This window comes from Hevea brasiliensis, chromosome 6 (genome assembly GCF_030052815.1).
Source record: "Hevea brasiliensis isolate MT/VB/25A 57/8 chromosome 6, ASM3005281v1, whole genome shotgun sequence".
Classification (NCBI taxonomy): Eukaryota; Viridiplantae; Streptophyta; class Magnoliopsida; order Malpighiales; family Euphorbiaceae; genus Hevea; species Hevea brasiliensis.
Genome location: NC_079498.1, coordinates 28,202,433 through 28,274,521, shown reverse-complemented (window position 1 = coordinate 28,274,521; position 72,089 = coordinate 28,202,433). Strand labels below are relative to the sequence as shown.

Here is a 72,089-nt window from a genome sequence, read left to right as displayed (position 1 = left end):
GTTAATAACAGATGGAGTCCTTATAACAAGAAAGTTTATAACAGAAGGTAAGGCTGAAATCCTTCCTAAATCTATGGTTTCAGATGAAGAAGCAGTATCATGAGATGGTCTTGAGCTGATAGATTTTATAGTGAAAAATAATTTTACTTTTCCATCAGGGAATTGGGCAATGTCTCTAAGCTGTGTGTTTGGACTTGGAGGAGATAAAGGTTTAGGTTTCAAGGCTCCTGATCCAATTATCTGGAAGGAAAACTTCACTCCATTTGATGGATCTAGGGACAACAACATTGGTTGTGGTGAGGTCAGTTTGTAGGAGGGTTTCTCCTTTCTGACTGTGAATGAGAGGCTTAGAAGCAAAAGCAGTTATCATAGCTTTATAATGGACTATAAAAATCAAAGCAACTGGAATAGATCCAGGAAGCATTTTGTAGTTGTGAGTATTTATTTGCAAAACAAGACTATCAAGTAAGTTTTTATCATTCAAAGACACAGTTAAATTTGGATAATACTCAAAAGAGATAGGACCAGTACAAAGACTATACTCAATAGAGCTAAGCAAAGAATCTTGAAAGTCATAGAATCGTGCATCTCGAAGGATAGCCAAGATAGAGGTGTTAAGACCTTCTTTGGTTAGGGACTTTATTCCTACCTGGACTAATCCTACGTGGATGTATTTGTATCCTTTGGCTTTGTGTTTGTTCAAGGAAGAAGAAGTTAAAAGCTTGATAATTTCAAAAGGCTTTGTGATATGGATATCTCTTTCTTAAGTTTTGATGCCATAATCAATTTTGCTAAGGAAGTTAAACTTGTTTTGTTTATAGATCTGATCTTTCAGACTTTAGGAAGTTCCCAATTATCTATTGACTTTTCAAAATCTTCAATAATCAATTCTTTACTGTTTATTATCTTCTCTCTTGTTCTAGAGGTAGAAAAACTGGAAATAGGCTGATTCTTGCAAAATATATCCATGATTTAAACAATTTAATTAACACATTCCTTACAGTAGGACGACCTTTCCTGGATTTACCGTCGGACCACTAGGACTTACAACCAGCCAACTCAAGTCCTCAAAAGGGGTCAGGAATGTGAGAATTCAAACAGGGCAAATCATAGAGATAATGAGCAGTAATCCTTCTCCCCCCTAAGGCTCTGATACCAATAGACGCCCGAAGAAGGTAAGTGTTAAAAAATTCTGTACTTTTCAAAATTTTGTAATTTTAACCTATACTATGAAATTATCAATTAAACCTTCAATTTTTTAATCCTTGTTAATTTTACCCCACAATTAAGAAAACTGTTATTTTACTAACAGAGATGCTATGTAAGACGCTACGTAAGTATGACCTACTTACAGTTAACATAGTAGAGGAAGATATAACTTTAAATGAAAGCAAAAAAATATGTTTAATTCAATATAATTACCTTATATTAATATATATTTGACAAGTTGCACTTAAACAGTTCTTTATTATTGACAAATGAAACAAAAATATGAGATTAAGATATTTGAAGAGACTGGAACATGAATTTTTTGGGTAGGAACTTATTATTTCAGTATGCTAATATGAAAAATATTACATGTTATTGAAGTTACATTCTTTTATAGTGCTTACATGTCATTTCTATTAGTGAAATGACAGTTTTCTTAACAGTTAGGGTAAAATTAGTAAATATTAAAAAGTATAGAGTTTAATTGATAATTTTTATAGTATAGGATATAATTACAAAAATTTAAAAAGTGTAGAATTTGTTTGGCAATTATCTCTTATACACACACACACACACACATATATATATATATATATATATATAATTTATTTTTATATGCGGTCCGTCACATATATTGCGTTTTAAATTTATTTTAAATAAAATATATACAAGAATTTCCCATTTTGAACGGCTCATTAATTAATTATTAAAATCTTCTGACGTCATTGCAATTGCATATCTCTACCGTCCACCACCACCGAGATCTTTACATTCAGAGTACTTTTCTTTCATTTTTTTTCTTTCTTCCTCTATATATGGAAGTAGTAGTAGTGGCTATCTTTCTTGGAGTCACCTTTCAGAAACATTTATTCAATCCTGAAAGATTAATAAAGTTCTGTTAATTCTGAAGATATGGTGCCTCATGGCTTCAGGTTCAATCCCACTGATCAAGAACTCATCCAAATCCTAGACCGAAAAGCTTCTGAGCAAGAAATGCCTCTCCCTTTCATTGTCTACGCCAATCTCTATGAGCATGAACCTCAAGATCTTGAATGTGTGTAAATTACATTCCCTGCATGTCTTTCTTTCTTCTTTCGTTCTTTAATTTCTTTCTCTGCTTCACATCTATATCTTTCTTACCCATTTTCTGCTATAGGGAACCACAGTGCCGCTTTAGGAAACGAGGAGAGATACTACTACTGCAAAAGGGAGAATGATTCCAGGGAAGTTACTGGTCGGGGATGGTGGAAAGCTACTAGCCATGTCAAGAAAGTTCATGTTAATGAAAATCTTGTTGGGTACAAGAGGCCTTTAACATTTCACAGGTACAGGGACCAAGAAAGAAACCGCAACAATGCCATAAAGACCAATTGGATCATGCATGAGTATAGCCTCGAATCAAAAGCAACGGTTTGTGCCACTTCCATATTTATGCTACTGTATACCAGAAACAGTCTTGTAAGTTTTATTGTATCCGCCTGATCTCTAATCTCAACATATTTGTTTTGCTCAGGAATGGAGGCTTTGCAAGATAAAGTACAAGGGAAAGCCAAGTATGCAAGAAGAGATGGAGAATATTAGGCAACGTTACTCATCAAGGAACGATTCTGACGCTGCAGGCGGTTCAATGAATACCCAAACGGGTTCTGATAGAGAACAAGAAAACCCTCCTCCTGCAGTAAGTTCAACAATGCCATTAGAAAATGGAAATCATCAAACCTATTACTGGAACATGCAGCAGCTTCCACAAGCTCCATATGGTCATCCTTATCAAACTAATGGTTACTATTTCAACGAGCAGCAAGAGCAGTTGGAGCTCAGTGAACAACAATTTTCTAGCCTTTGGTCTTGGCAGAATTAGGCTTAAGTCTTTGTCATGCATGTAATTTTCTTTTTCTCCGTACTGTGCTTTACTTGCCACGCGTATGTGAAAAGGGGGTTTTGTTTGGTATGTTATCACCTGTGATACAAAATTTTTATTTATTTTTTTTTTAAAAGATGATCCATTAATGTTTTAAGGTAGAACTGTGACCTCTAAAATCTTGGATTCCACCTGCAAATCAAACAGACAATAAAAGAAGAAAGAGAGATTATTCAATTCACTCAATATAACAGATTTTTTTTACTTATATTCGGTTTAATATGGACAAAAGACACAATAAGAATGATGAAATTTTTCTTTTATCATTAACATCATCAGAAGAATATTCTAATTGGCAATTATATATGGAAAAAAAATAATAGGAAATATTCTATTTTCACCCATGTAGAACCCTTGCACACGAATATAATGAGGCAATTACAACTGATAAACTATATAGTAAAATAGAAATATTCGAATTTAAGACATTCCCACTCTCAAAGACTATTAAATTACCTGAATATGTGGAGCCAAAGAACAGGGAGATAAAAAATTGTTATCATGTGGGGGTGGAGACTCATATGCTTTTATAAGCGATACATTTAAATATGAATTAATGTCATCTCTAGATTTAGTCTGATGATTTTATATGTTTTTGTTAATATAAAAGATCAAAAGGCGAATTTAATATTGTACATAAACTGCTTTTAGCATTCTCTTTTTAATTAAAAAAACAATTAATTTCTCTTAATTATGATTTGGGAGAAACATTTTTTTTCAAAAAGCAACTTAGAAAATTTTAAAAAGTACATTATATAAATGGCAATAAATTAAAATAACGTTTTTATTAAGATAATAATAATAATAATAATAATAATAATAAGGACAAAGCCAGTATGTATGAGTCTATGGTGAAAAAAATTGAGGTAAATTCATTTGTCAGTGGATTGGTCCTCTAGGATTCCACATCGGTTGTGAAGTATGTGTGAATGTGGGTTATATGAGAATAAAAATTCTGTTAAAACTGTGGTTACTCTCGTTACTAATCCGTTTATGTGTATTCTATTTTTAATAATAATAATAATAATAATAATAATAATAATAATAATAATAATAATGATGCATATATGAAACCATTACAGGCATTCAATGGATGAATGAAAATTATATATGAAACCATTACAAGCATTCAATGGATGAATGAAAGTAATCAAATAGAGAATCATTGAATTCACATTAATTTAGCAAAGAGAATCAAAAGAAATGAGATTATGGAGAAGGAATAAAATCTCAAAGCAAATCTAAAGTGATGTAAACATTAAGGCCAAAAGACTTAAACTCCTCCAAGTCAAAGTCGTCATGTGGGGCCTCATTAGTTTCTATTTTCATTTGTCCCTTTCTGGGGCTACTGCCTGTTTGTTTTAAAAAGCTTCTTCATTCTTAATTTGGCCGCTGCCTTGTGTTTGTTACTTGTCTGCCCAGCCAGCCAGCCAGCCAGCCGGTAGGTATTTATAAAATTCCAAAATAAACAAATTTGGTTGTAATTTACAATATTTTATATATATATATATATATTTAGATTCATATTTTTAAAATATCTTATTAATCAAATTGACTGTATGTATACGTGAAAATATATATAAAAAAATTAATTACAATTCTATATAATATTATTATTGTGAAAATAAGAGCAATCTAATAATCGGTTCAACTGATTTAATCAAAAATTAAATTTATGATCAATTAGATTTCAATAATTTTTTTTTTCGTGTAAATAAAATTAATCCGGTCAACTCGATTGCTAATGATTTTTCTTTGGTGTTTCAGAATAAGGTTAATCAATATATTAACTAATCGATTATGATAAATTGAATCAGATTATATATATATTTTTTATAATACGTCAACGTGACGTAATTGTGCAAGGAGATCTAAAAAATTGGTTTTCCTTTTATAAAAGCTAATGAAATAATTTATTTTGACTTTTTAACCCGTATTGTATGGTGGATTACGAGTTCTGTAGAAATTTTTTATTATTATGGGTTTGGCATGCGTGAAAATCGTGTTTGGTTTACAAGAATTTGAAAGAAAAAAAGGAGAAAGTATTGAGTAAAGGGAAGAATAGAAAATCTAAAGAGAAAAAAAAAAGTTTTTTCTTCTTTTTTTATAAATTAATTAAAAATATAAAAAACTTAAAAAAGTTTAAAAGAATAAAATTACCATATTTTTATGTAATCAGCAATATTTAAATTATTTTATTTTTCATGAAGGGTTCAATTGAATATAAAATAAAAATTTTTGTATTTAATTGAATAAAATAAAATATGAAGGGGTTCAATTACACATTTGCTAAAAATATAGGGGCTTTACATGCATTAACCCTAAATTCAAAAGATACAAAAAAGGTAGTGGTTGTGGAAATGTGATAGATACATGCATAGGTATCAACTTAATAAGATGACATTAATCTAGAAGATATGATCACTATTTGATTATGATGGATTACTTTAGCTTAACTTGGTTTTTGAATTTTTCTTTTGATATATTATTCAATGTTGTTTGTTAATGACAATTTCATCAGAAAAGATTTGACAACACACTTTAATATTTGATATGCTAATATTATCTTGTAATAATATAAAAAAATTAAAATAAAAAAAATCATAACAAAATTGCAACTAAAATTTAAAATTTCTACTTAAATGTTTGGACCTATATATTTATCCTAACTATTTAGACTTTAGAATGAGTGAATCACTCACTTTGAAATGTTCAAGTCTTCATAATTAACTTCAACTTCTAGAATACAATAATGGATTTTTTTTATTTAAATTTAATTTGTTATAAATTTAAAATTTAAAATATATGATAGAACTTATTTATTAAATACATAAATTCATATATTTATATTTTGAGTCTATAACAAACCGAGTCTAAAAATAAATAAATATTTTAAGTTGCATGCCAATTCTTGTCCATGAAGTTATGGTTCTAAGGACGCGAAAACAACCTTTCAATGGATAAAAATGAAGATATAAATATCGATTTGAAATTGTACACCTAATATATTAATTCATATATATATTTTTTATTACAATTGGCTTGACTAAACCTCGAATTCGAGATCTCTTGATTTTGAAAATGACTCTGATACTATTAAACTGAAACTCATTGATAATTCACATTTGACTTAAAGCTCAATTACACCCCCTATACTTATTGAAGAAATTCAATTTAATCCATTTTTAATTTTTTGTCTAATTTAACCCAAAGTTTCAATTTAAACTTAATTTAGCCCAAAAATAAAGAAAATTATGAAATTGAGCTTCCTGACTTTTAAACTTAAATTAAGAAATTTAGTACAAAAATTAAAAAAATTAAACATCTTGATTTTTTATTTAAATAAAGAAATCAAGAAATTTAGCATATAGATTTTAATTTTTAGGCTAAATTGAGCTTAAATTAAAACTTTTAGGCTAATTTAGACAAAAAGTTGAAAATGAACTAAATTAAACTTTTTCAATAAGTACAAGGAGTAAATTGAACATTTGTACACTTAATATTATATTGTACAATAAATAGTTCATATCAAATTCTATAGCTTTTTTGTTTATAAAATTGAAGCCAAATTTTATTAAAATCGATAGAATTTTCAAAATTGTACAAACTAATAAAGATATAAACTAACTATAAGTTTGCAATTTTAAATGAATTCTATAGTTAATATATGAATAATTTAAATATAAAAATTTGTTGATAAATAAATTATTTATAAAATTTTCATATTATTTTATCCAGACAATTTAGTCAACGCTAAAGAAAAACCTAAGCATGCAAGATGAATCCAATTAAGACAAGAAAATAAAAGGAGGGGTTGACAAATGAAGAAGAATAATATATTTTATGATATTGAAATTCATGGTTCTTTTCCCTATTGATACGAAATCTCTCCCAAATCAATGTCTTCTTTCAAGAAAATTTATGATTCCAAATCCAAAGACAAGCCACAGAATCATATATGAAAATGAAATGTCCCCCCCACAATCTTTTGCAATCTGCTCTTGATTATACATTTCCGTAACTAGTCATTTCATTTATCAATTAAATCATTTTCATGTCCAATAATATAAGAAGGACAGTAATGAATTCTGAAAGAATTAATCTTATATAATAATAAATTTACATCTAATTAATATCTTTTATTATAAGGTTTAGGATCAGATTGAATGGGTTTAAAATCTATTCATATATATATTAGAATTATTTAAAATTTTAATTTTTTAAAAAAGAGTAAAAGTAAATTTGAGTTGGATTATTTTGAGCCACAAGTTGATTTAAGTTATCCATTGATAGAATATATTCAGAGCTGAGTTAGGACTCATAATCAGACCAGTTAAATTCATAATTGATCCCAATCCCTTTCCTTTAAACCATGCACTATTCATGGCTAGAATTAAATTTGAAAATTCCTATTTAAATACAAAATATTTTGTTTAAATTTTTAAAACAGTTATAGAAGAAAAAAAAAATAATAAAAATTAATTAAAAAAATTTAAATTGTTATAGTAAATTTTTGGATAAATTATAATTTAGTCCTAAGATTTGATAAAATCTATAACTTAGTTCCTGTATTTTCAAAACCAAATAATTTAGTTCCTGAAATTTGATAAAACTTATAATTTAATCCCTCCGTCCAATTTTCCATTCAATTTACTATTAATTATAGCAAAAATAATCAAAATACCCTTAACACTATATATTTCATAACTAACATAATTTAGTCCTTAAAATTTTATATTATAAACAAAATACAAAATAGTTCAAATGAAGGGATTGTTTTATTTATAAGGTTTAAATTAAGGTACTATTTTGTTTATAATACAAAACCTTAGAGATTAAATCTTTCGGTTATAAAATATATAAAGTTAAGAGCATTTTGGTTATTTTTGTTATAATTAACAACTAAATTGAAAATTAAATTATAGGTTTTATCAATTCTTAGGACTAAATTATAATTTATCCTAAATTTTCAAGCATCAATACCATTATAAGTGAGAGGGTTAAAATAGATATTTTACCTTTTCTATAAGTAGCATTAGTAGAAAGAACAATAATAGAAGAGAATAGAGGCTGCTTGTGTGGAAATTGAAAACAGATATGTTTGAAATTTAGTCGACAAAACGTGAAAATAATTTAAAACATGATTAAGATTACTTTGATTAAATTAAGTTCCATTGGAATTTATTTATTTAATTATTCATAGTGTTGACAAGAGGAAATAAAATTAATAAGATACGACCAAACAATAAATTTTTATTTATAATGTGAAAGAAGGGAAACAAGAAAAAAATAAAAAGAAATTTTTTACGTAATTTAATAATATTTTTTTTATATTAATGAAATGGCATCCTCTAGATGCTCCTCGATCCACTCTAATTTTACCATGTTGGTAAAAAATATAATTATATAGGTAAAAGGGTTAGTTTAGCCCCTCAATTTTTTAATGAAAAATTCAATTTCATTTTTTAAATAAAACTTTAGTCTAATTAAGTTATTTAGTTATATTTTAATTTAGTTTGGCCTATATTTTAATATGTGGGACTTACAAAAATGAATAATTTATAGATTAATTTTTGCAGCATGATAAAAATTACAATTTAATCTCTTTATTTTTTATGATAAATAAATTAATCTCTAAGACATAGTCATATTAACAAAATAATTTTTATGTTCAAATGAGTCAAAAACTATAACAATTTAGTCCATCACGTTAAATTTTTTTTGTTATAGTTTAATCCTATAATTTTAATACAACTCAACTCAATTCAACTCAACTTAACCTTTATCCCAAAAATTTGTGGTCGGCTATATGGATTCGCTTTCTCTACTCTAAACGATTTTGGGTTAAATCCTCAGAAATGTGTAATGTTTCTAGGTCATGTTGTACTACTCTCCTCCAAGTCAATTTAGGTCTACCCCTTTTTTTCTTTCTATCCTCTAACCTAATGTGCTATACTTGTCTAACTGGAGCCGCTGTATGTCTACGCTTCACATGACCAAACAACCTTAGTCTCCCTTCTCTTAACTTATCTTCAATTGGCACCACTCCTACCTTTTCTCTAATACTCTCATTACGGACTTTATCTAATCTAGTATGGCCACTCATCCACCTTAACATTCTCATCTCTGCAACTCTTATCTTATAAGCATACGACTCTTTTCAAATTTCAACACTCACTACCATATAACATAGCCGGTCGTATGGCTGTACAGTAAAATTTTCCTTTCAACTTATTGGGAATCTTACGATCACATAAAACTCTTGTGGCACGTCTTCACTTTAACTATCCGGCTTTAATCCTATGACTAACATCCTCCCCACATCCCCCATCTACTTGAAGGACTGAGCCTAGATATTTAAAATGATTACTTTGGGACAGTACCACTCCATTCAAACTAACTCCTTCCCTATCACCAGTTTGGCCTTCACTGAACTTGCAATGCATGTATTCTATCTTCGTTCTACTTAACTTCAAACCCTTTGACTCTAGAATACTTCTCCAAAGTTCTAGCTTTCTATTGACTCCTTCTCGTATCTCATCTATCAGAACAATATCATCCGCAAACATCATGCACCAAGGAATACTCTCTTGTATATGTTTCGTCATTTCATCTAAAACTAATGTAAAAAGGTAAGGGCTTATGGCTGATCCTTGGTGTAATCCAATTGAGATCGGAAAATCTCTTGTTTCCCCTCCCACTATGCGCACAATAGTAGTTGCTCCTTCATACATATCTTTCAATACTTGTATGTATCTAATAGATACCCTCTTTTGTTCTAACACATTCCATAAGACATCTCTTGGAACGCTATCATAAGCCTTCTCCAAATCAATAAAAACCATGTGTAGATCTTTCTTCACATCTCTATATTTCTCCATCAAGCTTCTAATAAGAAAGATCGCTTCCATAGTTGGACGACCGGGCATGAAACCAAATTGATTGAGAGAGATAGAAGTATCATGACGTAATCGATGCTCCACAACTCTCTCCCACAACTTCATAGTATGGCTCATGAGTTTAATTCCCCTATAGTTTGAGCAACTCTGTATGTCTCCCTTTTTTAAAAAAATAGGTACTAAAATACTCTTCCTCCATTCATCAAGCATTTTCTTTGAGTTTAGAATCTTATTAAATAATTTAGTTAACCATGCCACTCTCATATCTTCCAAACACTTCCACACTTCAATTGGTATTTCATCGGGTTTACAGGCTTTACCCACTTTCATTCTCTTAAGTGCTTCCTTTACTTCTAAAGATCTAATCCTTCTAGTATAATTCACATTCTTTTCTATTGTTCTATAATCTATATTCACACTATTACCATTTTGACTATTATTAAAGAGATCATTAAAATAATTTCTCTATTTTTCTTTAATATCCTCATCTTTCACCAACACTTTTCCTTCTTTATCCTTAATGCACCTAACTTGATTGAAATCTTGATATTTCCTTTCTCTTCTCCTTGCTAATCTATAAATATTTTTCTCCCCTTCTTTAGCTCCAAGTTTCTCATATAACTTTTCAAAGGTCTGTACTCTTGCTTGACTAACTACATTTTTTGCCTCTTTCTTTGCTATCTTGTACTGTTCATATGCCTCATTATTATCACATTTAGGTAATTTCTTATACCATTTCCTTTTTCTCTTCACTGCCTTTTGTACTTCCTCATTCCACCACCATCTCTCTTTTGAGGGTGGTCCATGTCCTTTAGACTCTCCAAGTACTTTTCTAGCTACTTCTCTAATCTTTGATGTCATCTGTATCCACATATCATTGGCCTCCATATCCAGCTTTCATACTTCGGAATCGAGAAGCTCATTTTTGAACTTCACTTGCTTTACTCCTTTGAACTCCCACCACTTTGTTTGAGCTACACTATTTCTTCTGACCTTACTTGAATTGTTCCTAAACTTAACATCCAAAACCACCAACCGATGTTGACTTGTTAAAGCCTCTCTTGGAATGACCTTGCAATCCTTGCATAGAGCTCTATTTGTCTTCCTGGTTAAGAGGATGTCGATTTGGCTTCTATGTTGCCTACTTTTGAAAGTCACTAAATGTGACTCTCTTTTTATACAGTAAGTATTTGCTAGTATTAGGTCGTATGCCATAGCAAAATCCAGGATACTTTTTCCTTCCTCATTTTGACTGCCAAAACCAAAACCTCCATGAACATTCTCATAACTTTGCCTATCACTTCTTACATGTCCATTCAAATCTCCACCAATGAAAATATTCTCTTCATTCAATATGCTTTGTATTAAATCATCCATATCTTTCCAAAACCTTTATTTACTCTCACTGTCTAGCCCTATTTGTGGGGCATAAGCACTAACTATATTTATTGTTTCTCATTCTAGTACTAGCTTTACTAGTATAATTCTATCTCCTACTCTTTTCACAGCTATTACTGCGTCTTTCAATGTCCTGTCTATGATTATGCCCACTCCGTTCTTGTTTCTCTCCTTTCTGATAAACCACAGTTTGTACCCTGAATTACCCACTTCCTTACTTTTCTCTCCTACACATTTAGTCTCCTGAATGCAAGCAATATTCACCCTTCTCCTTTCTAAGGTATCCACAAGCTCCATTAATTTTCCTCTAAGTGATCCAACATTCCAAGTACCAACCCTGATCCTCCTCCTATCCTGCTCCTTCCTAATTGGTCTCCTTCTATGGTATCTTCTATTGTTTTCTATGTCTGTCTTGTATTTTATTCCACTATCTGTTCTACTATCTGTCCTATGAACTAACTTCTTTACCCACACCCGTCCATGATGTGGGAACCCTTGCTCACTTAACACCACACCCGGGCGTCGGCATGACGCGTCACTTTCGGTGAACGCCCTACATCCTTGTATATTTCTCACTACATCCGGGCTCCGATGTAGCGCGTCGTTAGTAGAGGACACCCCAACTTTTATATCATTTGAATCCATATTATAAGATGTGACGAAATTTGTACGCTGGTTATCACCTACTGCAACCCTCCTCCTTTATCCAGGCTTGGGACCGGTGAAGAGCAAACTACTTAGGATGAGTTTATCCTATAATTTTAATATTTATAATAATTTAGTCCTTAAATTTAGATTGATTGATTGTTAACTAACGATTAATTTTTAACAAATTAAAAAGATTATTTTATTAATAAAAATATACTTCTAAGGTCAATTTAATTATTTCTTAGAGGGATTAAACTATGGTAATATAATACCAAATAAGAGGCTAAATTGCAAAATACCTATAAAAATAATAAATTATAATCCTAATTTTTTAAAAGCATTCCTCGATTCTTTCTATTCATTTTCGGCAAACTCAGCAAAATCAGTCAACTAGAAATGGAAACTCAATTAACCTCTCAAACTAAAAATGGAAATGTCATCATCTACGCGATCAGTAGATCAAGCAATATGTCATAATTAGTGCTCTATAATTAATGTTTTCATGATGGTATTCGACTTTTGTTGCATCTTCATATTATGCATAGTTTGGAGACATTAGCTCGTGAATTTGGTGCACAACAAGTGGAGTATGTGATACTTTGTGGATTTGCCGCAAATGATGGCTTTAATTATCATATATCTAGCTTGTATAATTATGAGTTGCTTGTTTGTTCCAAGGATTTGATTCATCCGCTTTATTTATGGCTTATGATGGATGGCTAAAAGGACTTGATCTTGAGGTAGCAAGGTCCTGTGCTTTTTCATATTGTCTGCAAACCGCTCATTTGTCATTATAGTATCATTATGTGCCAACCCCACTAGTTTAACTTTTATGTTCATTATGCAGGAACAATCGGCTATTTAATGTGTGAGTGCACTAGATTAATGCATTTTTAGACATTTAACATTGAGATTCTTGTCTTTGAAGGTGGATTCCAAGCCAACATAATTGTGAAAAGGGATAGATTTTGAGCATTCAAACGCTTAATGAGCTAAACATAGTCCTGAAGGCGTTGTAGCTTTAGCTACTGTGCTTTGAATTACTATTACCACTCACTTGGAAACACAGTTGACTTTTTAGTTTCGCTTGTATGTTTCCTCGTCTTCAGTGGCACTTATGTTCTGCTATCAAAGATGAAATGGAAAACTATACATGGAAATGTAGAGATTTGAGAGGAGATGGAGACGCCTTTCACTCAACAATTTTGCATTGAAAAGAAAATCCCGACTTTACATCAACTACCTGCAAGATTTTTTTTTTTTTTTCATTTTTTCTCTCGTTTGGGGGGGAAATACCCAGTTCAGAAATTTGCCTCATCCCCGGCAAATTTCACCAAAAACTTCAAAATTGAGTACTTCTCCAAAGTTCTCCAAAGTTCTAGCTTTCTATTGACTCCTTCTCGTATCTCATCTATCAGAACAATATCATCCGCAAACATCATGCACCAAGGAATACTCTCTTGTATATGTTTCGTCATTTCATCTAAAACTAATGTAAAAAGGTAAGGGCTTATGGCTGATCCTTGGTGTAATCCAATTGAGATCGGAAAATCTCTTGTTTCCCCTCCCACTATGCGCACAATAGTAGTTGCTCCTTCATACATATCTTTCAATACTTGTATGTATCTAATAGATACCCTCTTTTGTTCTAACACATTCCATAAGACATCTCTTGGAACGCTATCATAAGCCTTCTCCAAATCAATAAAAACTATGTGTAGATCTTTCTTCACATCTCTATATTTCTCCATCAAGCTTCTAATAAGAAAGATCGCTTCCATAGTTGGATGACCGGGCATGAAATCAAATTGATTGAGAGAGATAGAAGTATCATGACGTAATCGATGCTCCACAACTCTCTCCCACAACTTCATAGTATGGCTCATGAGTTTAATTCCCCTATAGTTTGAGCAACTCAGATGTCTCCTTTTTTAAAAATAGGTACTAAAATACTCCTCCTCCATTCATCAAGCATTTTCTTTGAGTTTAGAATCTTATTAAATAATTTAGTTAACCATGCAACTCCCATATCTTCCAAACACTTCCACACTTCAATTGGTATTTCATCGGGTTTATAGGCTTTACCCACTTTCATTCTCTTAAGTGCTTCCTTTACTTCTAAAGATCTAATCCTTCTAGTATAATTCACATTCTTTTCTATTGTTCTATAATCTATATTCACACTATTACCATTTTGACTATTATTAAAGAGATCATTAAAATAATTTCTCCATTTTTCTTTAATATCCTCATCTTTCACCAACACTTTTCCTTCTTTATCCTTAATGCACCTAACTTGATTGAAATCTTGATATTTCCTTTCTCTTCTCCTTGCTAATCTATAAATATTTTTCTCCCCTTCTTTAGCTCCAAGTTTCTCATATAACTTTTCAAAGGCCTGTACTCTTGCTTGACTAACTACCTTTTTTGCCTCTTTCTTTGCTATATTGTACTGTTCATATGCCTCATTATTATCACATTTAGGTAATTTCTTATACCATTTCCTTTTTCTCTTCACTGCCTTTTGTACTTCCTCATTCCACCACCATCTCTCTTTTGAGGGTGGTCCATGTCCTTTAGACTCTCCAAGTACTTTTCTAGCTACTTCTCTAATCTTTGATGCCATCTGTATCCACATATCATTGGCCTCCATATCCAGCTTTCATACTTCGGAATCGAGAAGCTCATTTTTGAACTTCACTTGCTTTACTCCTTTGAACTCCCACCACTTTGTTTGAGCTACACTATTTCTTCTGACCTTACTTGAATTGTTCCTAAACTTAACATCCAAAACCACCAACCGATGTTGACTTGTTAAAGCCTCTCTTGGAATGACCTTGCAATCCTTGCATAGAGCTCTATTTGTCTTCCTGGTTAAGAGGATGTCGATTTGGCTTCTATGTTGCCTACTTTTGAAAGTCACTAAATGTGACTCTCTTTTTATACAGTAAGTATTTGCTAGTATTAGGTCGTATGCCATAGCAAAATCCAGGATACTTTTTCCTTCCTCATTTTGACTGCCAAAACCAAAACCTCCATGAACATTCTCATAACTTTGCCTATCACTTCTTACATGTCCATTCAAATCTCCACCAATGAAAATATTCTCTTCATTCAATATGCTTTGTATTAAATCATCCATATCTTTCCAAAACCTTTATTTACTCTCACTGTCTAGCCCTATTTGTGGGGCATAAGCACTAACTATATTTATTGTTTCTCATTCTAGTACTAGCTTTACTAGTATAATTCTATCTCCTACTCTTTTCACAGCTATTACTGCGTCTTTCAATGTCCTGTCTATGATTATGCCCACTCCGTTCTTGTTTCTCTCCTTTCTGATAAACCACAGTTTGTACCCTGAATTACCCACTTCCTTACTTTTCTCTCCTACACATTTAGTCTCCTGAATGCAAGCAATATTCACCCTTCTCCTTTCTAAGGTATCCACAAGCTCCATTAATTTTCCTCTAAGTGATCCAACATTCCAAGTACCAACCCTGATCCTCCTCCTATCCTGCTCCTTCCTAATTGGTCTCCTTCTATGGTATCTTCTATTGTTTTCTATGTCTGTCTTGTATTTTATTCCACTATCTGTTCTACTATCTGTCCTATGAACTAACTTCTTTACCCACACCCGTCCATGATGTGGGAACCCTTGCTCACTTAACACCACACCCGGGCGTCGGCATGACGCGTCACTTTCGGTGAACGCCCTACATCCTTGTATATTTCTCACTACATCCGGGCTCCGATGTAGCGCGTCGTTAGTAGAGGACACCCCAACTTTTATATCATTTGAATCCATATTATAAGATGTGACGAAATTTGTACGCTGGTTATCACCTACTGCAACCCTCCTCCTTTATCCAGGCTTGGGACCGGTGAAGAGCAAACTACTTAGGCGGAGTTAATCCTATAATTTTAATATTTATAATAATTTAGTCCTTAAATTTAGATTGATTGATTGTTAACTAACGATTAATTTTTAACAAATTAAAAAGATTATTTTATTAATAAAAATATACTTCTAAGGTCAATTTAATTATTTCTTAGAGGGATTAAACTATGGTAATATAATACCAAATAAGAGGCTAAATTGCAAAATACCTATAAAAATAATAAATTATAATCCTAATTTTTTAAAAGCATTCCTCGATTCTTTCTATTCATTTTCGGCAAACTCAGAAAAATCAGTCAACTAGAAATGGAAACTCAATTAACCTCTCAAACTAAAAATGGAAATGTCATCATCTACGCGATCGTAGATCAAGCAATATGTCATAATTAGTGCTCTATAATTAATGTTTTCATGATGGTATTCTGTCGACTTTTGTTGCATCTTCATATTATGCATAGTTTGGAGACATTAGCTGTGAATTTGGTGCACAACAAGTGGAGTATGTGATACTTTGTGGATTTGCTGCAAATGATGGCTTTAATTATCATATATCTAGCTTGTATAATTATGAGTTGCTTGTTTGTTCCAAGGATTTGATTCATCTGCTTTATTTATGGCTTATGATGGATGGCTAAAAGGACTTGATCTTGAGGTAGCAAGGTCCTGTGCTTTTTCATATTGTCTGCAAACTGCTCATTTGTCATTATAGTATCATTATGTGCCGAACCCCACTAGTTTAACTTTTATGTTCATTATGCAGGAACAATCGGCTATTTAATGTGTGAGTGCACTAGATTAATGCATTTTTAGACATTTAACATTGAGATTCTTGTCTTTGAAGGTGGATTCCAAGCCAACATAATTGTGAAAAGGGATAGATTTTGAGCATTCAAACGCTTAATGAGCTAAACCTAGTCCGAAGGCGTTGTAGCTTTAGCTACTGTGCTTTGAATTACTATTACCACTCACTTGGAAACACAGTGACTTTTCTGCTTGTATGTTTCCTCAGTTCGTTCTTCAGGTGGCACTTATGTTCTGCTATCAAAGATGAAATGGAAAACTATACATGGAAATGTAGAGATTTGAGAGGAGATGGAGACGCCTTTCACTCAACAATTTTGCATTGAAAAGAAAATCCCGACTTTACATCAACTACCTGCAAGATTTTTTTTTTCATTTTTCTCTCGTTTGGGGGGGAAATACCCAGTTCAGAAATTTGCCTCATCCCCGGCAAATTTCACCAAAAACTTCAAAATTGAGTACTTCTCCAAAGTTCTCCAAAGTTCTAGCTTTCTATTGACTCCTTCTCGTATCTCATCTATCAGAACAATATCATCCGCAAACATCATGCACCAAGGAATACTCTCTTGTATATGTTTCGTCATTTCATCTAAAACTAATGTAAAAAGGTAAGGGCTTATGGCTGATCCTTGGTGTAATCCAATTGAGATCGGAAAATCTCTTGTTTCCCCTCCCACTATGCGCACAATAGTAGTTGCTCCTTCATACATATCTTTCAATACTTGTATGTATCTAATAGATACCCTCTTTTGTTCTAACACATTCCATAAGACATCTCTTGGAACGCTATCATAAGCCTTCTCCAAATCAATAAAAACTATGTGTAGATCTTTCTTCACATCTCTATATTTCTCCATCAAGCTTCTAATAAGAAAGATCGCTTCCATAGTTGGATGACCGGGCATGAAATCAAATTGATTGAGAGAGATAGAAGTATCATGACGTAATCGATGCTCCACAACTCTCTCCCACAACTTCATAGTATGGCTCATGAGTTTAATTCCCCTATAGTTTGAGCAACTCTGTATGTCTCCCTTTTTTTAAAAAATAGGTACTAAAATACTCCTCCTCCATTCATCAAGCATTTTCTTTGAGTTTAGAATCTTATTAAATAATTTAGTTAACCATGCAACTCCCATATCTTCCAAACACTTCCACACTTCAATTGGTATTTCATCGGGTTTATAGGCTTTACCCACTTTCATTCTCTTAAGTGCTTCCTTTACTTCTAAAGATCTAATCCTTCTAGTATAATTCACATTCTTTTCTATTGTTCTATAATCTATATTCACACTATTACCATTTTGACTATTATTAAAGAGATCATTAAAATAATTTCTCCATTTTTCTTTAATATCCTCATCTTTCACCAACACTTTTCCTTCTTTATCCTTAATGCACCTAACTTGATTGAAATCTTGATATTTCCTTTCTCTTCTCCTTGCTAATCTATAAATATTTTTCTCCCCTTCTTTAGCTCCAAGTTTCTCATATAACTTTTCAAAGGCCTGTACTCTTGCTTGACTAACTACCTTTTTTGCCTCTTTCTTTGCTATATTGTACTGTTCATATGCCTCATTATTATCACATTTAGGTAATTTCTTATACCATTTCCTTTTTCTCTTCACTGCCTTTTGTACTTCCTCATTCCACCACCATCTCTCTTTTGAGGGTGGTCCATGTCCTTTAGACTCTCCAAGTACTTTTCTAGCTACTTCTCTAATCTTTGATGCCATCTGTATCCACATATCATTGGCCTCCATATCCAGCTTTCATACTTCGGAATCGAGAAGCTCATTTTGAACTTCACTTGCTTTACTCCTTTGAACTCCCACCACTTTGTTTGAGCTACACTATTTCTTCTGACCTTACTTGAATTGTTCCTAAACTTAACATCCAAAACCACCAACCGATGTTGACTTGTTAAAGCCTCTCTTGGAATGACCTTGCAATCCTTGCATAGAGCTCTATTTGTCTTCCTGGTTAAGAGGATGTCGATTTGGCTTCTATGTTGCCTACTTTTGAAAGTCACTAAATGTGACTCTCTTTTATCTGATGAAGTATTTGCTAGTATTAGGTCGTATGCCATAGCAAAATCCAGGATACTTTTTCCTTCCTCATTTTGACTGCCAAAACCAAAACCTCCATGAACATTCTCATAACTTTGCCTATCACTTCTTACATGTCCATTCAAATCTCCACCAATGAAAATATTCTCTTCATTCAATATGCTTTGTATTAAATCATCCATATCTTTCCAAAACCTTTATTTACTCTCACTGTCTAGCCCTATTTGTGGGGCATAAGCACTAACTATATTTATTGTTTCTCATTCTAGTACTAGCTTTACTAGTATAATTCTATCTCCTACTCTTTTCACAGCTATTACTGCGTCTTTCAATGTCCTGTCTATGATTATGCCCACTCCGTTCTTGTTTCTCTCCTTTCTGATAAACCACAGTTTGTACCCTGAATTACCCACTTCCTTACTTTTCTCTCCTACACATTTAGTCTCCTGAATGCAAGCAATATTCACCCTTCTCCTTTCTAAGGTATCCACAAGCTCCATTAATTTTCCTCTAAGTGATCCAACATTCCAAGTACCAACCCTGATCCTCCTCCTATCCTGCTCCTTCCTAATTGGTCTCCTTCTATGGTATCTTCTATTGTTTTCTATGTCTGTCTTGTATTTTATTCCACTATCTGTTCTACTATCTGTCCTATGAACTAACTTCTTTACCCACACCGTCCATGATGTGGGAACCCTTGCTCACTTAACACCACACCGGCGTCGGCATGACGCGTCACTTTCTGAACGCCCTACATCCTTGTATATTTCTCACTACATCCGATGTAGCGCGTCGTTAGTAGAGGACACCCCAACTTTTATATCATTTGAATCCATATTATAAGATGTGACGAAATTTGTACGCTGGTTATCACCTACTGCAACCCTCCTCCTTTATCCAGGCTTGGGACCGGTGAAGAGCAAACTACTTAGGCGGAGTTAATCCTATAATTTTAATATTTATAATAATTTAGTCCTTAAATTTAGATTGATTGATTGTTAACTAACGATTAATTTTTAACAAATTAAAAAGATTATTTTATTAATAAAAATATACTTCTAAGGTCAATTTAATTATTTCTTAGAGGGATTAAACTATGGTAATATAATACCAAATAAGAGGCTAAATTGCAAAATACCTATAAAAATAATAAATTATAATCCTAATTTTTTAAAAGCATTCCTCGATTCTTTCTATTCATTTTCGGCAAACTCAGCAAAATCAGTCAACTAGAAATGGAAACTCAATTAACCTCTCAAACTAAAAATGGAAATGTCATCATCTACGCGATCAGTAGATCAAGCAATATGTCATAATTAGTGCTCTATAATTAATGTTTTCATGATGGTATTCTGTCTGACTTTTGTTGCATCTTCATATTATGCATAGTTTGGAGACATTAGCCTGTGAATTTGGTGCACAACAAGTGGAGTATGTGATACTTTGTGGATTTGCTGCAAATGATGGCTTTAATTACTGTTATATCTAGCTTGTATAATTATGAGTTGCTTGTTTGTTCCAAGGATTTGATTCATCTGCTTTATTTATGGCTTATGATGGATGGCTAAAAGGACTTGATCTTGAGGTAGCAAGGTCCTGTGCTTTTTCATATTGTCTGCAAACTGCTCATTTGTCATTATAGTATCATTATGTGCCGAACCCCACTAGTTTAACTTTTATGTTCATTATGCAGGAACAATCGGCTATTTAATGTGTGAGTGCACTAGATTAATGCATTTTTAGACATTTAACATTGAGATTCTTGTCTTTGAAGGTGGATTCCAAGCCAACATAATTGTGAAAAGGGATAGATTTTGAGCATTCAAACGCTTAATGAGCTAAACATAGTCTGGAAGGCGTTGTAGCTTTAGCTACCAGGCTTTGAATTACTATTACCACTCACTTGGAAACACAGTTGACTTTTCAGTTTTCTGCTTGTATGTTTCCTCAGTGCTCCGTTCTTCAGGTGGCACTTATGTTCTGCTATCAAAGATGAAATGGAAAACTATACATGGAAATGTAGAGATTTGAGAGGAGATGGAGACGCCTTTCACTCAACAATTTTGCATTGAAAAGAAAATCCCGACTTTACATCAACTACCTGCAAGATTTTTTTTTTTTTTTCATTTTTTCTCTCGTTTGGGGGGGAAATACCCAGTTCAGAAATTTGCCTCATCCCCGGCAAATTTCACCAAAAACTTCAAAATTGAGTACTTGGGATCGTCTTCAACCTTTTCTTTGTTCTTGGTTTCAAATACACCCTTCATTATACGCGTGTAGAGCCTCTCAAGCTGTGGAATGCCATAATTTTCTGTGCGCTCCACAAAAAGACCCTTGACATGCTCTGCATGGGTTGACATTTCAGCGTCGAACATAGTAGCGTCTAGGGATCCGCTTGCTTCCGCTTCTGCTTCTGCTTCTGCTTGCCTGGAAGTTTCCGGCCTATTGCCATCAGCAGATGAGGATTCTGGCCTTTCAGGATCCATTTCATTAGCCTCTGGCTCTTCTGATGGCTTTGCCTGTGCTACGTCTTGATGCTGGGATTTATCTTCTGCTGCCAAAGCTATTTTCATCAAAGCATAAAGCGATCAAAGGTTCACATTATTCATCAAAATATAAATAACTCACAATTAAATATCATTCAAAACTTCAAATGGGCTAATCCACCAAAATGTATCCAGTAAATGTTGGATTCAGCATGGAGTGCTGGGTTCAATTCATACATGGCGAGGGTATCTAGCTTCAGTGTTCATTGTCAGTATCAAACCTAAAATTTAAATAATAAAAAAGATTGGCTTGAATCATGGAACAGCCAAAGGACATAATATAACAGCCACCTCCAACTAAGAATATTGCAGCATCCTTTTTCTCGAGGTAGCTTAAATTTACTGGCAGGGATTTCTATAGAGATGGCAATTTCCACCCAACCAGGTGCCAAATCCCTGTCCCACCATGTGTCAAAGGGCGGGGATGATTTAGGTTGCCTGCCCTGCCTCATCCCTATGTTAAGGAAATATACATTTATACTATTATTTTAACACAAAATATGTATAGTTATTTTTATATTTTTAAAAATACAAAGTTTATTACTCAAGTGTTTTTTTTTAATACTAACCCATATAGCATGCAAAATTTAATATATATACTATAACATGGGATGATAATGGGTAAAAAATATATATTTTTTAATAATTTATCAAATAATAAAAATTTAAAACAGGATATCTGCCCTCCACCTGCCTCCTCCCCACATTTTATTTTCCCCACCCCACGCCAAACAAGGCAGAGATGGTGATGCGAAAATCCACTCCCAATCCACCCCATTGCCATTCCTAGATTTCTAAACTTTGGGTCAAATATTCTAGATCAGAATGCTAACACTGAATGTTATTTTCAAATCACCTAACAGTATCATAATAAATAAAAACCAAATATCAAAGTAATGAATAACAATACCTGCACTTGCAACATCAAAGTTTTTCTTCTGCCTTTTCAAAGCCTCATAGCTTTGATCCAGATTAACCTCTGGCTGTGCATTACGTAGTCGGGCACTTGCTCTAGTAACAGTTGTCAGCTGCACAACTGGGGTTGATGGGAAAATAGATCCCCCAAAATCATCTGGTACATGAACTGGGCCCCCTTGGGCAGCAATCTTGTCACAGTATGCAACAAGTGCAGGGTCCATCTGTGACAGCATTCCATGCACCTGAAAGAAAAGATTTATGTAAGGCCCTTAGAAGAAGGTTAGTACAAGGAGAGAAGAAAAGAACAGAAGAACCTACTGCATCTCGAAGCTCATAACCCCTACTAACAATCCTGGCACCATTGTAATCATCTCCATTATACACCTGAATTTGAAAGAGAATAAAGGTCAACTTGGAAGAAAGGTAAAATGTACAAGACAAACATTAAAGCATATGGAAATTCCTTTTCATTTGAATTCTGGATCCTTGAACACAACACAGTTGAAATTCATCCATTCATTGACTGGTTCAAAACATTAATACTGCATTTCTTTTCCACAGTAAACGACTCAGAAAATGAAGCAGCTCTTTTAATGAAATCATATAGCCCAAACATTTATACAATCTGGACATGATCAGCTCCAAAGCAGCAGAAGATCAAGGAAAAAAAAACAGAAAAAAAGAGCTGCTTGCCATAAGTTCCCCTATCACAAAAGAGGTGGATCAAGGAAATAATAGGAAAACTATTATTTGAATTAATCACAAAAGAGATGGATCATTAACATACTAGTTAGATGGCAGATGCCCTAACAAAGTAGCAAAAACACTGGTACCAACACTTGTAACAAGATTAAAGGCAGCAAATAGCAAGTCAATGTATTGAGATTTTACAGTTCAGAGCAATATATATCATAACATACAAAAACTTGGTCATGTTTTCTCAAAGTTTCTAAAATAACCAACGGAGAATCCCTGCTTGTTACCCCAGTCTCTGCATTTTCGCTTTACTTTGTAAATTGCAAGTCAAAATATAATAAAATATTTCTATCCTCCTATGTAGTTTTTCTACAAGTGAATGAAAATAGAATAAAGCAATATCCATCATTAAATTCATTAAAGATCATTATATAAAAATCAAAAAAATAAACAAATAAATAAATAAACACACACACACACACACACACACACAAGCACCTACATAAACATTCAAAATGAAATCCAAAAATCTCAATTTTGATTAGCTTTTCTATAGCTTTGCTTAATATGGTGAGGGGTAGATTTACTGTAATCTTACCTTTTATGGTGCTGGATTAATGATCTTTAATAATCATTTGTTTGAACAAGCACAATAAATCCCCAAGCACCAAAAAAAGGTTCGAACCCCAATATATGCTCAAACTAATAATAGAATCAGCAACTATAATAATGAAATCATCTTTCAAAGCAATAGCAAAGAAACTCTCTTTCAATATCATAGATTGCACTTTGCGTGTTTCAATTATTGCTTTGACTGTTATACTATTTTACCAATGCGAAAATGCTATAGACATTAACAAACGTTACATACAGTTTCATCAACCTATATGGCAATTCTTAGTTATATTGTAATCATGAAAAGAACGGGCAAATAATCGCATAAATCCAAACTTTGGGATAATTTCAATTCTATCCAATTCTCTAAATATAATCAATTTAGGCAATATATTCTAGAATGAACAGCATATTAACATGCAGGAAATGGCTAATCAGGATTCAATTAACAAGTGGAACCCACATGATGATATCTTACCCACCGTGCAATGGCATTTTGAAACATATGGACCCACTCATTGGTTGTAATCCCAATGAACCACAATAGTTGGTTTAAACACATCACATGGGCCCATTTGTTAATTGTAACCCCAATCAGCCAACACCTTTATGTTACCTTGATAATTCAATGCCGCTTCGGCATAGACATATGCCTTAGCCATGATTTCCACCCCTTGGATACAGTTGCCATCGATTTTGAAATATGTGCACTAAATTGATAATTAAGAGAACAAGATAGAATTGAAAATTATAGCAAAGTTCAAGACTTGTATAGGATCAGTAAGCAAAAAGAAATGCTCTTCAGAAATTTTACTGACAGTGAAAAGATACCATTTTAACTTGACAAATTGTAACATAATATTATAATGATAAGACATATATCAGATACTAACATGACAAGAGTTATCAGACTCCTTATGTGTCTTATGAAGGTTTTATATAATTTAATTGTATGCAAACAATTGTCGATGCTTTAATATTTGCAGCAGGGTTACATCCCTTAAATTCCTGATCACTAATTATCAATGAATAAATATTAGGGAGCATTAATGAAGTAAAAAGAATTTAGACATGGAACAAAAGTTCAGTCAGTTACAAGAAAAAACAAACGTACTAATTAACACACCTTTGCATTGGTCACGATGAGATCAATGTCTTGCAAGAATGCTGAGCACGTGATATACTGACAAGAGTCAACACGCTGCAGTAGAGTAGCCATGTCCATAGGATTCTGGATTATTGAGCGATAATTTGGAGCATCTTCGTCTGTGACGGGATAGTGGAAGGCACTAAATCGTTTGTCATGCAGTATCCTGCAACAAAAGAAGAAAAGTCAATTGGCATTTGCTATTTGCCATTTTACTGTGCAAACCATGGTTTTAAAACGTAATGTCCGTTATTTATAGGTTTCAGGGGTAGTATTACCAATGCCCCTTGTAAGTAACGGGTATAAAACTTTGGGGCACTCTTTTGATGTTAATAAGATTAGTTCTTTACTGAACTATCTACCTAGTTATTTTAGTTTTAAATTGATTTATACTAGTGATATCCAAGAATGATGAATTTAATGTATTTTTTATTTATTTATGCTTACTTGAGTTGTATATCTTAGTTTTAATTATATTTTTAAATATCTAGTCATTTCATAAACTTCACAATTTTTTCAAAAAAAAAAAAAGTGTAGCAATAGGCTGTTAAAGATACATTAAGGACGTTGCTGGCCTATTTCCGTTATTCGCAATCACGATTTAAATCCATGGTCAAAACAAATTATTGTTTATCTAAAACCATGTATAATTTGTCAGTATTCCAACTTTGTTTCAGTCTAAAGAATTTGGGAGCACTGTGTTCTAATTCATCACATTCACCACAGACACAGTTCCACTTTCTCAACAAGCCAAAAAATATTGGCCGACATACTGCACAGTCTACTGCTAAAAATCAAATTTAGAACATACAAATTACTTGATGCTATATGGTTTTATGATTATTTCAAAAAATTACTTCATCAACATCCTCCACATTTGGAATGAAGTTCATAGAGAATTGAAATATCTCTATTTGATTTCTAGATTAAACTTTAGAGAGAAAAAAAAAAAGAAAGAAAAGAGAAAGAAAGAAAAGATAAGGCAATAAATACTGAAATTGACATGTTACAACTCTATTTTCATAACATAAAGTGCAATTTAATCTAAAAATGTTATATGAAGGGCAAACTAAAGGTCATCTTACCGATTGCAAATATCTCTGAGGCACATACGCATTCGACGAAGGGCATGCTGCTCAGCCTCTATCTTGGCTTTTAACTCAGAGGCCTTTGGGCCACTTGTCACTTTTGGTACCTTGGGAAGATCAGGAAGGGATACTGATCCTTGTGACTTCTTGGTTATGCCCTCTAACAGAACTGATAAAGCAGCTTCAATTAAACGGTCGAAAAACAAAGATCTGTCTTCAACTGATGGTATGCCCACTTGATAGCTGACAATAAAAAGTACATCTATGACTATAATAGTGAAATTTAAAAATTCTTCCAAGCTACAAACATATAAAAATGAATAATTCTACAAAATTCACAAGAATTAAGTTTTGAATGGCAAAAAAAAAATCACTGTTAATGTGTATTAATCTGTTAACGTAGTATGACATCCGAAAAATTCAAAATTTCTACAAAATTCACTAGAATTAAGTTTCAAATGGCAATTAAAAATTCACTGTTAATGTGGATTAATCTGTTAACATAGGATGACATCCAAAAAATTCAAAAAATGAAAATGGATAACACAAAAGCAACATTATGTTTGGAATTTAAATTTCAAGTTGAGGCCAATCAAGATTGACGTAGATGACAAGAAACTCAAGCACTCTAGAAACCTAGAATTATGATCTAGATGTCATATTGGGTTTATTTGGGATAGTAGAACACTTTCTTGTCCTTCTGGACTGGAGTGTTATTTACATGTCTATTCATAAATATTTGCTGTTGATCCAATACTTTCAGGGGTATTTTCATAATTTCAGGCATTGCTGGAAAAAAAACTGCCCAGATTTCTTCAGTAGTTTTTATCTTTAATTTGAAGTATATTTAGAGTCCTTGTTGGTTTAAGATAATATTATTCCTTTTATTTTTCCCAAGTGCAAATCCTTAGAGATTTAGGATTAGTTTTGATGTTCAATATCTTGAAAAGTTTAGGATTAATTTGAGTCTACAAATACCTATGATTGCAAGCTTATAATTTAGTTTTGCTATTGATAAACTACAAGCAGTTATACATCTTTGGATTGTGTGATGCAATTCTACCCTTAGTGCTATGCCCTTATTTTACTGTTCATATCTTACTATTCACAATGCCTAATTTGCATTACGAACAACCCACAAATCGTTTCTTGTTTAATTTTGCTTCTCAATCCCACCCTTATATAAACCCTAATAGTCCAGCAACAATGTCTACTCATTCTAGCATTCAAATAACCTACATCCAGCCCCATTATTCCGTTTCGCAAGCAACCCTACTTCAGAGATGCTTCTAGATACCAGCATAAATACAGTGTTGGCACCAAGGCACTTTTAAGGTATGTAAGCTTGCATTTGATGGCTTTCCATGCCTTAGCAAGACACGGAATGCCCTTATTTTAGGATTATCCATAAGGGATCCAACTTAATCTCACAACAAAGATATTAAAGTGAAATTCTCAAATTGTTTGATGAAGAAATTACAAATGAGTTTCCCAACAATCAAAATTATGCATCAGAAAAATTAGAAACAGCAATGCTACCTTTGTAATAAACACTTGTTTTTAAAAAATAAGACATACATGGAATGTTGAGGAAATACTGGAAATGGCTGAGTCTCATTGCCCATGGGTAGTTCTGTAGTAGTTGCAAGCAACAATATGGGCAAGTCAGATGGCAATTCATCTAACAGAGTCAACAGAACAGCCCTTAGCTGTTCATGTGCCTGAATTATCAAGGTTATCAAACTCAGATTACAAATGCACAACACAATAAGATCATTAATGTTAAATGTATTGGATCAGAAACGTGTTATTAAAAGCAACAGAACCCAACTCAACTCAACTAAGCCTTTATCCCTAAAATTTGGGGTCGGCATTAAAAGCAACAGAACAGAATCACAAAATTTAAGAAATCTTTTTCAATTTCTTCAAATCAGATCAGACAATAAAAAAAGTGAGAGGAGGGAAGGATGGAGGGCGGGTTAGTGACAAAAAAGGCATGAATTTAGCCAAATTTACAATTATGGATATGGTCAATAATTTGGAACATGGACTGTAATTCATATATCAATTACAATTGCATCCAAGTCTAAAATTTCATTCCAGGTGATAATGTAGCCATTATAATAATAAATATTGATCAAGTTGCTTTTTTCTAATGTAATAGAGTTCATATGGGATTAAAAATCTCATTGCAATAATAATATTATCAACTAAGACAACATTTTTTACATGTAATGGATTTCATATTAAGTCAAACATGGTTCTCATTTAAGCCTAATGGAGTGTTGTTGCAATAAGAAATATTATTTTTAACGGTGGCCTAATCATCTGAAAAGGAATTGTAGGCTTTGAATACAAATGTAATGATACATTAAGTATGGCCATAATAATGAATTTCCCACAATAATAAATTTGGTCAAAGTTTGTTCTCTTTTTGGTAACTGAGAACCCTCAACTGCGCTCTCTACAACGAAGAAAAATAAAGAAAGAAAGAAAGAAGGGATGAAAGGGCTTACATTATCCCACCAAAGATTGAAGTGAGGCATATAAAGGATTGAAGGAGTTGTTCTTCTCGCTTCACCAAATATATGTACCAATGCTTCCTCTGGTGTCTTTGCACTAGGATCTGAAAGAAGAGATGGAAGTCCAAGAGAATGAACTGCAAATTTCTCCAGTTCATGTAAAATTGCAGGCCCAAGATGATCCTGTTAAACTATATCAGTAAGTATATTTAGTTTGAGGTTCCCATAATGACCAGTCATTAATATCAAGTGATGACAAGATAATTACCAGGCCAGAACCTTCACCACCAGACAGCAAAAACCGTGGCCTGTACACAAGAGGAATTGCAGACCCATAGGAAAGCATAGAAAGCTTGGTAAACTCCGATGACACTGCAAGGAGGGAAAATATATCGGAAATAAAATTCATGGCTTTCTGGAGATGTCTTTGCAGACATGGTGCAACTACTAAAGATAATGGCCTAGAGTGCACAACAGCACCCCTGTGAGCAGCAGGGGTTATTGTGGACATGGCTTCAACAAAATGATACTTTTCAACCATGACCGAGTCAACATCAATCAGAAACTTATCATCACTTGTGTACACTTGTGGATATTTTTCACGAAAAGCACGGATTGCAGCTTCAGTGCATAGTGCCTTTAAATCAGCACCACAATATCCAACACATCTAGCTGCAAGTTCCAATTTTAGTTCCTTTGAAGGAGGCTGCTTCCATTTTCGGGTGTGAATATCTAGTATTTCAGCACGTGCCTCACAACCAGGCAAAGGAAAGTTAAATTCACGATCAAACCGACCAGGGCGACGCAAGGCTCCATCAATGGCATCTACTCTGTTGGTTGCTCCAATCAAAACAACTTGTCCACGAGAATCTAGACCATCCATCAACGCAAGCAAAGTGGAAACAATAGAATTGTGTATTTGCTCCTGTTTGCTTGACCTCACAGGAGCAAGTCCATCTATTTCATCAAAAAAGATTATGGAAGGCTGATTCCTTTGTGCCTCCTCAAAAAGCAATTTCAATTGTCTTTCAGCCTCACCTACCCATTTACTAAGTACATCTGCGCCCTTACGCATGTAAAAACTAACCTTCTGACCAGCTTTTGAAGCAGCAGAAGCTAATGCCCTGGCAATCAATGTTTTGCCAGTGCCAGGAGGACCACATAACAAAACTCCCCTTGGTGGGGTGATGTGATAGCTGGCAAAGAAATCCGAATATAGCAAAGGAAAAAAAACCATCTCCTTCAAAGCATCAATGTATTCTGAAAGCCCACCTATCTCATCAAAACTCACACTCTCATCAACTTGTAAAGGTTGGATATCAGCCCCTCCCTTAGAGCTCGGCCCAGCAGTTTGGATCCCAGAACTTAATGTAGCAATAGTATCACCCTGATGACCCCAACCAGAAGCAGCCATATTCAGTCCCCATGATGTCATCCCATGGACATCTAGTCCCCCAAAGAGCCAAGGCGGACCAGATCTACTCCCTCCTCGTGACCAAGGAATAGCAGGACCCTGGTCCAGCTCATCCACAAGAAGGGAATCGTCAGAATCTTCAGCTCTTGTTATACGATGACGCTTGTCAACTCGTGATCCACCCTTCCTTACATCCCTATTAACCTTGGTACCTATTCCTTGATGCAATACCCTTTGAGGAGATCTTGGTCTTTGCTTAGCTTCTTCCATAGAAAGCCTACGGACATCAGCACGATTTCGGAGATCATATCTCCTCCTTCCCTCCTGTTCTTCCTCTTCACCTTCTTCATCATCACCATCTTCCTCTCCTTCATCTTCGCCATCTCCATCACCCTCATCCTCAGTTTCATCATCATTCTGACCATCATCTGCATCATTATCATCAATTTCATTCCCATTTTCAGTTTCATCCTCAACAAGCTTTTCAAAATTTTCTTGTTCATCACCAGATTCCAAATTCAATTGTTCTCTTGCTACTGTTTTTGAACGGCGTGGCCGTAGTCCTTCACGTCGAGGGGTTGATCTGGTATCCATAGTCTTCTTATGCTTAGGAGATGATAACTCATCCTGACTGACACTATTATCAATCCGGTTCCTCAAGGTTCGGCAAGTTGGTTTCTGAAAATAAAGTTAACCAAAGCATTGCATAAAATGAAAAGTAACAAACAATTCATCATTCTGACTCACATATTTGTTACAGTGTTCAAGCTAAAACAAACCAATCCAAGAGAAAATAGTAATTAATCCCCGTAAAAACCACATGCATGCATGAGTATAGTTCCTCACCATCAAGTCTTCATCTTCTGATCCGGAACTGTCTGTAAAATCTTCAAGATTTACAGAAATCCTCCTCTTTCTGGTCGAGCGTCGAAGATTGGTCGCAACTGACTGCAACGAAAGTGAAAGTAGCATATGCAAGAAGTTAGAATGCTTAACTCAGTGGGAAAAGGAAATTGATTTAACTCGGTGAGAAAAGGTATTCAATTTAAAAATTTAAATATATACAAAATATACATAGTTGTTTGTCCAGGGAAGTAAAACATTTGTCTTCATGGAGATTATACCAGATAAGACGACATTTTGGTCCAAGAATAAGTGCCCTCTACAGCAATCTAAGATCTAAGATGTTAATTTGCTGCTTATGTTTTATTTATTTTTATGCTTTGCATATCAGGGATAATGTGGTAATTTCCTGCTCTGTTAGATTGGCCTTTTCACACTTGGAAACTTAATCTTATTGCTGCGGGACCCTAGTTCTCATAAAAAAAGTCCTTTAATTCAACCAAAAACTAAATGATCATATTTAGGCTACATAAATAAAGCAATGATATACAAAATTATTGAACACGACAAAAATACATATCTTTAAAGTTCATATTCCGGAATGCCTAAAAGAACAAAAATTTTGAATGGGTCCTTACAAGATAGGCACATATCATGATTAGGACTCCAGCATTGCCTATGGGGAGGTATATAAAATGCATGATTTTAAATATGAAAAGCATATTATTTCAAAAAAATATATATATATGAAAAGCATATTTGTAGTACAAAATTAATGTCACCATTATATCATCCACATGTTAGAAAGCATGAACATCCAAAGCATCAACAAGAAATAACTATCATCCTAAATTGGCAGGAAAGACCATTTAACCAGCAATTTGAGTTAATATTCATCAAAGTTCAGAACAGAAAAATGGTAATGTGTGTGAATAAATGGAGGCACTAACATTATTATTTGGGTTTCGTGTTGGCCGATTTGATGGACACAACATCTTGGCAATTCGAGAAGCATCTGTCCTCGTCTTAGTTTTAGTTTTCCTACTGCTGATGATGGTCGGAGTGTAATACAAGTATGTCCGACTAAAAACTTTTGGCCTCCTCCTGAGCCTATCACTTGTTCGTACTGGCCTAGGAACAGGCCCATCACCTTGACTAGAATGCTTTGGATACATATGTAAACGGTAGCTCTAGTGATTATGGTCTTCCATGAAACTTGAAATGCCTAACTGAACATTTAGAGAAACGATGAATACAAGTTTCAGCCTGAATCCAACAGAAATAAGCATCTCTAAAACACACTAAATTGAAACCCTAGATTAATCCTGATAGGAAATACAGAGAAAAATCATACAATAGTTACCCCCAATCTTTTCTTATTTTCTTTTCAATTTGATTTCTGCTCTATTTAGTGAAATTAACAGAAACCTTTCAGTTTAAAGAAAGAAGCTAGCATATAAAAGCCCAAATTTAAAATCACATATGCAAACTAGAGAGTTTCATCAGTAAAAATAAAACCTAAATTGCCCAATTATAAAATCTTAAAAAAAGGACTTACTATTATAGGGTCAAAACTTGAAAAATGAAATGTTTATAGGGAAAATCCAGTTTCCAAACAGAGTTTCTCACTAATTACAACAAGATTTTTCTTAAGGAGCTTAAAATACCAAAAACAAGAACAACAATCAGAAATAATCAGCTAATGTCCTACTCCAAAACAGAGATAAAACACTAAATAATCCACAAGCAGCAAAATTACCAACAGAAGCAGAGATGCATCAATCAAGTTCAAAATGAATAAAGTCTGAAAGACAAATATCTTAAAAAATAAAAGAACACCTAAAGTCCTAAATTTTAAAATCAATACATAAGTTTGTCCCAACAAAAGATGGATGGAAGCAGTCAGAAACTGAAATTTTGAAGGAAGCGCCCAAAATAAACAAAGCATTTAACTACCAGTAAAAGAAATAGGTACATTAAGCAAAAGCACTGCCATATCTGGCAATCATGGTTTAGGTAGTCAGATTCCAAGGAATTGCAACGTACGCATATTTTATGTTCATACATAAGCATAGCTGAAAACAAGCTCCCATACAGAGACATATACAAATGTGAATATGCATTTAAATTCATTATAACCTTCCCATATAACAAGTTATTTCCATTGATGGGAATAACCAGGAATCTACTAATTATGAAATCATCGTTCACACTAAAACATTCAGGTTGTATTTTGTTATTCAAGCTAGGCTCACTAAGAAGTTAGAACACTCTACTCCAATGCTTAATAAGTTGCACCACTTTAACATGTAGGCCAGGTGTGCATTTATGTGTATATATATATAGAAAAACATATGTGTATATATATAGAAAAGTAACAAACCCCACACCCTCCCCCTCGCCCCCCCCCCCCCCCCCCCAACCAAAACAAACCCCAAAAAAATATAATATCCAAAACCCAGAACAAAATTTACAAACTTGCAAAGGTAAAGAAGCCTTCACACTTCTAAAATCAACTCAACACGTACTCCCTTTATTTTCTTGAGTTATCCTTTTGTTCTACTTCAATTCCAAAAGAATATATGACCAAAGAAAAACATGCATGCATTTTAGAAATTAAAACTAATAAAAGCCCTAAAAGTTAGGAGCAATCAATTAATTTAAGCCATCAGTTCTCACATAGAATCAGAGAAATGCATATCAATAACTTAAAAATTCACAGATTCAACATAAAAAAATATTAATGCATGCTGCCAAAACAGAAATTTTCAGCTCTGTAATTGAACAAAAGCAATGTCACAGACACACAATCTATAAATTTCACTTTCAAAAATTCCTGACAATAGCTCGCTGCATTTCACTTCGAATTAACAAAATTATTCAAACCATCATTTACTACAAGCTTAGCAGGGCCAAAAAATAATTAAAAAAAAATTAACTTAAAGATAGAGATTTACCTGGTCAGAGATCTAGCTAAACAGGGAGGGCGAGTGCGCCGAGCTAGTGAACATAAATTCTGAGCTAGAGAAGAGAAGAAGAAGACAGAGGTCTAAAACCCCAGGTCTTGGTTTTGCAGAGAGCGTTGTGATATTTATAAATATATAAACCTAATGTACCAGGAGGCCGAGTTTCCCATCTGAGTCCAGACTCAGAATAATAAGCGTATTCTGAGCGAGTCACGACAGTGCTACTATTTTTCTATGACAGGGTCCCACTTGTCTCTTGGCCCCGTCATTTTTCACCACGTGTCTAAATATTTCGACAGAATCTTCGCATTACCGTATATTAGCCAGTAATTATTTGCCACGTCATCGAAAGCCCAAAGTTTTGGTGACCTGCGAATGTTGAGTCTTTTAGTTTGTAGACGTGGCGATTAAAGATCGGATCAAGCTGAGTGAACTCGTTGATGCTAACGTGCACAGTTGGCGATGGCGACGGTTAAATTTTCATTGGAATTTCATCACATTGAATTAAGATGGAATTTTGTAGTATATAATAAAATTTAGAATAAATTTAAATTTAAAAAAAAAATTATAATGAGTTTAATTTAGATTTAAGTTTTATATATTGAGTATTTATTATTTGAAATTATTTATATAAATTATTTAATTAAATATAAAATATATATTTTTTATAATAATATTTATAAATTTTATATATTTATTTAAAATAAAATAAATTTTAAATATTTTATGAAATTATTAAAATTTTAAAATATAAATTATTAGTAAAAATAAATTTTTATATACATTATTAATTAAAATATTTAAAATTAAAATAATTTAGATATTTTTAAATAATAATAATCGAGTTTGAAATAAATTTAATAATTAAAAATAATTTTTAATTGAATTTAAGACAAATATAGATTTGGATAGGGCCATCCCTGTATATAACTCTAACTTTATTAACTCTCTTTTTTTAAATTTAAAAAAAGAAGTTAAAAGTATTAAATAAGGGAAAATATGAAAAGGGAATCATATGTTTTTATAAGGGTATGCAAGTTAGATTCTAATTCCAAATTAGTATTTATTTAAAAATTAAAAATAAATAGGAATTTTTGTTTGATTCGTTAATATTTAATTTTAAATTGATTTGATTCTTAGCACTTCAATTCTGTTCAATTTAGTATAATTTCAATTCAAATTTTAATTTATGTAATAATTTTATTTAATTATTTTTATAAAAAATTATATCTAAATTACCATTTAAGTTTTAAAGGACATTGTTAATATATAATATATTATTTATGGGGAACCTAACTCAACCCTTCTATAATTATGAACAACCTCAATCAATACACATATCACTAAAAAAAAAAAGTATTAGCAACGGATTTATCAAATTTGTCGCTGATAATATAGGCTAGCGACATCACTAATTCATCACTAAAGTCTATTAACAATGAAAATCATCTGTTACTAATTCATGATTAATTTAAAAAATTTGGTTTTTAGTGACATTCTAATTTATCATTAAAATATTAGTGACAAATTAATGAAAAATTTATTGTTAAATTTATCTATGATAATTATATATATTTTTTTAATATATACAATTAGTATAATAGCAAAATTTTAAGAATATAAATAGTTAAATAACGTACGGACTAAATAGAGCCATACTTTACAAGAAAAAATGTTTACTTTAATTAGACGGCTTATTTGGTGTTCTATCATTTTGACAAAATTTTTTTAATAATTTTAATTTATTCAAATTTTCAGTTCATCCGTACATTCTTGTGATAATATCATCAAGCGTCGTGTTCAATTATTGTTATTGTGGGAAATATTAAAATTCCTTGGAGCTTTTAGAAGATTCTTGCCTCAATCTACTTGAAAACTACTTCTTTTATGTACTATGACAGTAACCAATTCACTACAAGACAAAAATGTAGCTTTGTCTTGTCATTCAAGACCCACAACATTGTTAAGTACACCAGTGGTTGCTAATTCTCTATAACATCAATCATTTTTTGGATATAACCAATCATTTCTTGTGGATAGATGGGTTCTAACGCAATGCTTGTGGGGTAAGAGAGGAAGCAAAAGGGCAAGCAAATATAGAAAAACTATTTTCTTTTATTTGGATCACTGTAAAAAAAAACAGAAGAAGAAGAAGATAGCCCTTTCTGTCACCCCATTGTGCCGGTGTGCCGGTGTTGGAGGAAGGAAAGGGTAGAGCGGCAACGGATCAAGATTTTTGATATCAAAGCCGGCTTAAATAGTATATAATTAAGTTTGTGATAAATTTAAGTTGAATAATAAGAACCGTGATAGATTAGATTTTATATATGAGATATTTATTATTTAAATTAATTTATATAAATATTTAATTAAATATATAATATATATATATATATTTTATAATAATAGTTATAAGTTTTATATTTTTTATTTTAAATAAAATAGAATTTAAATATTTATGAAATTATTAGAATTTAAAATATAAATTATTAATAAAAAATATTTTTTATGTAAATTATTAATTAAAATATATAAAATTAAATATTTTGATATTTTTTAGATAATAATAATAAAATTTTGAATGAATTCAAGTAATTGATAATAAATTTTAATTGGATTTGAAATTAATTCAAATTTAAGAATACTAATTGAATTCGAATTTAAGTAGAATAATTTTTACGAATATACTACCCCTATCATCCCCAAAAAAAGGAAGTGAAATTAACAAATTTTTATTTTTATCCCCTACAACAAATAATTTTTAAGTTACATCTCATTGGTTTTGGTAAAATTAAAGAAACAAGAAACCATTTCCATCCCTCCTTAGCTCTTATCTATACCAACCCATCAATAAGAAGAAAAAAAGAGGAAATATCTCATTTCCCATCTCCTTTCTTTCCATATGTTCATTCTTTCCTCTCATTAGTTAGATTTTAGTTTTATTCCTTGTATTTTTTATGTTTATTATATTTTTTTTATTACAATTTTTCTTATAAATTATAATTCTGCCAATGCTTTTTTTTTTTTTTTATCATGAAGAAATTATATAGCGTATTCATTATTCCAGAAAACAGTTTATATAGAAGGACAAGCCAATAAAAAATGTATGTATAAGACATTACGATTATTTAAATTATTAAAAAAAATTACATTTTAATTATAATTTTATAAAACCCACTCGTATATACATATACATTTATTATTGGCTTATCATTTTATGTAAGTTAGCCTACATAGAATCACTGTTGTAGCATATAATTTTTCATGGTAACATTTCTACCATGCTAGCCTTGAAATTTTCCTTTTAAAAAAATAGCATGACAACCAGAAAATAGAAGGAAAAGCAACAGAACTTCCCATTACAAAAATATGCTCTCCCCCAAGAAGGTATGATACCATTCTACAAATCAATATCTTTAAAGTTGCCAAAACATCACACAGGCACTGAACAATTATAATGGTTGATGTCCATTTATTCAAACATCTACTAACATATGGCGAAGCAGTGTAGGAATCAAGTAAATGCGTTTCTTTTTTTTTTTTTTTTTTTCAGACAAGTAAATGTTTATTTCATATAAAAATCTATCAAGGTATTAACAAATATTCCAAAAAAATGTTCAAACACTGAACAATGATCATGGTTGATGTCTATTGATATAAACACATACTAATACATGGTGAAGCAGTTCAGAAATCAAGTAAATGTTTATTTCATATTAAAAACTATCAAGGTATTAACAAATATTCCAAAAAAAAAAGATGTCAAAAACAATGCATGTGACTATGACCCAATTCCCCAAGAAGATCACCTCTCTCTCCTTCCTATACATACATTTGAGGCCGATTGGCACAGCCTTCTAAGCAAATTTCATATTAATTTATGATTAATGCTAAAGAAGAGTATCCATCACAAAGAATCGAGAATAAAAAAAATGGAAAGTAATTGAAGAAAATGAAAGGGAAGAAAAAAAGAAAAAGAAAAACAGAATATAGGGACAGGTGTGTGTAAAACATTGGTTTTAGCATCCAGCCGCTTTCATGAATTTGTCGTAGGGGCTTGAAGGTGGTAATCTAAAAGCAGTATGTCCATACTCAACTGAACATAGGGCAAGTTGGTCAGGTACTCCATTTTGATCGTTACTGTTTAACTTCGAATCACTTTGTAGTAACTCCACTTTCTGGAACAGAGGCCAAAAAAGGGAATAATTGACAACTATTTTTGGTGTTGTGAAGTATGACAATTGTACAATCACTGAATTTATAATATTAATATCAATATTAATATAGCCAGTCAATTTTAAACAGACTCCAGATTCTTGAAATGTTAACAATACTTTCCACCAAAACAAAAGAAGAAACAAAGGAAATGAACTTAAATGGTAGATCACCATTCTAGATCTTACAAACCACATCATGTAGTGATGACAAAGGTCACGGAGCATTCAAAAAGCATTCTAGGGCTAGGTCTCTCAGAGTCTAGACTCTAGGCTCCAGTTTGTCAATATGTTGCCTGATATTTTCTTGTTTCTGACATTCCTACTTTCTAGTCTCTTTTTGAAAGGCCACATGAATGGCATGTATTCTTTGATCCAGCTTGTAGGGCTGAGATTTTGAGGTTACATGCATAATCAAAGGACAGAATTCCAGGATGTGTAAACAACCCTTCAATGTCTCATATGCTCCCCCCAAAAAACCCTAAAATGTTTTGTTGCCTGCTGAAATGGCAACAAATCCAGTATAAAATGTACAAAAATGACCAAACATGTAAACTTTCAGTTGCAGCTACATTATTGCATAAAGACCAGAGAAATGATGTGACAATTTATTTGTGTGTGGGAACTGGGGAGAAAGCAGGAACAAGAGGAAAAATGATTTCACCAAATCAGCATGTTCATTTAGTAATTATACTCGCCACATAAAGTGCTTAAGTCGTTTAATAAATAAAGTCACCTGATTAAATGATGAAGTGCCCTTCTTTTCATCTCTAGTGGGGAAAACCTTGGCATCGTGTTGATGCTTAAGACTCTGAAGCATTGACATCTTCTGTTGTTTACCTGTCACAAGAGCTTCACACTGACTTTTCATTTGGTCATAAGGTATAGGCGTGGAGGAAATCTGGGAGCTTGCAACTTCTTGTGCAGTTTCCAAGACCTGTAGGTATTAAAAAAAATCGATATAATTTGCAAATGTGAAACAGAGAAAGACATGCACCAAAAAAATAAAAACAGTTTTTAAAAAATTCTGCATATATTGTTATTGTCTACACAACCAAAAGCATTTATGTAAAGGCTGCATGTGGCAACTAGAAAAGGATAAAATGTGCTTTTGTTCGTAAAACAACCTGGTTTTATCTCATGATCTTTAGTGTGCCTTTGTCTCCTCCAACTGCCACAATCTTCACCAATTAATATTTGGCCAAACACTGTTTGGCTCTTGATGTAAGAGCTAGCCAGACTTTTCATTAGGTTTTGTTTTTTGTTTTTTGTTTTCTTTATAGAGTCAGTGCTGGAGTAATTGAAATATAAGAAAGATTACACGTGTGCCATATCAGCACCAAGTACGCAAGATTGTCAGTTTTAGCGATTACATGGGCAACACATTATGTCATCTTATGTGTGTGAGATGATCAATCTCTATCTCCAAAGATTTTTTCTCAAATTCTAAATATTGAAATGATAATTAAAAAGGTAAATTACAACTCCCCAGAGGTTTCACAAAATACACAATTATATCCCTACATAAAAAAATAAAAAAATAAAAAAAAACTGTAGTAAACCACATGGATTTGTGTGTTTATGAATTTATGGCAGTTTTTGGATTGGTGGGCCTCACCAATCCAATGGTGGCCATGAATTCATGAAAGCACAAGTTCAAGTTGCCAAGACTTTTCCTTTATTAAAAGTGAATTAAATAGTCCTTCACTTTTTAGTAAAATGTACAAATTACAATTTATTTCCTCATCTCTTAACTATAACAACTTTTTAGTCCCTTGCCTTTTTGATGACCAAAATTTCAGACTGCCAGCTTTGAACTTTTTTAGACATTAAAAAGTTGTTTCAATTGAAAACTCAAGGACTAAAATATTGTTCAAAATAGAAACTTAGGGACAATTACATATATGATTTCAGTGAAAGCACTAATCTGTAATGAAATTAGAAGGTTATGGACCATTTTATTCACCTTTTTATTTATTTAAAAAAAAGGGATGCAAGTGATGCAACAAGGCATTGATGATGTGGTTCATTTCAGGTTTTTAGTTGAACTGAATAACGCTCACCCCCAGCCACTTTCACATAGGATTTCCACAATCAAATTGAAATCATATTTGTTTCAAGGAGTAGTATTTCATGCCACATTAACTTAATTCTTAAAATGATATTGATCCCGTGACACTTGATTAGCGTCCACAACAGTAACTTGATAACAATTTTGGATGGAGATCTAATAGAGGATATAATTATATTATTAATAAAAGCTTATGAATTATAATCTAACAAGTGCCAAAGTCCATGATTTATCGTCATTAGGCATAATATTTAAGAAGAAAATAAAAGGAAGAGAAACGAATGGTCCTCTTACTGATTCCAAAAGTTCATTGACACTTAGAATGTCTAGCGAATTGACAGAAAGTGATGTTTTGCGACCTGACAGATTCTCATTAGCATTAGCTGCAGTGATAGTTTCATCATCTGTCAAGGATGCTGCAGGCATTATCTGAAAGAAAACCATCACAATTAGAAACCTGTGTTATTTCTTAGTCATATTGTTGGACAAGAAACCTATGTTATTTAAGTCATAAAGTTGGACACTATCTTATGATTACCTCTTCAAAAGCCTGAACCTCTACTTGGGCAAGAGAAGAACATGGCCTCGGTGTCTCCATAAACAAAGGAGCTCCCAATGGATACACATCATCAGGCAAAAATTCCTGAAGAAGTAGTTCCTTTATTCTCGATAACTCAACCTGGACAGACAAATAATAATATATAAATACAAACATTGTTGAAGAAACACTTTTAAATGCAATTGAGGCCTTCTGAGTGAATATATTTTGTCCTCTGTGGAACCTTGTCTATCAAACTCAACAACTAATCATGAAATTTACCTATGGGCTTGCTTCTTGAGTGTGCCAACTCCAAAAGAAGCATAATTATTCAACTATGAAGCATCCTAATTATGATGCACATGTATAATTGATAAACTTATGCTTCTTCTAATTTATCCAAAGACAATGAGATTATTTTAATTTAATTTTTCATCTTAAAATTAAGAAGTTAAGGTTTCTATTATTTAGGAAATTTAATTAGGAAGTAGTATTTCTATTATCTAAGAATTCTATTATTATTTAGGGATATTTAAAGAGTTCTATTAGGTTTAGTATTTTCCTAGTTTGTATTGGTTTAGTTTTTTTCTATTTTGTGATTCCCAATCATAGTAGTAGCCCAGTAGGATTATTTATTAATCTATAAATACCTATTTAATTTAGGTATTTTTCTAGATAACTTATTATGATTATTATTGACAATTGCAAATTAATAAGAATTTTCAGAATTTTGTTCCTTCCCTTTTGATTGTTCTATTGGTTCTACATCAATTAGGTATCAGAGCTAAGTTTGACTAAGATTTCATAATCACTCCCTCAACCATGTGGCCATTTTCATCCATTATACACATTCAATTGTTTATGTTATGTTGATTTCCTAGAGTACTGCAATGTGATTTACAGCCCATGCGATTCGCAATTTCCAAAGGAAGAGCTTTCGTAATGGGATACAGCTGCAAACTCAAGAAAACATAGCAGCAACTTAATATTCATGTTAAGTTGGGGCATTTTCTGACAAGGACAAAAAAATTGCAGCAGCAAGAGATACAAGAACAGATTCAACAAGCAACACCAGACTCCCTTTTCTACAGTGTTGGCATTTGCAAAAATAAAAAAAAAAAATCTGGTGCTACATATGTTCCTTAATTAAGCCTCGGACGATTGAAATCAATTCTTACAATGTATACTTAGATGAGATATGTTCGTTTAGGGATTCATATTGTAGTGCTGAATATTGTCCTCCCGACTTATTTTATGAATTTTGAACAGTCAAACAACTTGAAACTTGGAAGAAGGAATATATGTTTCAACAAGCATATTGGAAAACTTCTTCTATTATGCCAAAAATAAGTGGTAACTATTTTCCTATGATGATTGCTCCAATATTCGATTTCAAGAAAAATCTCAAGAAAAAAGGTAAGCAACAACTTGAAGAAACTTTGGAAATGCTGAAAGCAAAGGTGGAAGCGGTATCAAGAGTTTTGAAGATGTAATTACGACTCAAAAGGATGCAAGGCAAGAATTTCATAATGAAAAGCACAAAGTGCAGCTTAAAGAATTCGAAGTTTTGATTGTTGAGACTTTCACATCTTGAAATTCGAGTTGATAAGACTGACTTGGAAAATTTTGGGGAAGAAATTCTAGAAAAGGAAACTGATAGAATAAGCCAAAAAAAGTTAGAGGAAGCTATTCTATCTTAGGGAAAGAAAAATAAAAAGGCCCAGAAGAGGACAATGGAAACTGAAAATTTACCCAATTCTCTTGTTCACGTGAAGTGCCTTTCCACTGTAGTTGCGGCTATGGATGTTACTAAAGATGTGAAGGAAAGAATAAAGTTTATTGTTTCAATCTTATTGCCACCATCCAAGAAGATAGAATCGTTTGTTCTCTGAATTCAACTTTTATTCTTCGACACTACAAAACTCAAGGTTGAGCTTTCTTCAACCAGGGAAAAATGTTGCAATCAAGGCAAAATAAATTTAGTAATTATTTTGATTTAATTTTCATTTTAAAATTAAAAATTTTATGTTTCTATTATTTAGAAATTTATTTAAGAATTATGTATTTTATTATTTATAATTCTATTCCGTTTGAAAAGTACTTTACCAGAGATTAAAATTGACAAAGATGGATGAGCTATTTATCCTCCTAAGAAATTGCACAGCATAAATATGAAAGTCACCTCTGTCAATTTTGCAAATTTTTTGATGAATTGTGATATCAAGGTTTCCTTCAAGTGGTGATCATCTAATTTTATTGCTGAGAGAGATTGTGATGCAGCAACATTGTCTTCCTCTGACCCATATACCATCTTTCCCCCATCAGATTCTAAATAAACAGTCTGCAGCCTGATGTCTTCCACTGACTCAAGATAAGGATCAGCCTGTCCAAAGGAAAATAAATTGATTCAAATACATTAGAAGCTAAAAAGAAAACATGCATTAGCCTAGAAAAATGAAATCAAAAGATAAGAGTTATCTTGCAGTTACTGGAAAGGAGACTTAACTGTTTTTTCTGTCAAAGACGCTTTAACTATAGGAATTAGCTCTGGGAAATTCCCTGCCTTTGCAGAAAATATTAGCATGTATGATGCCAAGGTGAAGAGAGACCTTCTCCGAGACGGTTGTAGACCTCCTTCAATATGCATACATGAAATGAAAAACATATATCGAAATTTTTTTTTTATTATTATTTTTATGTAACTTCTCTGAACTGCCAATAATCTTGTTTCCAATATAAATCACAAAAAAGTGTTTTTCACCAAAGACTTACGAAAAAAGTAGAAGAAAAAACCTTGAGTACACTAAGTGGTTAAATCTTAATTCTTGAGCATAACTACGCGTCATATATCAGTGATTTTTATTACATATTTAGTGTACTAGATTGAACTGGTAGTGGTATTATTGGTTTTCTATTCGTCTATCATTTTAATAGAACCACCAAAAGAAAAGTACTGGCATGCAGATAAAAGGTCCATAAAGATGTATGAGTGTGCACTCTTGTGTACATGGCTGTATTCAATGGAATTCCAAATTTCAGGAATGTAGCATCTCCAGCCCAGGCACATAGAAGGATAATCCATGTTCCTAAATAAATATTTTAATTGCTTAAAGCGTAAATATATACCATTCACTGACAAATGTAACTTACTTTCTTGATCCAGAGAGATGCCCCTAAGTGAGAATGCCAGCTGAAAACACCGAGCTAGGGCCATGTGATTGGACGTCTGTCATTAGCCAAGTTAATCAACACACAATTCACGATGGCCATCAAATATAAGACATTAAAATCTTTTATTAACTAATGTACACCAAAAAGATTTGGAAAAAATGGTGAGACATTAAAATCTCTCTATCCATGCAGAAGCTTCTACGAGATTTTTATCTTCCACTTCCAAGTCAATGCTACCCATAGTTACCTAGAACGTGATACTCTCGAGTCCTGGTATGGGTATGGGTACAGGTACATGGTACATGGTACGCCACTTAACAAAATATAGGGTACATAGGGGTAGGCTTAGTTCGTATGCCAATTGGATTTCCAGCATGTTTAATTGAAACGTCGATTTGAAATACTTCTTTTATTTTTAAATTTTACTTAACATAATATGTCTATAAAAAAAATTTAAAATATTAATTTAACATGATAATTTTTTAACATAATATATACTCAACTCAACTCAACTCATCTAAGCCTTTATCCCAAAAATTTGGGGTCAGCTTTTAACATAATATATATTATTTAAAATTTCAAAGTCATTTAATTATTATTATAATTATTAAAAAAATATAATTTTAAATAATTAAAAAATGTTAATAGTTAATAATGTTTATATTTTATAAAAAAATTAATTTTCTACAAATAAAATACTCATTTAAAGTCTCAAGACCAAGACTACAGTGCCACCTAACACAGTAACATGTAAATCCAAAAGCCCCACTTTATCTTTTGGTCCACCTACTCCACTTTTAGTCTTTCAAAACATCCTTTCTTCTTCTTCCTGTGCTGCATGTTTATTGATCTTCCTTCTTTCTTTTTGTTTTAGGGAAAATCAACAAAAAAAATATCCCAACCTTTGGCACCCGATTTAATTGTACCCTACCATCAAAATCAGTTGATAAATTTAACAGTTACACTATGTCATCATGTCTAATAAGCATTACTGCTAACTTTATCCCTAAGTTATCCTAATAATCCCTAAATTGAAAAGAAAACTAAGGATCCCTAACACAAAATCGATTCTGCTGCACTGGCTCATTCTTCTTCTGCTTGTTCTTGCTCATGGAAGAGTGAGCCAATAGAGCAGCATCGATTTTGGGTTAGGGATCCTGAGTTTTCTTTTCAATTTAGAGATTATTAGGATAACTTAGGGACAAAGTTAGCAGTTAATAAGATATTATAATGCTTATTAGACATGATGACATGGTGTTGCTGTTAAATTTAATAAATGATTTTGACTATAGGGTAAAATTAAATGGGGCACCAAAGATTGGAGTAAAATTGTTAAAAAAAAAGGATGGAGTAGAATTGTAAAAATAAAAAAAGGCTAGGATTTTTTTAGGTGATTTGCCCTTTTTTTTATCTCTTTCTTCTGTTCATTTCTCACCGGAACCTCTATTTTGGCAACCTAGATCGTGCCCCCTAGTGATTTGGAATGCAAACATCCCGCAATTCTAAACAAATGGCCTAGATCACGGTTCCCAAGGGGGGGGTGAGCGAATCTGGTAACTATGATGCTACCATCCGATAAACATGTCAATAAATTTATATACCAATTATGGCATATCTCATCACAATTGTTTTAATCAGTCAAAAGACTTTATATTCAAATAACACAACGAAGGTAGTACCACATGTTTACACTAAGAATACACAATGCTACACTTGAAGGACCTCTAATTGAAAACAAGGTTGAAAAGATTTATTGATTTTAGGAATACAGATTATTCGGCATTAATTGTATTTTCCCATTATAATTAGCTTCCTATTTTTTGGTTTTCTATTTAGGTATGATTCTTTATATATAAATAGGAGCCTTCTATTTCATTTTTATCATCAAGAAATGCACAGAAAAATCCCCTTAAATATCAATGTCTTTCATCATGGTATCAGAGCATTCAATTCATTAGGGCGGGCTCTAGTACTATTCACATGCATTGTTCACAACACGTGGACCTCTTCCGGCTTTTTTCCAATTGTTACTTATGTGTTGTGCCTCTACCCAACCCTTGTCTTAACCTAAACACAAGCCAACATGTCTAAAATAGTCGATTACTCTAAAGCAACAAACGATATTGGGATTTTTTCCAATGAAAAAGTTCAATCTCTAAGGCATTTACTATCTCGGTTTGAATCTCAATCTTTCACAGTTGTCTCTTCTAATTTTGTAAAATCAAGTAACATTTTCTTATCAATCTTGATAAATCTTATTAGGTTACAGATTCAGGAGCAAACAAATGACAAGTTTTTTAAATAAATTCTTTACCCATTCCCCGTGCTCAAGAAAAGAAAAAGTTCATATAACAGACGGTTCCTTAACCACAATTTCTAGTACAGGTTCTATTACATGCACTCTCAATATAAATCTCAATTAAGTTCTTCATATTCCTAGCTTTCTTATTAATCTTTTATCTACCAATTCCATTACTCAAGCCCTTAATTGCAAAATTGATTTTTTTTTTTTACTACTCATTGGTTATTTCAAGATTTGAGAACAGAGAAAATAATTAGCAATGGTAGATTGCGAAATGGTCTGTACCTGTTAGAAGACGAGTGTGGTCCCTCAAATCCTGGAGCAAACTAGGTTTTGTTAGGAAAGTCTATGAGTGCTAATGAAGAGATTCTCCAGTGGCACAAGATATTAGGACATCCATCTTTTTTTGCTCTAGAAAGGTTATATCCTAATTTGTTTAAGAATTGCAACTCAGTTTTACTACTTTATGAGGCTTGTGAATTTTCTAAATACATAAGACAGTTTATCTTTCCATAAATAATAAAAGTTTAGTATCTTTTATGACTATTCATTCTTATGTGTAGGGACCTACTCAAATAGTTTTTTGGTTTGGTTAAAGATGGTTTGTCACTTTTATTGGTTGTTGCACTAGATTGACATAGGTTTATTTGATGAAAGCCAAAAGTGAAGTATTTTCTTACTTTCAATAGTTTCACAAAATGATTTGCATACAGTTTGATGCCAAGGTTAAAATCTTAAGAATTGATAATGATACAGAATATGTTAATGGTTTTTTTCGTGCTTATTTGGATTCAAATAGTATAGTGCATTAAACTAGTTGCGTCAATAATAGTGAACAAAATGGAGTGTTTGAAAGAAAAATGGACATTTATTGGAGGTGGCTCGATCTCTAATGTTTATTATAAATCTTGCTACACCTTATGAGAGGATGTAGTTCTTGCTTCAACATATCTTATCAATAGAATGCCTCTGAGAATACAGAACTTTATGAGCCATTTAGAGGTTTTACAAGGTCATAATTCTTATATTATTCCTCCAAAGAATTTTGGATATGTCTATTTTGTTCACAAAATAAATATTAAAAACTTAGAGCTCTTAAATATGTGTTTGTAGGATACTCTGATACTTAAAAGGGCTATAAGTATTATCAACCTCTTACTAAGAAATATTTTGCCAGTATGGATGTTACCTTTAGAGAATCTGAGCCTTATTTCCTTGTCAAGTCACCTCTTCAGAGGAGTATATGGAGAAAGAGGGAGAGGTCCTTTTTCCTAACTAGGCTATTAGGCTTTAGGGAGAGACTATCAGGCTTGCGTCACACCTTATTAATGAGCCACCTAACCAAGACCACCCATCTCAAGGGGAGACTATTAGGCTTGAGTCACACCTTAGTAATAAACCATCTAACCAAGACCAACCACCTCCTCAAGTCCCAAGGAGATTGAATAGATTGTATTTGAGAACCTACGTGTCAAAATAAGACAAATACAACCATTGAGCTTGATACACCTAATCAGCCAACATTTCTAGAATTAGTTTTTAAAGAATGTGGTGTGTCTTCTTTAATTCCTGATGATCCTACTTATATTTCTGAGTTCAATTCTAATTCTACTATTGATGATCTCGATAGTCCCATTGCTCTTAGACTCAAAAAAGGAGTCAGGGCTTGTACTAAACATTCCATTTCTAATTTTGTTTCCTATAACTCCTTGTCTCCTTCCTATAGAACCTTTGTCTTGTCTGTTTTTTTGGTTTTTATCCCATAGAATTGGAAGGAAGCATGTTTTGCTCCAAATTGGAAGGCAGCTATAGTAGAGGAGATGAGAGCTTTGTTAATATGGGATCTTGTTTCTCTTCCATTGGGAACCAGTGGGATGCAAGTGAGTGTTCACAGTAAAACATAAGGCAGATGATTCCATTGAAAGGTACAAGGCCAGGGCTAATGGCTAAAGGTTTCACTCATACATATGGAGTGAATTATCAAGAGACTTTTGCTCCTGTTGCAAAGATGAATACTATTAGAATCTTGTTGTCATGTGCAACAAATCTTAAATGGGACTTACAGCAATTTGATGTAAAGAATAATTTCATGCATGGAGACTTAGGGAGGGAGGTGTACACGGGAATTCCCTCAGGATTTGAAGATAATAGAATCAAAGGGAAAGTTTGTAGGCTGAAGATGGCTTTGTATGCTCTGAAGCAATCACCCAGAGCATGCTTTGACAGAATTAGTAAGGCCATGATCTCCTTTGGATACTATCAAACTAATGCAAATCATACTTTGTTTATGAAACACTGTTAAGGTAAGATCACATTGCTTATTATTATATTGATGACATAGTTGTGACAGGAGATGATAAGGAGGAGATTGCCCATATGAAAGAACTCCTGGCCTAGGAGTTTAAAATTAAAGACTTAGGTAGATTAAGGTACTTTCTTGGAATAGAGATTGCCTAATCAAATGGAAAAATCTTCATTTCTCGAAGAAAGTATATTTTAGACCTCCTAAAAGAAGCAGACATGTTGGGCTGTAAACCTCCAGAGTCTCCTATTAAAACTAATTAGACTACAAGCAAGAGTTTGGGAATCAATTAACTTAGGAAGATATTAGAGGTTGGTTGGGAGATTAATTTATCTCTCGCACAATAGACCAGACATAGCTTATGCAGTGAGTCTAGTGAATCAATATATGCATGATCCTTGAGCACCTGACTTAGAAGCTGTTTTTCATATTTCGAGGTATCTAAATCTACACTAGGCAAGGGACTTCTTTTTTTGAAGCATGGTCATCTCCAGATAAAAGCTTTTACAGAAGCAGATAGGGTTGGATCTCTTAATGATAGGTCTACATCATGTTATTACACCTTTGTTAGCGGCAACCTAGCTACTTAGAGAAGCAATAAACAAAATGTGACAGCTAGATCAAGTGCAGAAGCAGTATAAAGGGCTATGGCACAAGACATCTATGAGCTATTATCGTTGCAGAAGTTGATAGAGGAGTTGAGGATGTTAGAGACCAATAGTTTATCTTTGTTTTGTAACAACAAAGCTGCTATTAGTATTGTCCACAATCCAATTCAACATGATAGGAACAAACATATAGAGATTGATGGGCACTTCATAAATGAGAAAAATGTAAATGGTTCAATGACCGTAACTTAAGTGACTTCAAAGGAGTAGTTGGCAAGTGTTCCACACTTTATTTTGAAAGTTGAGCGTGTGTAATATCTATGAACCAACTTGAAGGAGAGTGTTGGAATCCCTTAATTTTAGGAATACATATTATTAGGCATTAATTGTATTTTCGTATTGTAATTAGCTCATTGTAGTTAGCTTCCTACTTTTTAGTTTCCTATTTAGGTCTGATTCTTTGTATACAAATAGGAGCCTTGTATTTCATTTTTATCATCAAGAAATACACAGAAAAATTCACTTAAATATCAGTGTCTTTCATCATCAGTGTTCCACAGTGGACCAAAAGAATGATATCTCACACTTCTTTCCTTCTAGATCTACAAAGATCGCTACAACATGTAAGCTCCATTTCTAGATTCTTTGGACATAGTATACTAAATTGGTCCCCAGAGTTCTCACCTGGTCAAGATGAAGAAGCAAATGATTTGCTGATTCCCTATCCTTCTTGCAGTAAAAATCATCTAATTACTAAACATCACTCACTTTCTTCATCAGGGTTACTCTTGATATGCAGAGTTGCATACACAAAAACATCCTATTTTCACTTATGACTAAGATAATAGAAAGTTTATTGATAGACAAGCACATATGCTTGCCTGAAGTATTATAACAAGTCATAAAAGATCAAAACAACCCATCAAAAGTACGCCATTAGACTCAAGACACTAGACAAGGGCAAGAAGATTGAAGTAGATGCAGTGAATGCTAAAAATGCTATGAAGATGACTTACCTTAGACCGAGTATAGAGCAAAGCAATGTTATAAGAATGTGCCATGGCCTCAAAATTTGCAGGCATATTCTCAGCAGATGTTGCTTGAACCCATAGTGATGAAAGCAAAAGACTGACTTGATGACTACTCAATCGTAGAGAAGTTTGCTGCGGATAACAGTAGTTTAACTAGATCGTACTACAGAATAGGATTTAAAACAAGCAAAACTAAACGCTAAATTCTAAGATATAGGAGTTTCATACAGTTTTTCCATCTGTGGTAGAAGACTTTAAGCTATTTGAATGGCTACTTGAGTCACTTTTTCTAAATTTTTTTGCATCCGCATCCAATATTTGATTGTCTCCCTCCCACGATCCTCCATCCATGACTTTTGCGTTATCCTTACCCTCATCCTGAAAGGAGAATCTTTTGCTCATTGACTTCTCCAATGTATCAAAAAATCCAGAAATAGCTTCTGATGTTTTCTTATTCTGGTCTGACCAAAGAGAAAGCAAGGATGGCATAAGCACAATGGATAAGACACTGTGCGCTCCAACTCTTGTCTCATGGTCTGGATGGGCCATTGCTATGAGCAACTGGTGAAATAAAGCATCAGGAAAGGCCTGAAAAGTTATAAGTATAACATCATATCTCGGATCTTTTTAATAGATCTGAACAGCAAGTAGCATATTTCAATTTAAGCAAATGCACTTGCCTTCTTGTGATATGATATGTTAGGGATGGATGCAATAATCTGTCCTGCCCGATGAACAGCAAATATTGTCGTTCTAGCTACAATAGTAGTAGTTGAAATATTCTCTAAGAACACAGCCATTTTATCAAGTATGGGTCCCACATCTCCAACCTGTTAATAACAAACACCTTTTATACAGTAAAAATTTATTTGATAAATTTAGTGTGTTTGTGTAGATATATATATATATATAAAACAACGGCAAAAAGACACTAGCTTATGAAGAGTATTTACTAGAACCCAATTTATATATAGAATTGGTTTTTCTCAATAAAATATCTACATTAATGGTAAGTTGGTAACTGCAACTCCAGTAACAGTTAAATCTAGTCTTTGAAGGTTAGACAGTTATTAAAGGTCAAAGAGTTGCGTTTAAGGATGAATTTCATACCGGAAAAGAAAAGAACTTAAAATAAAATTGGCATACAATAAACATTAATTAAATTATATGGAGTTGTAAACTGAACCCATGAAAATAAATAATACAACATAAAAGTTCAATTGTAAAGAGATGTCCAAAGAAACAATCTTGCTTAAACTATAGGTTGATAATTGCATCTTTCTGATCAAGTTAAAATGGAATTGGAGAGAGAGAAATGTTATCAAATCTTGTTTCAATATCATATCCTATCAAATTAAAGGAATATTTCAGTGCAGCTATGCTCTATAGAATTGAATGCTGCACAACCAAAAAAAAAAAGAAGAAGAAGAAGAAGAAATGAATATGTTGAGCTTGATAGCAACAGAAAAAGCAGATCTCTCTTGCTTCACTCTGTGTGTGTGTGTGTATTTTTTTTTTTTTTTTCATTTTTAGTACATATCTGCTAATTTGAATCTGAGGTGGTACCATTAATGATAGTAGCATAATTGTCGAACAGTTTAAGGCACAAACATGATTTCCATAATGTATTCTGAATGACATTGAAGGAACTTGAGTATGGGTGCAAGATGCATATGCATGGCCAGCACAAACCAGCGGATTTAGAGGGGACAATTGCCCCCACTGGCCCCACTCCTCCTTCATAAATTTTTTTAATAAATCTTGAATTGTTCCCACTCAATTAATCTAATTGCCTCCACTCAATTAGCTTAATTTCTCTCATTAAATGAATTGCCCCACCCATATGGACTGCTTTTGTAAATCCTTTAGTATTCATCAAATTCAATAAATTAAGTGGAAAGTACAAATTAAGTGGAAAGTGCTATGAATTTAACGTGAAGTTCAAAACACAAGAAAAAGAACAACTACAAACCTTATTTGAGAGCTGTAAGATGCATTTTTCTATGGCAAACTGAAGATCAGCATTTTGTTTGTCAATACAATCTCCAGAGCTAGATAATTCAGCTGCATTTTGAAGGCATTTTCTCAAATGTTTAATCAAGTCAGATATTGCATCAATGACTGTAACTGTGACCTCTTGCTTTGCATTTTGTCCAAGCTGTGAGATGACATTAACAATATCTATTTGTACAAGAGGTTCTTTGAACACATTCTTATGATCCAAGTGCTTGACCAGGTTAGATAATAGCAAATGCGAGTTGTCTCCTGGTATTAAGACAAAAGAGAACATCAAATATAACTTGAAAAAGAATACTAGAACCATAATGTTTCTAGAAAAGAAAAGATGGTGCATCAAAATTCCCATTGTAACCTGCTTCCTCCAAAAGTGATTGCAAATATATTAAAACAGGGTACGCAACTCCTTTTTCCAGAGGCCAATGATTGTTAGTATCAAAATTACGGAACAGAGGTTCAAGCACACGCCGAAAAGTTGTAGCTTCCTTTGCCAGTCTAGCCATATTACATAAGCAAACCCTAGACCAGTAAGATGGACTTTTTGAAGTATCCCTGTTTCAGTCATAAAAGAATAAGAGATGTCAACTAAATAAAAATAGTTCCTAATTTTATATTCTAAATAAGTATCAGTGAATTAATACAATGAAGCCTTACATTGTGTGGTCCAATTCAGGTTTGGTAGTAAGGCTTGGCAAGGAAACCTTATTAATAATGTCTGGGTTCATTTGGGGATCGATGTAGTTCTCCAAAGTGACTGATATAATCTGTTTCACATCAGAAATAGTTTCAGATAACAAAAGCCAACAACTGAAAGCATTCCATGTATTTTTGCTTTTATCATATCTGTTGTGTTTGTTTACATCAAAGATATCATTACTACAGGAGGACAGCTTACATTATCGAACTCCATTGAGATGTGGGAATGCTCACCCGTGAAAGACACCTAGGGACAAAATAATAGCAAGAAGCATCAGTGACGATTGAAAAATAAGCATGCAAAAGATCATACAACAAAACATGCTGGCTTGCAGACTACAAGAAAGTATTAGTAAGATAATGAGAAAGAGGAAGGAGAAGATTTATGAAAAATAATGTCTGGCTAAGCTAACAACATGACAATAGAAATAAGGAGAAAAAAAAATGGAGTATGTTCAATCACCATCTTTGACCCCCATTGGGCAGAACTATAATATATAGGGTAAATTGCAGCTAAGTCCCTGGGTATAGCAAAATCACAGGTTAGTCTCTGGTTTGTCTTTAAGTAATTATTTGGTCCTTAAATTTTAATTCCTTTAACAAATTAGTCTCTGCCATTAATTGCTTCTCAATTTGAAATAATTTAGTCCATAAAATTTTGTTTTATTAACAAATCAATCCCTATATCTAAATTTTATATTTAAGTAACTATTTATTTTATATTTAAATAATTATATATTCTATAAAATATTAAATAGATAATGATATGCTTCTCAAACAATTATTTTCAATAAAAATTAATTTAAAGCAAATATTTATAAATTATAAATAAATTATAACTTTAAAACAATATATGAATGATTACCTATTGTCAAAATAAATTATATTAGATCATATAAGAATAAATTTTTATATAATTTTTCTTACAAATCATGTTAAAAAATTTTACAATTATTTATTTATCAAAAAATATTACTATAAATAAAATATATTTTTTTTTACAAAATCATAGACCATAATATAAAAATTTAAGAATTTGGTAAAACATATTGTTTATTATGAACTACTTTTTAACCATTTTATATTTAAATAATTATAAATATAAAAAATAATTAATATTTTATAAAATATATAATTATTTAAAAAAAAAATAAATAATTACTTAAATATAAAATTTAAATGTAGGGACTATTTTATTAATAAAATAAAATTTTAAGGACTAAATTATTTCAAATTGGAAAGCAGTTAACGGAGTTAATGGTCAATTTAGATGACAAGAACTAATTTGTTAACGGAATTTTAATTTGAGGACCAAATTGTTACCAAAAATAAATCAAGGACTGATTTGTGAGTTTCGCTATACCTCAAGGACTTAGTTGTAATTTACCCTAAACTATAAAAAAACCTTGGTTCAACTATGGAAAATTGGTAAAACAACACATACAAGTGACCCTTGGTTCAAATATGCAAAATAAGTAAACAAGACATACAAGTGACCCACCTATTTGCAAACTAGGTGAGAGGAGAATTTTTCTCATTGACAACAACATCAATTAGATTATTACTAACTAAACTGGCATTGCATAGATTATTTTCAATAATCAAAATGTGGCAAATATATGAATATTATGCTCAAAGTACCTTGACAAGACCACAAAGAAAACTACTTCCCATGAGTGCATGAAATGTAGGAATTCATGAATATACAACATCTGAACTAAGATATAGATAGAGAGGGGGAAGGGAGGATTCCACCATGGAAGCCAAAGCTTGCAGTCCTGCTGAATGCAAACGAAGAGTTCTTTCACCATCACCCACACCTTGAGCCAATTGACACAGCTTAGGAATGATGCCTTCTAAGTTGAACATTTGTGTGCTATCCGTCTAGTTTTGAGTCAAGAAGTCAGAATCACATTAGTAATGACAAATTTAATATTTAGAGCACATGATCTGACTTCAGTGTATGCAAACATTGCCAATTGTTGACCTATTATAAAGCTGGTGTATAAATGGCCTAAAACAAACAAAGAACAGCCTCTCTCAAGCCACCTGAACTCTTGATAGTCCCTTCACCACTCCATTCCTTTTGCCATATATATATATATATATATATATATATATATATATATATATATATATAAGTTTGAATAATTTTAGAGCCACATTAATGACTAATCCCCATATACCATGTGCCATCATGCACAAACTATGTCAAAAGCTTTACCATTACAAACCTGACTATTTATAAAATCAACAAGAATATTGCAAGCCAGAATCTGCATTTCGTCCTGCCCAGTTTGCTCCATAAGAGTCCGAACTATTCCCAATAAACTACTGGCAAATAGTGGCCTGCAAACAATTAAGAGGATCCAGCAAATGCAATGCAAACAAAAATAGCTTTAATTTGCAAAAAGCAATGTGCCTCAAATCATTCCAACGTATTCATGTTCATGTCTTGGCATAAAAAATGTAATAATAAATCTAGTTTTATTAGTCAATACATCTATTTTTCTATTTACATTTATTTATCAATATGTTTTCTTTTTCTTTTCTGACATTCTAGCCTACATCCTTCCATTTATTTATAATACACAACTATATAACAAATCGGACATTGATACCACATGTTATGTAACAACGAAATTACAAGGTTATCTCCAACTAGTCATACCACTAAATTTGTTCATTAAGTTGGGCCATTTACAAGACTCAATGCGTAACTTACATCTGTTCCTTACATGACGACAGCAATTTCCTATAAATGCACACCACAACTTTCACAGATCCAAAGTTCCCATGTCGCAACTCCTTGTAAAATCTTTGCTCCAGCGTATCTGTAATCTGTGCGGAGAATTTAAAAAAAAAAAAGCTAGCAGGCAATTGAATCTCATATATTTCAACCACTTATTACAGTTTTTTATTCAAAGCTTGCAATACTTAGTCACAATATTATGGTTGATCAAAATTTCTACTAGGACCAGGCAACTCAGAAAAAGAGAAAAGAATTGCTCACAGAAAAATCAGATAGTTGCTGAACATTGTGAAAGCATGCCTACCTATACGAGTACAACCATTACCGTGTGCGTGAGAGAGAGAGAGAGGGAGAGAGAGAAAGAGAGAGAGAGAGTCAGCTCTTGATAACAAGGGGGAAAAGGAAAATTGCATGCTAACTTCAAGCTTAATTTTTTTTCCCACAAAACCCATCAAATAAAACAACAAACCACAGAAAATGGTAAAACTTGAAATTTTTATTAAGAGCACAAATATGAAAACCCCTAAATGTACTGGAAAACACACCTTGGGAATACGTAATGGGTTCTTTGAAGCATAATCACAAAGCTTCCCGATTTTCCTATCATTTGGTTCAGCCTCCTGCAAAATGAAGGCAGAAAATAAACAATATATCCAAACTGCTACTTATATGCAAATATTTTTCTTTCTAACCTTTTGTGTAATTAGGAGAGGGGGAATCAGTAGCCTTCAAGAGCTTTGAAGGAGAAATGACCAGAAACATCAGATTGAAGTAGCAAAGTTATAAATATTTACTAAACCTATAATCCCTACTACTTCCACTCAACTTCACTCCTAGACTGTCCAAGATCACTGAAGAAGATAATAATTGTGATTGCAGCTATAGATGCTTTAATTGCATCAACCAGTTTCAGAGATATAATTGTACCATAGAAACTGACAGATGAGTAAAAGATCCACTAGATCAACACTAAATACCCACTTAATTTGCAAAGCATAAAAAGGCAAGAATCACCTCCGTAAGTAAATAATAAAGAAAGAGCTTAATGAATTAGTATCCTCCTGAAACATAAAAAATGAAAGTACTTAAACTGAGCCATCACCTGATTACGGGGGAAGATATCAGCAAGAAACTTCTTGTAACGCTTAACGGGCTGTCTTGACCTTGCGCGCAATGAAGGACAGAAGAAACAGAGGTTGCCGCAGACGGGCAGAACCCGCCTTGACATTACCCCCATTATCTAAGGAAATCCAAAGCCTCTACAATCTACTTAATCCAATTCAAACGAGAGAAAAAAAAAATCAATTAACAACAATTCATAGCTATTCACAGTTTTCCATAAGTTTTGATGAATAATCTACAATAAGCTCATTGACCCAAATGGTCAAAACAGTTCAAATTCACAAAAGTTTACTAGAACTGTGTCCTTAATGCTATTATCAATAAAAGTAACTGGAGTTCCATGAACCTAGATGTGTTTTTGGCTCTTCAAAGAATGAAACTGATTGAAATGTCAAAACGCAAGAAGGAATCAGCAAAGCTATTATGGTCAAAAAGCTTAAAGAAAACTAAAAAAACCAGATTGAATGTATAGAATTTGGAACCAAATTATGAAAAACTAAATGAAACCCACCAATCCAAATAAGCGAAATTATAGTTTCGACAAAATTTAGTAGATGTGATCACGATCTAGAATAGCCTGGAAGCCAGAAATGAAGAAGAAAATTTGTGAAGAATAAAAAAAAATAGATATAAAAATCAAAATTTAGCTGGAATAAAAAATAAAAATTGAAGAAATTACTTGAGAAAATAGCCAATTGGGGGGAAAAGAGAAGGCCTTGACGTCTTCCGGAGGGTGTTCTATGTGTTTCCTTCAAATATTGGAAATATTTATTTATTTTCAGTTAAAATAAATAAATAATTAACAAAATCCAGATGCCACGATATCCTTGCAACCTGTGGAGTTATTGTAACGGTCACAGACCAGTTACTCGAAGCACGATTGAATAAAGAGCCAGCGTTTGATCAGGTAGCGTGAATGTGTGGGCTGTGACCGAAAACAAAGGTAAATGCATGTGAGTTTAGAGGAGAAAAATTAATGAAAAGGGAAAATGCGAAGCTGTTGAGCTGTGGGTGTTGGAGTCTATTAGTTAAAACTCTGCTCATGACACCAACGGCTCCGGGATTTCAGCACGAGGCTCCCTTTATTTTTTTCCTTCCGGTTGCAAGACTTGTGCCTGTTTGGCATTATAAGAAAATTACTTGTTATAATATATTACCAAGATAATATTAAAAAATAATTTAAATTTAAATTTAATAAATTTTAATTATAAATATATTAAAATAATAAAATAATTTTTTAAATTATTTTTAATATCTAAAATTGATACTTTTATTCAGAAAAATAATTTGAACTGTCCAAACTCATTGTCAAATAGACACTTAAATATGTTTGGCATAGTGTTGAAGCTTCCCATTTTGAAAAATATTTTTAAAATAATAAAATAATTTTTTTAAACTAACTTTTTTAATCTAAAATGATTTTTTTTCCAAAAAAATACTTTAGAATTTTAAAATTCAATATCAAATAGGTATTTAGACGGTGTTTGACATAGTTTATAAAAATTAGCTAATAAATACTTATAAGCATTTAAAATTATAAGCAGTTTTAAGCATTCAAATTTATTGTCAAACAGGTACTTTAACAGTATTTGATTTAATTTATAAAAATTAATTGATAAATACTTATAAAAAAAATAATTTATGCGGTCAAAAAAATAATGATTTGTAAAAAAAATAAAATAGTTATTGATAAAAGTTTTGTAATATGATATTTTTACTAAGCTAAAACAAGTTTTTCAATTTATTGCATGTAATTTCTATCACTAAATTAAATTTATCTTTTTAAATCTAATTGATATATAAAGAGTTTAAACCTCCACAGTCATGCATGCTATTTATTTTAGTTAATTATTCTCAATTTCAATTTCAATTACCGATTAAAATATGAAGAAATTTTCTCTCTTATCTTACAGACTCATACTCATAGGAAAAATTCAAGAACAGTATCATTAATTAAAAATAGCTTTTAATCTCATAATTTTTTTTTATAAAAGAAGTAAGAATTCAAATTTAACACCTCTTTTATATAAGTAATGCGTCTTTAATCACTCAATTAAGTCAAGTTTCAATAACCATTCATTTTATGATTAAGAAATTTATAAATAAAAAAGTATATTTTTTTCACTCTTTTTATAGTCCATAGTTTATATTTCAACTTATTTTTTTTTTAAATCTCTTTTGTGATGTGGGCACAATATCTAATTATCTCTAATTAATAAAGTAAAAAAGCATCCCATCTCATAAAAAAAAGGTAAAAAAGCAAAACCAATCATTTAAAATTATAAATTGTGCATATCCTAATAGATAGCAAAATTAGATTCAGTCAAGGTGGTACTAATCATAATAATGCAAAGAGATTATCATTGCAATAAATGAACAATGTGAAATCTAATGTTATTGCTTAATTATTATCATCACAAAAAGCAAATAATAATAATAATAATAATAATAACTCAACTGAAGCCCAAGTCATTAGCTAACAGCTTTTCAAGTAGAAACAATAAGAGAGAAGTGATCTTATCCTATTATCAAAACCACCATCTAAAATTAAAGAGAAAGAAGAAAAGGAGATAAGGGTCATTTTCCCAAAAGAGGCCAACCCCAACTGGCAGTGTCCCTATCTTTGGGAACTTAAACAGTTAGGAAGCATGAATAGTTAGGTGGGAATGGGAGCAGGCGTAGGGTTACCCCAAAAATCTGTCCCTTATTTCACTAGTAAAGATGGTGGTTGGCTTTGTCTTTGTTTGCACAAGATGGGGCACATGCCCTTATTTATGATCACTTTCACTTTATTTATGATGAAAATGGTGGACATATGCATGTACTTTTTTTGCCTTTGAAAAGAAGACATTGTAGTCTATGATTGCAAAGCATTCTTTTTTCTTTCTATCCTTTTCTTTTAAGATTTTTTTTTAAATAAAATAAAATTATATGAAGTTAAAACAGATCATGGTACGTATTTATTCATACAACTAAATTTTTATTTGCATAAAAATAAACTTTATGTATATATAAAAGCTAAACGAGGTAAGAAGCATACAGATCAATGGTGGATTCAAAAGATTTCATTTTGGGGTCAATTTATAAAAATTAAATTATAAAATACTATGAAAAAATTATAATATTAATATTTTATAATTAAACTGAAGAGAAAAGTATTAAGTAGTATTATAGCATTATTAATGCTATTAAATATATTTTTTTATTATAGTCTTATTAATTTTAATTTTATTAAAAAGAGGTTAATAACAAAATTTTTGAAGGTTCAATTTATACATATTTAAACATATGTAAGGTGTTTTTAGCCAAAAGATGGGTCATTAACCCCTATTTTTTTTTATATAAATCTGCTTTTGATCTAGAACATCAGAATTCAGAAAGCAACCAAATGGATAAGAAAAGAAGAAGAGGAGGGTGATCTTCTAAGAAAGTGTTAGAATTTGTACCTTAGCATAAGCTTGAGTTTGAATATAAACTCAAATAATGCAACTACAGATTCAAACATTTATTGGGGATTCTTGAATCTTACACTGAGTTCAAATTATGGCAGAGATTCTTGATGAATGGTCTACACATTTATTCAAAAAGGTCAACCTTTTCCATGATTCCAAAACCAGGGTAGCCAACAGAAATATGCAAGTGTGTATGTAATCAGAATTCTGCCTATAATTAAAATAATATATATATATATATATATATATATATCCCTTTTCTTCTTTACAGAAGATATTGGGTTCATATTATTGAATTTATGAATTTGTATTCTTGAGTTTATGATTTTTTTTTTTTATCAAGCTTGATTTTATGACTTTGTGTTTGGTAGATTTATGGATTTGTATTCTTGTGTTTACGAACATGTTCTTAATTTTAATATTTTATGTTTTTTGAACTTATTTTATCTTTATTATTTTACATTTAATATTTTATTATTAAAATTAGAAAAATAATATTTTATTTTAGGTAAAAATTGGGCTATTTGAGTTTATTTAGAAATGTGTGGCTGATTTGGGTCAAAGGTCACTTTCCCAATTATTTTTTTTTCTTATATTTAGCATATTAATATGATTAATGAGAACAAAAAATATTTATATAGAAAATATATTTAATTTTATTTCATAATAATATAAAATATTATACTTACTACTATAAAATATCTTATGAAAATATTATTATCTATTAATATATATAATTATGATTTAAAATATATTTTTTAACTTATATATTAATTTAAAAAATAATAGTGATTAGTTATTTCATAAAACTATTTAAAAGTTATTTTAAAGTAATTTAAAACTCCATTTATTTCAAAAAAAAATTTATATGTAAAAAATATTTTATATGAAAATTATTTTTTAAGAAAATATTTTTTATGAAAAATATTTTCTGTTATTTGACATATACTTAGTATTTTGTCATCATTCATAAAATTTACTAAGTCAAGCAATATGAAAGTTGAAAAAGTGAAGTTAGAAAAATGACTTTGAGTTATAAAAATAAGAAGTCATTTTCTCTTATTTTGGGGTTATTTTCCTTTGATTAAATTTTTTAAACACCCCCAAATATTGAAAAATAAAGAAAATATTTTTCAAAAAAAAACATTTTTCTTCAAATAAATGGAGTTTAAGTATTTATTTAAAAGGTACTTAAAAATAATTTAATTTATCAAAATAATAAAAAAGAATATGTAATTGAGTATTATATTTGTTAAAATAAGGATATTGTTGATATTTTTTAAAAAATCAGTAAGTTAATATAGTTTTTTTTTATTTAGTTAAAGAATAGTTTTAAAATAAATAAATATATTATACGTAAAAGGTAATCACTCTTAAATTATTATTTATAATATTTTTTTAACTTATAAGGTAAATTAAATGAAAATATACTTAAAAAATGTTTAATTTGACTTATAAGTTAAGTAAAATCATAAATATATTAGTATTTGAATTAATTTATAAGTTAAAAATTTTACTCAAAATATATTAGAAATTATAAGTAATGATACATTACTTATGACTGATCTACTTATTTTAAAATAATTTTTTAATTAAATAAAAGACTATATTATCCTAATAATTTTTAAAAAAATCAATATTATTATCATTTTAACAACTATAATACTTATTCTTTTTGGTAATTTTAACTAATTAAATTACTTTTAAATACCTTTTAATAAAACACTAAAATTATTTAAAAGTTATTTTAAAGTAATTTTATTAAATAATTAATTATTTATTTTTAATTTTAACTTAAAAGTTAAAAAATATATTTTAAATCAAAAGTTAAAATTAAGTAGTAAAATTAAATACTTTCTTATTACTTTTTACTTATAAGTAAATTTAATTAATTTATAGTAAAATTAAACACCCTCTAATTAAATGGACAATAAGAAAACAATGAATATAAACTATTCTAGTTTCTTTGATGAACCCATAACCATAGAGATCAAGAACACTCTAATTAAACTCTAATTAATTATATAAATAATTAATTAAATATAAAATATATTAAAGAGTGGTGGGCTGGATACATAGTAGAGGATAAGAATAAGCTGGGCCTAGGCTGGGCAGAAGGTTTTATTTTTATATAAATCAGTCAGTTCAAATTTTATCAGTTTTTTACTAAAAATAATCAAATAGAACCGAAAATCAAACTTTGTTATAAAAATACTAATAAAATCAAACCATTTAGATAAAAAAAAATAAATTAAAATGATTCGATTGTATTTTTCAATGATACCTATTTGGCTTTTTGTGCTCACTCTTCATTTCCACTGATGGAAATGTCTTGGTCTTCTCCATTATCAATCTTTGCTTCTCTGTTATCCTCACTGAAGTTTTTCATTAGAAAACAGTTGAGCCATTATGGCTGCTGCTTCTTCTTCTTCTTCTTCTATCAATCTTCAATAGAAGAAGTATGATGCGTTTATAAGTTTTAGAGGTGCAGACATCCGGGATGGTTTTCTCAGTCATCTGTGCGAAGCTTTGCGTCGAAAACAAATCTGTACTTTCAAGGACGACAAACTTGAAAGAGGCGAAGAGATCTCACCAGCCCTCAACTCAAAGGTTTCCATATTCGTTTTCTTAAAAAACTATGCCTTTTCTCCGTGGTGTTTGGATGAGCTTGTGAAGATTCTTGAATGCCAGGAAACTACAGGACAAATAGTATTACCAGTTTTTTTTATCAAGTATATCCCTCAGACGTTCAAGAGTTGACAGGAAGATTTAGAGATGCACTTTCACAACATTAAAAAAAAATTCAAACACTGTTTAGAAAAGGTGATGAGTTGGAGCCGTGCTTCGAAGAGAACGGCCAACATTTCAGGATGGCATTCAAGAAATATTAAGTAAGACACTTATTTTCAGTCTACTTTTTTACTTATATAGTTGATTTTTTTTGGCTTAATTTCAATTGCTTATATTTATTTATTTCTTTCTGGTTCATTTCAAATTACTATTGTTTGGTCTTTATATGTGATCAGGCCTGAATCTAAATTACTTGAGGAAATTGTCAATGATGTTGGCAAGAAATTAAATAACCAGTTTCTAGGTATTTATGATGAAGATGGCTTTTTTGGAATTGATTCTCGTGTCAAGAAAGTTGAATCATTTTTATGTCTTGAATCAGAAGATGTGCGTATGATAGGAATTCGGGGAATGGGTGGTATAGGAAGGACAACTATTGCTGACAAAGTATTTAATAGAATTGTGAACAAATTTGAGTGTCAATGCTTTATTGCAAATGTCCAAGAAGAGCTAGAAAAGCACACTCCTGTTCATTTGAACGATGAAATCCTTTGCAAAATATTAGGGGGAGAAGATTTTCATGTTGGCACACCACGTACATTGCATCCTTTTATTAATAGAAGTCTTCAAAATAGAAGAGTTCTTATTGTTCTCGATGATGTGGAATGTTACTTGCACCTAACAGAGTTAGTAGGAGGGTGGAATTTGTATGGTCCAGGAAGTAGAATCATTGTAACAAGCAGAGATAAGCAAGTGCTTGAAATTGTGGACTGCGAGAAATATATTTATGAGGTTGAGAAATTAAATGACTGTGAATCTCTTAAACTCTTTAGCTTGCATGCCTTCAAACAAACTCAATCCACAAATGGATACACGAAGCAGTTATCAGAAAGAGTGATAAGTTATACTCAAGGAGTTCCATTAGCCCTTAAGGTTTTAGGTTGCAGCCTTTATGGGAAGGGTGTGAAAGAAAGGAAAAGTGAGTTGGAAAAACTTGAAACTATTCCAAATAAGGAAATTCAGGGCGTTCTGAGAAGAAGTTATGATGGACTAGTTGATAATGAAAAGAGTATATTTCTCCATATCGCATGTTTTTTTAAAGGGGAAGATAAAGATGTGTAAAAAATATATTAGATTGCTGTGGTTTTTTTGCAGAAAGTGGAATACGAAATCTGCTTGACAAGTCTCTCATAACTATTTTCAAAGAGAAGTTAGAGATGCATGACTTGCTAGAACAAATGGTAAGGATATTGTTTGCAAGAAAAACAAAAAGCCCAGAAAGCGTAGCAGGTTGTGGAATGCCAAGGATATATATTACATACTGACAACAGACAGAGTAAGAAAATGCATTGATTTTTTTCATTTTTTTGTTTTAATAAGAAATGTAGTTTTGCGAGTTTTATGCACATTTTCTTTGCTTAAGCTGAAAGTGTTGAAGCCATGTCATTGGACTTGTCCAAAATTAAAAACACGGAACTATGTCCTTCTGCCTTTGAGAAATTTTATAAGCTTAGATTGCTCGAATTTTACAATCCTTGCTTTAAGGAAATCAAGTTACATCATCCGAAAGGCTTGGAATTTCTTCCAAATGAGCTGAGGTTTCTCTACTGGGATCAATAACCTTTGAAATCATTGCCATCGAAATTTTGCCCCGAGAATCTTGTTGAATTGCACATGCAGGGTAGCCAACTCGAACAACTTCGGAACGAAGATGCTCCGCTACGTTGAGCATGATTCTTTATGAAATTTTCTGTTGAAACTTGAGGATATTGAAACTTATTCTTAACCTTTTCTTTGTCTTTGCAGTGTCTTGAAAAGTTGATATTTATGGATCTCAGCAAAACTTTGAGGTTATATTTTTGAGAGGTTGTAGGAGTTTGGTTGATTTTTCTTCGTCTTCTAAGTATCACAGCAAGATTATAGATCTAGATCTTCGACACTGCAGAAAAATCGGGCCATTTTCGAAGCAGCATTTATTTGACGAATCTTGCAAGTCTTTCTTTGAATGGTTGTTGAAAACTAGCTCATCTGCCAAGCAGCTTAGGCGAATTGAGATCTTGAATATCTTTATCTCAAGGGATGCAAAAAGCTAGCGAGTCTTCCAAACAGCATACGCAAACTGAAATCTCTAAAATGTCTAAACATCAAATATTGTGTAAATCTCCATAGATTGCCAGAGAACTTGAGCGACTTGGAATCTCTGGAGAACCTGAAAGCAACTGGAAGTGGGATAAAAGAACTACCATCTTCTATCAATCAGTTGAAGAAATTGAACTACTTGAACTGTGATGGATGTGAAGGTTTGATATTGCCTCCTTTCACAGGTTTGGCCTCTCTTCGGATGCTTTCTCTCCAGCGTTGTGATATATCAGAAATTCCCAGTAATCTTGGCTCTTTAGAGTCGTTGGTATATTTATATTTAAGTGGAAATAATCTCAGAAGCTTACCTACAAGCATCAAGAAATGTTCTAAGTTGAATACACTTGATTTAAGTGATTGCATGATGCTTCAATTTTTGCCAGAGCTTCCACCAGGTTTAGCAGAGTTAGATGCAGAAAACTGCACATCCGTGGAATATGTATTGAGATCATTCATACAAGGATATATGAATTCCTGCTTGAGGATGAATCTTAGCAAATGCATTAATTTGGATAAAAGTGAATGCAGTGAATTAATACTGCTGAAACTTCAAAGCATGGGAGAACCAGAGGAACAATATCTGAACAAAAAGGTCAATTTCTTTCCCTCTAGTGTTATATACGTGCATTATTTGATTTAGATTATAAATCCAAAAAAATAAAATAAAATCAAATCAAATCAATTTTAAGAGTTTAGTTTGATTTATCCTCTTTAATTTTTTTAAAGATAAAAAAATTTGATATATATATATATATATATATATATATATATATATATATATATATATATATTATAAAAGTATAAAATAATTAATAAAAGTTTATAAATTAAAGAAAACCATATTAAATAAGACTATTTAATAAATAAATCTTATTTAAATGTGAAACCCTAAACCTAAAAATAAATCTCCCCGCCACAACTCACATTTCATTTATCATTTATTTATTTATTTTTTTTGTTTATATTACATTTATAAAGTTAAATTCAAGAAAAATAGTTGAATAGACTTAAGAAGTGGACAGAGGAAAGACAAAAATCTAAAAGTTTGGGAATTAAGCTCATTAATTAATTTATAACATTTAAATCACGTGCAATGAATGTATCATAAAACTACAATGCATTGCATGTTGATCAAATAAATATTTTTTATTCATGGGTTAATTTAAAACATTATAATTTCTAAATCAATAATTTTTTTATTTATAGGATTAAATAAATATATATTAAGTTAGCATTTTAAATTATATAACTATAGCTAGTAGTTATTTTTCGTTTATTATACCAAAAAATCAAATTTTAAACCTAAATTATTAAAATTAGGTGTAATTTTATTTAGTTGATTAAATTAATCAAAATTAAAATAAAAAATATTTCTTTTATTTAAAATTAAAAATCAATGTAAAATTTTCTCTCTCCGCACCACACTCAACCTCTCAGATTATCAATGGTTGATCTGCAACATTTTTTATATGATTCCTGTTGAACTACAATAATCATATGAACTTTTAATTTGGTTTGATTTGGCTTTTATATATATATATATATATATGATTTTATTTGATTTGAAAAATGTTTAGCTTAACTTTTGAAATTCGTTTTATAAGCAGTGACTTATAAGCATTTAAAATTTTAAACAATTATATGTTTAGTTAAGTGCTTATAAGTGATTGATAAACGATTGATATTTTTAATAAAAATAGCTTATAAGTATATTTATTATTAAAATGATAAAAAAAATATTAAATGAGATTTATGATAAAATTTTAAAAATTAAATAAAGATAATATAGTAAAATACTTTGTCAAATTAGCATATAAGTACTAAAATGAAAAGTTGGGTCCTTATCTTTTTTTCTTATATTTTTATAAGCTCAACTTATAAGTTTAAAAATTGTTATAAATCAAAAAATTATTAAAACAAATAGGTAAGTTTATTTTTAGAGCTTATAAATTAGTTTGACTAACTTATAAGTTAAGATAAATACTTTTTTTCTTTTTTAATTTGGCTTTTAAAAGTTATTCTAAATCACACCACACGGAGCTACATCTCTATATATGTGTAAGCGTTTTTTTATTTTTATTTATTTATTTATTTATTTTACAGGCTAATGCAACAAATTTTAATTGGAATGATTGGTTATGCATTCCGGGAAGTGAAGTGCCAGAACGGATGATGTATAAAAATGATAATGGATCTTCATTGCCATGCTCTCTTATAGCACCCACTCCTCATTCTCATGCTACCCCCTTCATCAAGATCCTTTTTTGTGCTCTCTTAGCACCCGAAGCTGCTAATTATTCTCGTAAATTCTTGGGTGTTATTTCATGCGAATGCCGCTTCATAACTGAGTCTGGAGATAGGTTCAAAGCATATTCCCGTAGCTTTTTGGGCAAAATACATCACATCTCCCTTTGGTATTCCACTGTTCATTTTAATTCCAAGAAATTCTATATCAGGGAGGCCTCATTTCAATTCTATGTTGGTTTGGAATCTATGAGAGATTTCACATTCGATGTTGGAGTCCATAAGTGTGGAGTCCATCTAATGTTTGATGATAACTTAGAAGAAAATGATGATGATAGAAAAGGATGGTCAACGGTGGTGTTTTATGATCGGGCCATGGCCATATATATATATATGAATGAAAACATAATTTTTAAAATATGGGGTCGTGGCCATATATATATATGTGTGTGTGTGTGTGGACTAGATAGTGAGAGTAAACAAAAATTTTGGGAAGATATGGATGATCTAATACAAAGCATACCGAATGAAGAGAATATTTTCATTGGTGGAGATTTGAATGGACATGTAGGAAGTGATAGACAAGGTTATGAGAATGTTCATAGAGGTTTTGGTTTTGGCAGCCAAAATGAGGAGAGAAAAAATATCCTGGATTATGCTATGGCATACGACTTAATACTAGCAAATATCTACTTTATAAAAAGAGAGTCACATTTAATGACTTTCAAAAGTAGGCAACATAGAAGCCAAATTGACTTCCTCTTAACCAGGAAGACAAATAGAATTATATGCAAGGATTACAAGGTCATTTCGGGAGAGGCTTTAACAAGTCAACTTCGGTTAGTGGTATTAGATGTCAAGTTTAGGAATAATTCAAGTAAGGTTAGAAGAAATAGTATAGCTCAAACAAAGTGACGGGAGTTCAAAAGAGTAAAGCAAGTGAAATTTAAAAATGAGTTTCTCGAGTTCGAACCACGGAAGCTGGATGTGGAGCCCAATGGTATGTGAATACAGATGGCATCAAAGATTAGAGAAGTAGCTAGAAAAGTACTTGGAGAGTTTAGAGGACATGGACCATTATCAAAAGAGAGATGGTGGTGGAATGAGGAAGTACAAAAGGCAGTGAAGAGAAAGAGAGAATGGTATAAGAAATTACCTAAGTGTGATAATAATAAGGCATATGAATAGTGTAAGATAGCAAAGAAAGAGGCAAAAAGACAGTTAGTCAAGTAAGAGCGCATGCCTTTGAAAAGTTATATGAGAAACTTAGAACTAAAGAAGGGGAGAAAGATATTTATAGATTAGCAAGGAGGAGAGAAAAGAAATGTCAAGATCTCAATCAAGTTAGGTGTATTAAGGATAAAGAAGGAAAAGTGTTGGTAAAAGATGAGGACATTAAAGAAAGATGATAAAATTATTTTGATGATCTCTTTAATAATAGTCAAAGTGGTAATAGCGTGAATATAGACTACAGAGCAATAGAAAAGAATGTGAATTATACTAGAAGGATTAGATCTTTAGAAGTAAAGGAAGCACTTAAGAGAATAAAAGTGGGTAAAGCCTGTAGACCCAATGGAATACCAATTGAAGTGTGGAAGTGTTTGGGAGATATGGGAGTGGCATGATTAACTAAATTATTTAATAAGATTCTAAACTCAAAGAAAATGACTGATTAATGGAAGATGAGTATTTTAGTACTTATTTTTAAAAATAAGAAAGACTTACAAAGTTGCTTAAACTATAGGGGAATTAAACTCATAAGCCATACTATGAAGTTGTGAGAGAGAGTTGTGGATCATGACACTTCTATCTCTCCTAATCAATTTGGCTTCATGCCCGGTCATTCAACTATGGAAGTGATCTTTTTCATTAAAAGCTTGATGGAGAAATATCGAGATGTGAAGAAAGATCTGCACATAGTTTTTATCGATTTGGAGAAGGCTTATGATAGTGTTCCAAGAGATATCTTATGGAGAGTGTTAGAACAAAAAAAGGTATCTATTAGGTACATAAAAGTGTTTAAAGATATGTATGAAGGAGCAACTACTATTGTGCGCACAGTGGGAGGGGACACAATAGATTTTTTTATCTTAGTTGGATTATACCAAAGTTCAACTGTAAGCCCTTACCTTTTTACATTAATTTTAGATGAATTTACGAAACATATACAACAGAGTATCCCTTTGTGCATGATGTTTGTGGATGATATAGTTCTGATAGATGAGACGGGAGGAGTCAATAGAAAGCTAGAGCTTTGGAGAAGTACTCTAGAGTCAAAGAGCTTTAAGTTAAGTAGAACGAAGAAAGAATACATCCATTGCAAGTTCAGTGAATGCCGAATTGGTGATAGGGAAGGAGTTAGTTTGGATTGAGTGATACTGCCCCAAAATAATCACTTTAAATATATTAGCTCAATCCTTCAATTAGATGGGGGATGTGAGGAGGATATTAGTTATAGGATTAAAGCTGGATGGTTGAAGTGGAGACGTGCTACGAGAGTTTTATGTGATTGCAAGATTCCCAAAAAGTTGAAAGGAAAATTTTATTGTATAATCATACGACCGGCCATGTTATATAGTAGTGAGTGTTAGGCATTGAAGGAGTTGTACATGTCTAAGAGTTACAGAGATGAGAATGTTAAGGTGGATGAGTGGCCATACTAGACTAGATAAAGTCCGTAATGAGAGTATTAGAGAAAAGGTAGGAGTGGTGCCAATTGAGGATAAATTGAGAGAATGTAGATTGATGTGGTTTGGTCATGTGAAGCATAGACATACAAAGGCTTCAGTTAGACAAGTAGAGTACATTAGGTTAGAGGATAGAAAGAAAAAAAGGAGTAGACCTAAATTGACTTGGAGGAGAGTAGTACAACATGACCTAGAAGCGGGAGTTTTATGTGATCACAAGATTCCCAAAAAGTTGAAAGGAAAATTTTACCGTACAGCCATACGACCGACCATGTTATATGGTAGTAAGTGTTGGGCACTGAAGGAGTTGTATATGTCTAAGATAAGAGTTGCGGAGATGAGAATGTTAAGGTAGATGAGTGGCCATACTAGACTAGATAAAGTCTGTAATGAAAGTATTAGAGAAAAGGTAGGAGTAGTGCCAATTGAGGATTAGTTGAGAGCAGGGAGATTGAAGTGATTTGGTCATGTGAAGCATAGATATACGGAGGCTCCAGTTAGACAAGTAGAACACATTAGGTTAGAGGATAGAAAGAAAAGAATGGGTAAACCTAAACTGACTTGGAGGAGGGTAGTACAATATGACCTAGAAGCATTATATATATCCGTTAATTTAATCCAAAATCATTTAGAGTGGAGAAAGATAATCCATATAGCCGACCCCAAATTTTTGGAATAAAAGTTTAGTTGAGTTGAGTTGAGTTGAGTTTTATATATATATATATATATATATAATTTTTTTTTCTTAATGCCCCTATTAAATTTTATTCAATATTTTTATTGAAAAATTTCCCCTAGATTTGATATATAAGAGTCAAAATTTGATTGGAATATATGAAAGTTTAATAATTGTTTAATTATTTATTGAAGAAATAACTTCAAAATTTTTAATGGGATTCTTACATTTAACAATTACCTGATTACAGTTTATGAGCTAAAGTATAAAAAAAATAATATTTAATATGAATAAATTACAAATATATTTTAATTAATTAATAATTTATTACAAATATTCATATTTAATATAATTAAAAAATATATAAAATAAATATATAATTATTTTTATCAATTTTTTTATGAAATATAATGAATAATATAATTGAATATTGTACATTTCTTCTCAAAATAAAGTTTAATAAATTAAAATTTTGATATATTTTATTAAAAATATATTTATTTATTTGCTAATGACACAATATTTTGTAAATAAAAATATTTTTATTTAAATATTATATAAATACATGAAGATAAAATTTTTACTCCATTGACTAAAACTTTTGACTCTACCACTATATATACATATAAATAGTAGACACATGCATACGGGAGAATTTATTTAGTGGAATTACACACACACATATATATATATATATATATATATATATATATATATATATATATATATATATATATATATATATATATATATATGTTATAATAATTAAATATGATAAGATCTATCATTATTAATGGTCATAATATAATCATTGTATATATAATGATTGTGTTGTAAAATTTTTTTACGCGCAAAAGAAAATTGAATCTTAAAAAATGACTTATAAAAGTATAAGTCATTTGACTTAATAATAAATTGTCAAGTAACATATTAAAAGTTTAAAATTAATATAATTTTAAAAATAATGAAAATAATTAATTTATTATCAATTTATTTTATAATTTAAAATTAAATAATATATATTTATATATTATTTATCAATATAAAATTATATCAATTGGTAATTGAAGAGTATAAGTTTTATTATTAAAATAAAATCATGTTAGAAAAATCATGATTTTTACTTTTAAATTTAATCAATGGATTGGTACTTAAATTTTGATAATTTTGATCATATTCATTAGCAAAATTTAGGCGTCATTCTATTCTTAATAATAGTAATAATAATAATAATTTTTGTTTTTATTTTTCACAATTGTGGCAATTTTTTTACGTACAATTTGAACTTCATTTTAAAAGTTAATTATTTTTATAACCCAAAAAAAAAGGAAGAAATTAAATGGCTAAAATTGTGCCACATAAATTAATTCAAGATTAAGTTTAATTTTGAGGTATAAAGACATTAAACAGCCTATCTGTTATCTGTACGGAGAATTTGAAAATATAAAGCTAGCAGGCCATTGAATTTTTTATTAACTGCACAAATATGAAAGCCTAGAGTAGCCTGAAAGCCAAAAATGAAGAAGAAATTTTGTGAAAGAATAGAAAAAAATTAAGATCAAAATTTAACTGGATTAATAAAATAAAAATCGAAGAAACTATCATGATTCTCTCCTCATTATTTCTCTCTTATCCTCTTTTATTTTTCTTTCTCCTTGTTTCTTTTTTCCTACATTC

General features: G+C 31.6%; 4 protein-coding genes across 12 annotated transcripts; 2 read left to right on the top strand and 2 right to left on the bottom strand.

Annotated features, from left to right (window-relative positions):
• The first annotated feature begins 1,998 nt into the window (after positions 1 to 1,998).
• LOC110647354 (NAC domain-containing protein 72) lies at positions 1,999 to 3,160 on the top strand. The gene is made up of 3 exons (XM_021801135.2): positions 1,999 to 2,263; positions 2,366 to 2,619; positions 2,723 to 3,160. Exons 1-3 carry the CDS (start codon positions 2,122 to 2,124, stop codon positions 3,068 to 3,070), a joined length of 744 nt encoding a protein of 247 aa, XP_021656827.2. The 5' UTR covers positions 1,999 to 2,121; the 3' UTR covers positions 3,071 to 3,160.
• Positions 3,161 to 20,691: 17,531 nt separating this feature from the next.
• On the bottom strand, positions 20,692 to 33,728 carry LOC110647355 (ATPase family AAA domain-containing protein At1g05910). Of its 4 annotated transcripts, none has more exons than XM_021801137.2 (11): positions 33,593 to 33,727; positions 31,586 to 31,864; positions 30,639 to 30,740; positions 28,647 to 30,470; positions 28,373 to 28,561; positions 27,435 to 27,577; positions 25,854 to 26,099; positions 24,748 to 24,934; positions 22,629 to 22,694; positions 22,303 to 22,552; positions 20,692 to 21,409 (listed from the first exon to the last, which is right to left on the bottom strand). In XM_021801137.2, the coding sequence occupies exons 2-11, from the start codon at positions 31,808 to 31,810 to the stop codon at positions 21,006 to 21,008; spliced, it is 3,636 nt and encodes a 1,211-aa protein (XP_021656829.2). In that variant the 5' UTR covers positions 31,811 to 31,864; positions 33,593 to 33,727; the 3' UTR covers positions 20,692 to 21,005. The 4 variants fall into 4 exon arrangements, with proteins under 4 accessions (XP_021656829.2, XP_021656828.2, XP_021656832.2 ...); XM_021801136.2 differs by having other exon boundaries at positions 31,586 to 31,860; positions 33,593 to 33,717; XM_021801138.2 differs by lacking the exon at positions 20,692 to 21,409 and adding an exon at positions 21,506 to 21,846 and having other exon boundaries at positions 33,593 to 33,728.
• A 3,567-nt stretch (positions 33,729 to 37,295) lies between these two features.
• Positions 37,296 to 57,270, bottom strand: LOC110647356 (protein SEMI-ROLLED LEAF 2). 6 transcript variants are annotated; one of them, XM_021801141.2, is made up of 21 exons: positions 57,104 to 57,269; positions 56,936 to 57,001; positions 56,405 to 56,568; positions 55,848 to 55,922; positions 55,276 to 55,391; positions 54,785 to 54,899; positions 54,306 to 54,434; positions 52,750 to 52,797; positions 52,509 to 52,618; positions 52,210 to 52,406; positions 51,811 to 52,103; positions 50,519 to 50,668; positions 50,067 to 50,426; positions 49,824 to 49,970; positions 43,575 to 43,650; positions 42,931 to 43,058; positions 42,607 to 42,807; positions 40,425 to 40,565; positions 40,181 to 40,315; positions 38,552 to 38,752; positions 37,296 to 37,779 (listed from the first exon to the last, which is right to left on the bottom strand). In XM_021801141.2, the coding sequence occupies exons 3-21, from the start codon at positions 56,537 to 56,539 to the stop codon at positions 37,621 to 37,623; spliced, it is 2,916 nt and encodes a 971-aa protein (XP_021656833.2). In that variant the 5' UTR covers positions 56,540 to 56,568; positions 56,936 to 57,001; positions 57,104 to 57,269; the 3' UTR covers positions 37,296 to 37,620. The 6 variants fall into 6 exon arrangements, with proteins under 6 accessions (XP_021656833.2, XP_058004510.1, XP_021656834.2 ...); XM_058148527.1 differs by having other exon boundaries at positions 50,067 to 50,216; XM_021801142.2 differs by lacking the exon at positions 56,936 to 57,001 and having other exon boundaries at positions 57,104 to 57,178.
• Positions 57,271 to 62,376: 5,106 nt separating this feature from the next.
• On the top strand, positions 62,377 to 65,445 carry LOC110647358 (disease resistance protein Roq1-like). Its single transcript, XM_058147972.1, has 5 exons — positions 62,377 to 62,486; positions 62,903 to 63,735; positions 63,822 to 63,907; positions 64,473 to 64,516; positions 64,836 to 65,445. Exons 1-5 carry the CDS (start codon positions 62,377 to 62,379, stop codon positions 65,443 to 65,445), a joined length of 1,683 nt encoding a protein of 560 aa, XP_058003955.1.
• The last annotated feature ends 6,644 nt before the right edge of the window (positions 65,446 to 72,089 follow it).

What these genes read in the sequence shown, in the direction of transcription:
- LOC110647356 (XM_021801141.2), bottom strand. Translation starts at nt 56,539, where the DNA reads ATGGGGGTAATGTCAAGGCGGGTTCTGCCCGTCTGCGGCAACCTCTGT. An exon ending in TCGTCATGTAAGGAACAGAT is followed by an intron (nt 54,900 to 55,275) that starts GTAAGTTACGCA and finishes AATTGTTTGCAG; the next exon opens with GCCACTATTTGCCAGTAGTT. An exon ending in TCTTACAGCTCTCAAATAAG is followed by an intron (nt 50,669 to 51,810) that starts GTTTGTAGTTGT and finishes TGTTATTAACAG; the next exon opens with GTTGGAGATGTGGGACCCAT.
- LOC110647354 (XM_021801135.2), top strand. Translation starts at nt 2,122, where the DNA reads ATGGTGCCTCATGGCTTCAGGTTCAATCCCACTGATCAAGAACTCATC. An exon ending in TGAACCTCAAGATCTTGAAT is followed by an intron (nt 2,264 to 2,365) that starts GTGTGTAAATTA and finishes TTTCTGCTATAG; the next exon opens with GGAACCACAGTGCCGCTTTA. An exon ending in GCCTCGAATCAAAAGCAACG is followed by an intron (nt 2,620 to 2,722) that starts GTTTGTGCCACT and finishes TGTTTTGCTCAG; the next exon opens with GAATGGAGGCTTTGCAAGAT.
- LOC110647355 (XM_021801137.2), bottom strand. Translation starts at nt 31,810, where the DNA reads ATGTATCCAAAGCATTCTAGTCAAGGTGATGGGCCTGTTCCTAGGCCA. An exon ending in GTATTTCCTCAACATTCCAT is followed by an intron (nt 26,100 to 27,434) that starts GTATGTCTTATT and finishes TTTTATTGTCAG; the next exon opens with CTATCAAGTGGGCATACCAT. An exon ending in CTCAGAGATATTTGCAATCG is followed by an intron (nt 24,935 to 25,853) that starts GTAAGATGACCT and finishes CTTTTGTTGCAG; the next exon opens with GATACTGCATGACAAACGAT.
- LOC110647358 (XM_058147972.1), top strand. Translation starts at nt 62,377, where the DNA reads ATGGTTTTCTCAGTCATCTGTGCGAAGCTTTGCGTCGAAAACAAATCT. An exon ending in ATGACTTGCTAGAACAAATG is followed by an intron (nt 63,908 to 64,472) that starts GTAAGGATATTG and finishes TTGTCTTTGCAG; the next exon opens with TGTCTTGAAAAGTTGATATT. An exon ending in GATCTCAGCAAAACTTTGAG is followed by an intron (nt 64,517 to 64,835) that starts GTTATATTTTTG and finishes AAATCTCCATAG; the next exon opens with ATTGCCAGAGAACTTGAGCG.